We start from the raw sequence: 68,220 nt of genomic DNA, 5'->3' as shown, positions 1-68,220 counted from the left end.
GTGGCTCCCCTGGCCGACTTCTTTTGCCTATATATTTCCATATACCCCGAAAACATCCGGGAGCACAATAGATCGGGAGTTCCATCGTCGCAAGCCTCTATAGCCACCAAAAACCAATCGGGACCCTGTTCTGGCACCCTACCGGAGGGGGGATCCCTCAATGATGGCCATCTTCATCATCCCGGCGCTCTCCATGATGAGGAGGGAGTAATTCACCCTCGGGGCTGAGGGTATGTACCAGTAGCTATGTGTTTGATCTCTCTCTCTCGTATTCTTGATTTGGCACAATCTTTATGTATCACGAGCTTTGCTATTATAGTTGGATCTTATGATCTTTCTCCCCCTCTACTCTCTTGTAATGGATTGAGTTTTCCCTTTGAAGTTATCTTATCGGATTGAGTCTTTAAGGATTTGAGAACACTTGATGTATGTCTTGTCGTTCTTATCTGTGGTGATAATGGGATATTCACGTGATCTACTTGATGTATGTTTTGGTGATCAACTTGCGGGTTCAGTGACCTTGTGAACTTATGCATAGGGGTTGGCACACGTTTTCGTCTTGACTCTCCGGTAGAAACTTTGGGGCACTCTTTGAAGTACTTTGTGTTGGTTGAATAGATGAATCTGAGATTATGTGATGCATATCGTATAATCATGCCCACGGATACTTGAGGTGACAATGGAGTATCTAGGTGACATTAGGGCTTTGCTTGATTTGTGTCTTAAGGTGTTATTCTAGTACGGACTCTATGATAGATCGAACGGAAAGAATAGCTTCATGTTATTTTACTACAGACTCTTGAAGAGATAGTTCAGAAAGGATAACTTTGAGGTGGTTTTGTACCCTACCATAATCTCTTCGTTTGTTCTCCACTGTTAGTGACTTTGGAGTGACTCTTTGTTGCATATTGAGGGATAGTTATATGATCCAGTTATGTTATTATTGTTGAGAGAACTTGCACTAGTGAAAGTATGAACCTTAGGCCTTGTTTCCTACCATTGCAATATCGTTTACGCTCACTTTTATTACTTGTTACCGTGTTGTTTTTATAATTTCAGATTACAAAAACATATATCTACCATCCATATTGCACTTGTATCACCATCTCTTCGCCGAACTAGTGCACCTATACAATTTACCATTGTATTGGGTGTGTTGGGGACACAAGAGACTCTTTGCTATTTGGTTGCAGGGTTGTTTGAGAGAGACCATCTTCATCCTACGCCTCCCACGGATTGATAAAACTTAGGTCATCCACTTGAGGGAAATTTGCTACTGTCCTACAAACCTCTGCACTTGGAGGCCCAACAACATCTACAAGAAGAAGGTTGTGTAGTAGACATCAAGCTCTTTTCTGGCACCGTTGCCGAGGAGGTGAGTGCTTGAAGGTATATCTTTAGATCTTGCAATCGAATCTTTTTGTTTCTTGTTTTATCACTAGCTTAATCTATAAAAGAAAACTAGAAAAAAATGGAATTGAGTTTGTCTCATACGCTTCATCTTTTTAATATCTTTCATGAGAATGATGGTAAGGAAAATTGTGCTCAAGTGCTAGAAGAAGAATTCTATAAAATATTTGGCACTAAATATGTGAATGATGAGCATGATTACAATGTTATTAATATGAATTCTTTGAATACCCATGATGCTAATGATATGCAAAGCTACAAGCTTGGGGATGCTATGTTTGATGAAGATGATATTTTTAGTCCCCCAAGTTTTGATGAGCCAATTTATTTTGATGATAGCATGCCTCCTATTTATGATGATTATATTGATGAAATTGGGTTTGGAAGAGTGTCAACTTTAGGTAGTAGTGATCCCACTATTTTGGAGGGTGTTGAAACTTATAATATTTATGAAAGTGGATTTGGAGAGGTCATGACTTTATTTAGTGATGAATCCACTATTTTGGAAGAGGTTCCTATTGACTATGAGAACAAAGTTGCTATCTATGATGATTATTGTGATGACTTGTATTCTATTAAGAATAATTATAACCATGAAACTTGTTATCATGATTTTAGTTTTCAATTGGATTATGCCTCACATGATAGTTATTTTTGTTGAGTTTGCTCCCACTACTATTGATGAGAATAAATTTGCTCATGTGGAGAGTAGTAAATTTTCTATGCAAGTAGATCATGAAAATAATGCTTTATGTGATGGTTATATTATTGAATTAATTCATGATGCTACTGAAAATTATTATGAGGGAGGAACATATGCTTGTAGGAATTGCAATAATATCAAGTTTCCTCTCTATGTGCTTAAAATTTTAAAGTTATGCTTGTTTTGCCTTCCTATGCTAATTGGTTATTGTTCCCATAAGTTGTTTGCTCATAAAATCCTTATGAATAGGAAGTTGGTTAGGCTTAAATGTGCTATTCATATTCTTCATGATGCTCTCATTATGTTTCAATTCTTATCTTTTATGTGAGCATCATTGAAATCATCATGCCTAGCTAGGGGCGTTAAACGATAGCGCTCGTCGGGAGGCAACCCAACTTTATTTTTGTCCTTTACTTTTTGCTCCTGTTTAGCAATAAATAATTTATCTAGACTCTGGTTAGACGTGGTTTTATGTTTTAACTAGTGTTTATGCCAAGTAGAGCCTTTGGGAAGACTTGGGTGAAGTCTATATGATCTTGCTGTAAAAAACAGAAACTTTAGCGCTCATGAGATTAGCTACCATTTTTTTATGGAGAGTGATTTTAGGTTGATCCTTTTTGCAGATGATTAATAGACAAATTCCTGAGGTCCAAAAATTTATTTCAGAATTTCTGGAGTTACATAAGTATACGTTTGATACAGATTACTACAGACTGTTCTGTTTTTGACAGATTCTGTTTTCTATGTGTTGTTTGCTTATTTTGATGAATCTATGAGTAGTATCGGAGGGTATGAACCATAGATAAGTTGGAATACAGTAGGTTTAACACCAATATAAATAAAGAATGAGTTCAGAACAGTACCTTAAAGTGGTTATTTATTTTCCTATACTAACCGAGCTTACGAGTTTTGTGCTGAGTTTTGTGTTGTGAAGTTTTTAAGTTTTGGATAAAGATTCGATGGACTATGGAATAAGGAGTGGCAAGAGCCTAAGCTTGGGGATTCCCAAGGCACCCCAAGGTAATATTCAAGGATAACCAAGAGCCTAAGCTTGGGGATGCCCCGGATGGCATCCCCTCTTTCGTCTTCGTTCATCGGTAACTTTACTTGGACCTATATTTTTATTCGCCACATGATATGTGTTTTGCTTGGAGCATCATTTTATTTTGTTAGTATTTGCTTTATGTTATTTATAATAATGCTTTGCATATATATTTTCAATAAAAATGTCAAGGATAGCCTTTACCATGCTTATTTTGCAAGTATACATGTTGCGGTTTCAAAACAGAAAGTTTACCGCTGTTGCAAAAATTCCCTAGGAAAGTCAGAGAATGATATAATGTTGAATATTTTTGCATATTGAGCTCTGATAAATCTTATACAACGTAGTATTTTTCTTATAATTTTTGTAGTTAGGGAAGTATGATGAATCTTGCATTCTTTACAGACTATACTGTTTTGGCAGATTGTTGTTAGGTTTGCATTGTTTGCATATGCTTGCTTGTTTAATGATTCTATTTGAGGATAGAAGTATTAAATATGCAGAGACATTTAGTATGAAATGTTTAATAATAATTTTAGTGATTTGTTACAGTAGAAAATGATAAGGTTTTTGCATTGGTTTATACTAACTTATCTCACGAGTTCTTGTTGAGTTTGGTGTGAATGAAGCTTTCGAGATTTAGGAAACCGACATATAAAAGGAATTAAGGAGACACAAAAGCTCAAGCTTGGGGATGACCAAGGCACCCCAAGATAATATTTCAAAAAGACTCAAGCATCCAAGCTTGGGGATGCCCCGGTAGGCATCCCACCTTTCTTCTTCAACAATTATCGGTTAGTATCGGTTGAACCTAAGTTTTTGCTTCTTCACATGAGTTGTGCTATCCTTGCAATGTCATTTTGATTTGTTTTGCTTGCTGTTTGAATAAAATACCAAGATCCGAAATACTTAAATGAGAGAGAGTCTTCACATAGATAAATAATTATTTAACTACTCATTGATCTTCACTTATATCTTTTTGGAAGTAGTTTGTCATTTACTCGTGTGCTTCACTTATATCCTATGAGTAAATGGTTGAATGATTTGAATATCATAAATCTGAAATTATATATGCACTTGAACAATTCATGAAAGAATATTGAAGGAAGAGAGGTTTCACATATAAATATACTATCTTAGACATCTTCTATGATTGTGAGCCCCATTAATTATTTTCAAACCTGAGCAAATTAGTTGAAATTGGACAAGGAAGACAACATAATGAGTTATGCTTGGGTATATTTGTATAGAAGTTATATTGTTATAGATCCTCTAACATGTGGTGCTTGCTATTTAGAATCCTTTACTAGCCTAAATATCTGTACTAAGCGGGAATACTGCTTGTGCATCCAAATTCCTTGAACCAAGCTTCTTCCATGAGTGTCCACCATATCTACCTATTTGCGGTATTTACCTGCCATTCCAAGTAAATTTGCATGTGCCAAACTCTAAACCTTCAAATAATAATATGTTTTGTATGCCCGAATTGCTCATGTAGCGACTAGGGGTTGTCAGTATCTTCCATGCTAGGTGGGTTATTCTCACGATGAGTGGACTCCACTCATCATTCACGAGAAAAATGGCTGGTAACTGGGATGCCCAGTCCCATGATCAAAAGATCAAAATCAAATCCAAATAATTGCAAACAAAAACTCCCCCAGGATTGACGTTAGTTGGAGGCACCCGTTGTTTCGGGCAAGCCATGGATTGATGATTGTTGGTGGAGGGGGAGTAAAAACTTTACCATTCTGTTTGGGAACCGCCTATAATGTATGTAGTATGGAAGATATTGGGAACTCTTCGTTGTTATGTTGACAATGAAAGCATACCTCTCAAAATTATTTATCTCTATTTCAAAATCGAGCTCTGGCACCTCTACAAATCCCTGCTTCCCTCTGTGAAGGGTCTATCTTTTACTTTTATGCAAGAGTCAGTAGTATTCCTTCTCATTCCAACCTACTCTTTAGTTGGCAAGCATCACGTGATGGGGAAAGATCTAAGCATATATGGCCATTCAAATATATTTGATCATAAATTATTATTGTTGACAATTATCTATATGATAAGTAAGTTGGGAGGCGAAACATTAAGCCCCTATCTTTCTCTGTGTTCGATGGATGTTATTTGTTCTAAAAATATGCTTTGAGTGGTAGCAATCATGGAAGGCTATATGATAGTTCAGTAGGTGGGATTTGCTAAATCAAAGCTCTGACATAGACCCTTCCTGAAAATAAGATGAATTGAGATTGTTTGATGACTGAGAATGAAGTTTATGGTCTATGCTTTAACATGTGAATAGCTTGTTACTTGATCATGAAAAGTTTTATGAGATGAACTATTGTTATGACATATACGATGCTAGAAAAGGTGACTAAAATTATCATTGATCAACCTTGTGCACCTACTAGCATTCACACTTCATAAATTCTTTCTTTTATCATTTACCTACTTGAGGACGAGCAGGAATTAAGCTTGGGGATGCTGACACGTCTCCAACTTATCTATAATTTATGAAGCATTCATGCTATTATATTATCTGTTTTAGATGTTTAATGGGCTTTATTATACACTTTTATATTATTTTTGGGACTAACCTATTAACCGGAGGCCCAGCCCATATTGTTGTTTTTTTTTTGCCTATTTCAGTGTTTCGCAGAAAAGGAATATCAAATGGAGTCCAAACGGAATGAAACCTTCGCGAGAGTTATTTTGGAACAGAAGCGATCCAGGAGACTTGGAGTAGACGTCAGGGCAGCTTCGAGGAAGCCACGAGGCAGGAGGGCGCGCCCCCACCCTCGTGGGCCCCTCGTGGCTCCCCTGATCAACTTCTTTTGCCTATATATCTCCATATACCCCGAAAACATCCGGGAGCACAATAGATCGGAAGTTCCACCACCGCAAGCCTCTGTAGCCACCAAAAACCAATCGGGGTCCTGTTTCGGCACCCTGTCGGAGGGGGGATCCCTCACCGGTGGCCATCTTCATCATCCTGGCGCTCTCGAGGACGAGGAGGGAGTAGTTCACCCTTGGGGCTGAGGGTATGTACCAGTAGCTATGTGTTTGATCTCTCTCTCTCGTGTTCTTGATTTGGCACAATCTTGATGTATCGCGAGCTTTGCTATTATAGTTGGATCTTATGATCTTTCTCCCCCTCTACTCTCTTGTAATGGATTGAGTTTTCCCTTTGAAGTTATCTTATCGGATTGAGTCTTTAAGGATTTGAGAACACTTGATGTATGTCTTGCCGTGCTTATCTGTGGTGACAATGGGATATTCACGTGATCTACTTGATGTATGTTTTGGTGATGAACTTGCGGGTTCAGTGACCTTGTGAACTTATGCATAGGGGTTGGCACACGTTTTCGTCTTGACTCTCCGCTAGAAACTTTGGGGCACTCTTTGAAGTACTTTGTGTTGGTTGAATAGATGAATCTGAGATTGTGTGATGAATATCGTATAATCATGCCCACAGATACTTGAGGTGACAATGGAGTATCTATGTGACATTAGGGTTTTGGTTGATTTGTGTCTTAAGGTGTTATTCTAGTACGAACTCTATGATAGATCGAACGGAAAGAATAGCTTCATGTTATTTTACTACGGACTCTTGAAGAGATAGTTCAGAAAGGATAACTTTGAGGTGGTTTCGTACCCTACCATAATCTCTTCGTTTGTTCTCCGCTATTAGTGACTTTGGAGTGACTCTTTGTTGCATGTTGAGGGATAGTTATATGATCCAGTTATGTTATTATTGTTGAGAGAACTTGCACTAGTGCAAGTATGAACCTTAGGCCTTGTTTCCTACCATTGCAATAGCGTTTATGCTCACTTTTATTACTTGTTACCTTGCTGTTTTTATAATTTCACTTGTATCACCATCTCTTTGCCGAACTAGTGCACTTATACAATTTACCATTGTATTGGGTGTGTTGGGGACACAAGAGACTCTTTGCTATTTGGTTGAAGGGTTGTTTGAGAGATACCATCTTCATCCTACGCCTCCCACGGATTGATAAACCTTAGGTCATCCACTTGAGGGAAATTTTCTACTGTCCTACAAACCTCTGCACTTGGAGGCCCAACAACGTCTACAAGAAGAAGGTTGTGTAGTAGACATCACCGCTCCCGAGTTCAAATCTGGGCCCCCGACGAGGCTTACATCCTGACTCAATAAGGGCCTAGATTGGGAGTCGCCTGACGAGGTGACGATGCTGGAGTGTCGCGTCAAGGGCGTGATAAACAAGAACACCAGCCTCGCCAGCGTGATCCAGGTGATGCTTTTTTGCCGGATTCTCCTTGTTAACGCTAGACTCAATATATGTCAGAATTTGACCTGGACGGTCCTCAGACTCTGCAGCAGTTCTTTGACACGAGGCACGAAGACATATGGAAGCTGCTCTTCAAGACTCAAAAGTCGTGGCCAGATAAAACCGAAGACCGCGGCTATGACTACGCACGTCCGGCCACTCCCGTAAGTTTTATGATAACTTTTTATTTGCAAATCCGAGGAGTATATTGACCTTTCTTATTCCCCCCAGGGATGGACCAAGAAGGCAGAGTAGATCAAATGTCTAGCTCCGCTGCCCGAGGACGAGGCCACCCCCTTGCTGATGAATATGCTGGTTCCGGCGCCATATCAGGCGCTGGAGAAGAAGGCCAAGAAGAAGGGCAAGGATACCAGAGGTGGTCTCCGTCATAAGGATACTTCGGATGCCAAGTTCGAACACTCGGAGACCTCCTCCTCCTATGACAAAGATGTGGAGGAGGAACAGAGTAACTCTCCCCCCAAGTGGGGGAAGAAGAAAAGGCCGGCTTCCGCAGATCTGGAGGCGGAGGCGACCAAGAAGGGAAAACCCTCCCTTCCGGATGATTCCAAAGCGGGCGCCGATGCCATCCCAAAGCGGCACCTCAGGCCGAAGCCTTTGGCTGAATCATAAGTATCCGAAGACAACACAAGCATATCCAATTTTATGCCTTATTGTTATACCATTTTGAATTTTACATTATAGCATGGCTCGTGATTTCCCCCAATTGTGCGATGGAGAGCGAGTTGCCTCCGCAGATCTCTCCACCCCCTGTCAGGGATAACACCGAAGTGTTATCCCAGAGAACCTCTCGAGGTCATGGGGAGGTACAAGAGGCCGTGAAGGTGGCGGCGGAGGGTAACACCTCTGTTGCCGAAGAGAGGGGGAAACCAACCCCCCTGGAGACCAGCGATGGGGGACCCGCTCAGTTTGGCCCCCAGCCAAATATTATTCCGGAGACCCCCGCGGCTCCGGAATCGAAACAGCGGCCTTCTTTGAAGGAAGGGGCGCTCCGTCTCCACCGGCATCCTCTATCAATCCGGAGGCGCCGGACATTCTGATGGAAGCGCTTCAAAGTTCTTCCATTGTGGAGGAACACCGTACCCTTATGGGTATGGTGGTTGAAAAGGTTCGGTCCGCTAAAAGCGGATTGAACCAAGCTTACACCAGCCTTCTAACAGGCTTTGAGGTATGTGAAGTAATATATTTTTGGTTATTTACAAAAGGAATACCTGTATATAGATAGTAGCCCCTAAGTCTCTGTTCGGCGTTTCACGAAGAAGGGTTGAACAGAGCATTGAGTAAAACTTCATAGGAGCTAACATATATGTCTACTTGGATGAGCAGGCTGCGAAGCTAGCAGCAGCTTCGCATGCGGCCGAAGTCTCCGAACTAAAGCGGAGACTGGAGGCAAAACAAGGTATGTTATACTGAAGCATGTCTGAACTGATATGAGCTCCAATTTGTTATCTGACTGAGCTTTATGTTTATGCTCATAGTTGATACGTCGGAGGTCGAAGCCCTCAAGAGTGCGCTGGCCGGGGATAAGAAGGAGGCGGACGAGGAATGAACCGCCCGCCAAAAGCATGAGGCGAGGTTGGATGAAGTCCAACAAGAGCTCGCAGATGCTATAAGAAAAATGTGAGTCCTTGGAGCGCCAGGTGTCGGAGCGAGACTCTGAACTTGCTACGGTGCTCCAAAGCACAAAGGAAGCCCGGGTTGAAGCCCAAGGCGCATGTCAGGAGATCTGAGAAGCCAAGCAGATCGCGGTGGGTAAGGTTATTAATATGTAGAGAAAGCTCGTAAGGAGAAAGTGCACCTTTCTGACACGCATTTGGAGTATTCCAGGAATATTTGTGGATCTTCCCCGAAGTATTGCCGATGCGGCAAACTTCTTCCGAGCCGAAGAGGGGAGCTCAACAGAGAAACTATTCTAGTTGTAGTACCTTGCGCCAGAGCAACCTATGCCCCTTAGTGATCAGTTGAAACAGCTGACCGAGCTACACAGGATGGCCAAACTGGCCATGAAGGACATCATAGTCCGTCTATGGCCAGCTGAACCCATACCTAATAGCTATTTATGGCTTGTGAAGCGGCTAATCGATGCCTGCCCACGGCTTGATGCTATAAAGCAGTCCATCTGCATCGAAGGTCCCCAGATGGTCTTCGACCGCGTCAAGGTGCAGTGGGCAAAGATGAATGCCACCCGTCTTGCAACCGAGGGGCCGCCAGCAGGCAAGGAGCATCGTACGCCGGAGCGATACTTCGATGACGTCCTTGAAGGCTCCCATATTATAGAGGGCCTGTGTTCAAAGGACATCATATTTGAATGAATGTAGCCATGCCCAAACTTTGTAATGAAAACATAGCCTTTGTATAATTTTAATCTTGTTTCCTTTGAAATTATTTATCCTTCGTTGCGGCCGTTTATTAAATCTAAGAGTTGGCCAGTCGTTGGCTTCAACCCCTCGCGTAGATACTAAGGGGGTGTTTGGAGCAGCACAAAAGCACACTTAACCCCAATGATGTGGTCCTTGAAGGAGGTGCTAGTGCGGCGAACCAGGCAATCAGACTATGCGGCTTTATCACTCTCACTTAGCCATAGGAGTTTGACAAGAAGATTGTAGGTGCAACCCCTGTTATTATTCGGCTATCCGAACTCGGGTGCTGTAGACACCTGACCAGGGAAAAAACTGGTCCTTTGTGTGACACGGAAAAAATCACAAGAGATTTGTATTGAGTCACCGAATAGCTGACCAGCTCTCGCCGCATCATGACAGTCAGTTTTTGGCTTTCTCTACTGAGGTGTTTATCCGGCCAACCAGAAACACAATCACAGTAGTTCTCCCTTTACTTCCTTAGCCGAACAATCAGAACGTAAGGTAGTAACCACAGGAGCCGGGCAACCCAACTATTGACCGAAGACATGATTCAGAGCTGATGCATATAATGCTAAATTTGGGACGCCTAATTGCACTTGTGAAAGTGTTTGGACTTATGGTAAATGTAATAAATGTACGCGGATGAATGGAGCCCCTGGCGATTTAGGTCAAGCCGGGGTGTACATGACAATCAGATGATAAACAAGAAGAAATACAGAAGAAGGAATAAGCCAATACCAAGTAATTTGGGCAAAAAACTGTTTCAATTATAGTCTGATTGGTACATCAAAACGTATTTGTACAGATAATGCTATAAGCATTGAGGCTATTTTACATGCCGAACGAAAGGGAAAGCTGTGTACAGGTATTTAAGAACAAGGAGGGAGGTGATATTGAAGGATCCTTTAAGTACTCCGCCATATATCTGTGCTGCTTTTCGCCTTCGTGTGCGATCCTTTGAGAGGATTAATGGATAAGTTTTCATAAGGGGCCGAAAAAGGGCCCTTGACACCATGAAAAGGGTGATGTGGGTTGTATAGAACCTGGAAATAAAAAATGAAGTTCGGGAAAAGATAAATGGGGGTCCGAATACGGTTGAGCCGTATTGTGGACCTTATCCTTGATATGCCTCCATCGTGGCCCATGGTATTTTTAGTGTGTAGTTATGAGCGCGCGGCACATACGTCGCTGCTTGGTTAGGGCGAAGACAGAGGCCGGATTGCTAATCAGCTCCTAACGAGCTGGACTGTCGTTCTATGGGGTGGTCCGAACTCGTTTGACAGGGTCCGGTGGCTTGACTGCTGATGTGGAGTTTGGCTTGATAAGGCCGACCTGCACTTCCGATGCGAGCGCTACATTGTGCTCCTCGGTACAGAGGGAGCGATCCATGTTTCCATGAACTGTTATAACACCGCGTGGTCCTGGCATTTTGAGTTTTAGATAAGCGTAATGCGGGGCCGCGTTGAAGCGGGCAAACGTAGTTCGTCCGAGCAGTGCGTGATAGCCACTACGGAAAGGGACGATGTCGAAGATCAAGTCTTCACTTCTAAAGTTGTCCGGCGAACCGAATACGACCTCCAATGTGATTGAGCCCGTGCAGCTGGCCTCTACACCAGGTATTACTCCTCTGAAGGTAGTTTTGGTGGGTTTGATTCTTGACGAGTCAATACCCATTTTCCGGCATGTGTCCTGATAGAGCAGATTAAGACTGTTGCCGTCGTCCATGAGGACTCTCGTGAGGTGGAATCCATCGATAATTGGTCGAGGACCAATGCGGCTAAACCTCCATGACGGATACTGGTCGGATGGTCCCTGCGATCAAAGGTGATCGGGTATGCTGACCATGGGTTGAATTTTGGGGCAACTGGCTCTACCGCATAGACGTCCCTTAACGCGTGCTTGCGCTCCCTTTTGGGGATGTGAGTAGCGTATATCATGTTCACCGTCTTGACCTCGGGGGGAATTTCTTCTGTCCCCCTGTGTTCGGTGGGCGAGGCTCCTCATCATCATCCTCGTTGGGCGACCCTTTCCCTGTGTGCTCGGTGTTTAACTTGCCAGCCTGTTTGAAGACCCAACAGCTTCTGTTAGTATGGCTAGCAGGCTTGTCAGGGGTTCTGTGAATCTGGCAAGGTCGATTGAGTATTTGTTCCAGGCTAGATGAGTCGTCCTTGTTTCTTTTGAATGGCCTCTTCCGTTGAGCGGGCTTGGAGCCACTAAATCTGGTGTTGATCGTCATGTCTTCGGCATTTTTAGTGTTGCTCCAACACTTGCTTTTATCGCGTCGAGGCCTGCCATTTCTGTTCTTTGCTTCGAAAGTGCCAGGATCGTTAGTACTGTTCCTGCTTCGGGCTAGCCAGCTATCTTCGTCTGCGCAAAAGCGGGTCATGAGTGATGTGAAGGCTGCCATGGACTTCGGCTTTTCTTGGCCGAGGTGTCGGGCAAGCCATTCGTCGCGGATGTTGTGTTTGAAGGCTGCTAGAGCCTCGACATCCAGACAGTCGACAATATGGTTCTTTTTGACTAGGAATCGGGTCTAGAATTTTCTAGCTGACTCTCCGTGCTGCTGGACTATGTGACTGAGGTCATCCGCGTCCAGAGGTCGGATATAAGTGCCCTGGAAGTTGTCTCTAAAGGCATCCTCCAGGTCTTCCCAGCTTCCAATAGAGTTTTCTGGGAGGCTGTTTAACCAGTGTCAAGCTGGTCCCTTAAGCTTAAGGGGGATGTATTTGATGGCATGTAGATCGTCACCGTGAGCCATGTGAATGTGGAGAAGGAAATATTCAATCCACACTCCGGGATCTGTCGTGTCATCGTATGACTCGATGTTCACGGGTTTAAACCCTTACGGGAACTGGTGTTCCATCACCTCATTAGTGAAGCATAGGGGGTGCGTGGCGCCTCTATATCGGGCCACATCATGACGCAGTTCGGATGGAGTCCGTATGCGGTTTTGAACCTGGGTGAAGTTATACTTGTCGCGCCAGGCTTGATGGTCGTCTTCTCGCGCTGGGGCTCGCCCCCTTGATCCGTATATTGATCTGGTCTGACCGGCTCTATTATCCAGGTCCTGTCGTAGGTCGTAAGTGTATCCTGCAGCTGTTGTCTCTCTGCCTTTACGGCGGGGTGGTGCAGGCGGGTGTCCGGCTTGATTTGCCGCTCTGTCCCGGCCGCGTGGTGGACGGTCAGGTCCGTCAGCAGCATTACGCATGGGAGGTATAGGCTCTTGGGCCTCGTCATTGAATTGGGGTAGAAGCTAGCGCTTCAGGTAACTCTTGGTTGGGCGTTCGAGGTCGTATTCCTCGGCTACCAAGACATTAGTCCATCTGTTATTGAGCAGGTCCTGATCAGCTTGAAGTTGTTGTTGCTTCTTTTTCAGGCTTCTTGTCGTAGCTATTAGCCGGCGCTTGAAGCGCTCTTGTTCGAAGGGTTCCTCTGGCATGATGAATTCTTCGTTGCTGAGGCTCTCATCTTCTTCGGAGATTGGTACGTAATCACCATCCTCCAAGCCCTCGTTCCCGATGGGATGATCGGGGTTGACTTGCCCCTCCTCCCAATCATCATGTTCGAATGTTGGTTCGAAAGGGGCTTCTTGGTCTTCGGCATTATCCAGAGTATTAGTGTCTTTGGTACCGGTATTATTGTCTTTTTCTCGACGCGATTAGAGCGGCGCGGCTGGCGACGATGTTTTGGTGGTGCCACAGGAGAATTATCCTCGGTTGGGTCCTTCTCACCTTCATCGTCATTTTCTTTGGTTGTGTCCACCATGTACAAGTCATATGTGGAAGTAGCCGTCCAGCGTCCGGTAAGCAGCGGGTTCAGGCTTTGCTCTTCTTCGGCATCGTCGTCCATGCCATCAATGTCTTCGGAAGCGTAATCGAGCATGTCAGTTAAGTCCTCGACAGTGGCTATGAAGTGAGTGGTGGGTGGGACGTAAAATTTCCCGCTCTCAGCCCCTAATGCAGGCTGGGCATAGTTCGGTGGCGATCCTTCTGTAATGGCGAGAGATCGCATTAAGTCCAGAGCCTCGTTTAAGAGTGGGGTCTAGACAGGGAAGCGAGAATCCGTGGAGCGGGGCAGGATAGGAGTTCCCTGGCCGAGCTCGTATAAAACAGACCTCGAGAGTTCAGAGCTGGCGCACGGAGGTGAGTCCGGCTTGATGAGGATAGAGGGAGCCATGAGTGATTCTGGGCCTCCCGGTGAAACGACCCCCTCCATATCTCCGGTGTTGAGCTCTATGGCTGCGAAGAGTTCGGCGGGCTCTAAATTCCCGTTTTCGGACTCGGCTACGAGTTCCGGATCTGAGGCCGGAGCTGTGGTTGAGGCCGCGAACCCTTGGAAGATCAAGTCTCCCTAGATATCAGCAGCGTAGTTTAGGTTTCCGAAACTGATCTGATGACTAGGGGTGTAGCTGTCGATCTGCTCTAGATGGCCAGTTGAATTAGCACGCAGTGCGAAGCCGCCGAATACAAAGATTTGGCTAGAAAGAAAAGTCTCCCTCAGGGCGGAATTGTTGTGGATGGTTGATGGAACCATCGAGCCTTCTGGTGATGACACAGTGGAACTCTCAATGAAAACACCAACGTCGGTGTCAAAACCGGCAGATCTCGGGTAGGGGGTCCCAAACTATGTGTCTAAGGATTGAAGGTATCAAGGAGGCAGGGGACACGATGTTTACCCAGGTTCGGGCCCTCTTAATGGAGGTAATACCCTACTTCCTGCTTGATTGACTTTGATGAATATAGGGGTTACAAGAGTTGATCTACCTCGAGATCGTAATGGTTGAACCCTAGATGTCTAGCATGTATGATTTTGATCCTGCCTATGGACTAAGCCCTCTGGTTTATATAGACATCGGAGGGATCTAGGGTTGTACATAGTCGGTTACAAAGAAATGAAGGAACATGATCCGAACGCCAAGCTTGCCATCCACGCAAGGGAGAGTCCTATCTGGACACGGGGGAGGTCCTTCTACCTTGTATCCTCACGGCTCATCAGTTCGGCCCATGTCACATAGGCCAACTCCTCGAGGACCCCATAGTCCAGGACTCCGTCAGGCCCCTTCATCATAGATGAAGTTCTCACAGGAGGAGCCTATCACCTTCATAATGTATCGGATAATCGTCTTGAGCCGAATCCATGGAATGCTACTCAGCTCTGACGATTCTACGGATATTTCGGTCGCACTCTTTTTATTTTTACTTTGACTAGGTTCCTCTTTCTCCTCCCCTTCTTATTTTTTCCTTTTTTATATCCCAAGGTATGTTCAGATCTACCGAACTGTTAGGGGTACACATCTTTAGATGTATACACCCCACTTTAACTGGGGGCTTCTTTGACGAAGCTTATTATTAAAAGCTCGTTGCTTATATTGTCTAAGTTGTTTGTTCTATACATATTTTGCCATTATATGCATATCTATGACTTAAGTGTTTGCCAAGCTGGGTTGCCTCGCTCCTGTACTTTATACCCTACGTTCCCGACTATTCAGCTAGGGTGTAAAGGGAGTACCTCTGCGATTGTTACAACCGGGTAATCCGGATCTATACCTCAGACGGGTGAAGCCGAAAGCTAGCATTCTTAAGGGCATAATTGGTCGGCAAGCAACGACAGATTGTTTAAGTTCTTCTAAAAAATACGGGATAGGCTGCCCGTAATTTGGATCAAAGCCGAGGGCATGCATAACTAAGCATGCCGACCCAAGGAAAGGAACCCCTAACGAAACTATTTTCCCTGGAAGATGTTTCTTATGTCAAATAGTAATATAACATACCTCCCCGAACAAATTTTGTTTGTTTGAGCAATATGACCGGATTGCCTAGTTTCCGGACATACTGAATGTTTATTACATTCCAACATGGTATCCGGAAACACTCCAACTTCTTGGTTCGAAGGTTGAAGTCGGAGGCCTGCGATGACAAATTTTTACAAGTTCGGTTGGAGATAAGTTCGATGATAAAGTACATTGATACACGGAATCGAACTACTACTCTTTATCTATGTCATCTATAAGACTGGTTAAGCTACCGTCTTCTTGCGGATATTCCGCAACTATCATCACTTGGTCATATACAATTTCACGGGAATATCTTTCCCGTCCGGTCCCTCAGGTCCAACTCGGGCCATATGATTTGGATCGAGCCCGGTGTAGCGCGTTTTCACCATTGCCCATGCCTCTCGGGCACCTTCCCGGCATGTTGACGCCTTCCATAGCTCAAAACAACACCGGGCACCTTTGAACAGGTTCGCCAACCCCTCCATACTTTCTGGAGGGGCACCAGATGGCCATAAGGCTGTGATCATACTCTTCATGGCTTTACGGGCCCGCTCGTGCACATTAGACAACTCTTTTAGAACGTCGCCTTGGAACCCGGACACTTCTTCTTCTTCAGGACGTCCGGTTAACAGACCTGTAAGAACAGCATTATAAGACTCCATATTATGGGATTATATGAGGTCCTTGGATGGTTCAAAGGTCATACCGAATATGCCGCCTTTCAACTTTTTATTCTCTTTTTGTGCGTCCCATAATTGAGCCTTTAAGCTCTTTATCTCCTCGGCTTGCTTATCCCTTTCCTCCTCCAGTTTTTTCTTTTGGTTACTCGTCATCGTGACTTTCTTCATTTCCTCTAACTCTGAGGTGGCGGCATGTAGCTTTGCACGGCTTGTTTCAAGCTCCTAGGACAGCGTGTTGTTCTTCTCTTTGAGAACCTGCGATGATAACGATCCTTAAATCGGTTGATCTAAACCGCTTCAAGTCTTGGGGGCTACTGGCATATATCTATCAATTTTACACAAACCATTACATGTATATCTTTTGAAAACAGGTGATCAACTCCAGTAAGTCCATGCCGTGCGGCTCGGATATATGCATCCACGATGCTGAGGGCGGTGAATTCCTACTCAGTAAAAGCTGGAGCGCAGGGTCTCTTTCAGTCGTCGATGATTCATCACACTCTCCACTTTGGAATTTGTGATGGATACGTCATCTGAATCCTCATGAGGTGGAGGAGTCGGCGCCGCATCCATATTGGCTCTCGTCCTGGTCGATGAGCCACCGGATTGGATGATGCTCGGCTAGTTGGGGTTTTGGACACGATTCACCGTGTGCTCCTCCTGGAGTAAGAGGGGGGAAGAGAAATATGACAATTTAGTCTTATGCCTAGGCACATATTGAAGGTTATACCTCTTTTATGATGGAGGGGGTTCGACGGTGCTCCTGCTTTCCTTTCGTTTTGAAGGCCCACCCTGCGTAGATGCTGCCTTCCTAGGGGCCGCCCTTGATTGGGTACGGCTTACCGAGCGCCGATCCTATAAAGCACGGTCCAGTGTGATGGGTGAGACGCGAGTGGGGGCTCCTCTTTTTTAGGATGGTTTCCGAGCACTTACCTTGTAGAAAGGGAGAAGGTCGGGGTAGTCGGCCATAATAGCCACTTCCGAGCCGTCAAGGCTCACTTGATAAAAAACTCCATCATCAAACTCTATAAATATATCTGGATCCTCGCGGAAGCCGGGGTATTCGTTACAACCATGGTCCTCTGGCTAAGGGGAGGGGCAATGGACATTTTCGACTACCTTCCTTCATGTCTGCTTTAAGACAATCAGAATAACTTGATTAGCACATCTCGATAACGAGGTAGAACAATGCTGATAATCAATGACTTACCCATTCAATGGGGTTGTACATGCAAAACCTTCCCGACAATTTAAGCGGATGAATTCTTCTTTCTCCCCCTTATAAAGATCTGCCAGAATGGCGGCCAGAGCGGCTGGGGTATCCGGACCCTCGCGTTTATAGCGAGATGCGTCTCCTCCCCGTTGTAACACCATAAAGGGGTCACTCTGGACTGAAGGGGCTAGATGCATCGTTTTATCGCGATGGCCATAACTTCGATAATCGAGAGTCCGGAGTGGGCAAGTAATCTGACCTTGCTAACTAACCTCATTACTTTCGCACTGTCTTCTTGCTTGCGACTCCGGGGGAACCAATTGAGTAGTTTCTTCAAATAAGCACTGGAGAATTCGGGAAGTCCGCGCCGAACTGGGTCTGAAAGGGGAGCGTATTCCATATAAAACCATTCCGAAGACCATTCTTCGAACCCCTTCTTGGGAGTTCCGACAGGGTAGCCTGATCTGGCTATGCGCCAAACTTCGGCGCCGCCCCCTTCAAATATGGAACCACCTTGATGGCGGGGGACGAGGCAAAAGAACTTTCTGCAAGTTCAAAATGAGCCCCGCAGCCTAAGAACAGCTCGCAGAGAGCGACAAAACTCAAAATGTGCAGGATAGAACCTAGTGTGAGGTTGTGCAGCTAGATCCCATAGAATTCCAATAGACCCCTGAGGAAGGGATGGATCGGGAATCCTAAGCCCCTCAGAAGAAACGAGACGAAGCACACCCTCTCCTCCCTATTGGGGTTGGGAAAATTCTCTGCTAGCACGTCATTGCCAATCAAAGCCAATCCTGCCCGCATGAAGACTAGATCTACAAGAGGAAGATATCCCTGCGTCTGAAGTCGACTCATCTGGAGTTGGGACACTGAGCAGCTTCGCCAATCACCCTCTTGAGGGCCATGGTGGCGCAAGGAGGAGCTAGGGGCGCTCGCCATGTTTTGAAGTTTTTTGTGGTTTGCTCCGATGCTCTTTGTGCAATGTGAGATGGCATTTGGGGATCTAACCTCTTTATATAGATGCCGCCCATGTGCGGTAAGGGGCTTATTTGTAAAATAGAATGGACTGTTCGCATTCGCCCAATGCATGGAAATCGAGGCGATGATAGGAAGGAATCATAAAGGCAGAACATGGAGGCCAAAATTGGACTATCGTTAATCCAAAGTATGCTGAAGAACCCGCCTTGCAAAGCCGAAGAAATAAGCCGGATACTACATCGTCATTGAAGGCAAGTTCGGGGGATACTGAGGGAGTCCTGGATTCGGGGGTCCTCGGGTGTCCGGTGATACATATCCAACGTATCTATAATTTATGAAGTATCCATGCCATGCTTACAACAATTTTATATGGTTTTGGTATGATTTGCATGGAACTAACCCGGATTGACGATGTCTTCAGCAGAACTACCATGGTGTTGTTTTTTGTGCAGAAATGAAAGTTCTCAAAATGAGCTGAAACTTTTTGACAATTTTTTTTGGAACAAAAGAGACCCCCGAAGCTTCGTGGAAGGACCATAAGGTGAAGGAGTAGGGCACAAGACACCGGAGTGCTCCTGGGCCCTTGCCCGTGCCCCGGTGGGTTGTGCTCACCTCGAGGCCCATCTTCGTGTGAAACCAACGCCAAAAAATCCTATAAATAGAGAAACCATCAGAAGTAACCCTAGATCAGAAGTTCCGCCGCCACAAGCCTCTGTAGCCACGAAAAACCAACCTAGACCCCGTTCTGGCACTCCTCCGGAGGGGGAAACCATCACCAGTGTCCATCTTCATCATCCCGGCGGCCACCATGATGAGGAGTGAGTAGTCCACCCTCGGGGATGAGGGTTTGTACCAGTAACTATGTGTTTAATCTCTCTCTCTCTCTCTCTCTCTCTCTCTCTCGTGTTCTTGAGACGTCATGATCTTGATGTATCGCGGGCTTTGTTAATATAGTCGGATCATATGGTGTTTTCCCCTCTCTATCTTGTGATGAATTGAGTTTTCCCTTTGAGATTTTGTTTTATCGGATTGAATACTTTTATGGATTTGAGAACACTTGATGTATGTATTGCTATGAATAACCGTGGTGATAATGGGGTATCATATTGATTCACTTGATATGTGTTTTGGCACTCAACTCGCGGATTCCCGAGGTGACATTGGGGTAATCTATGTGTAGGGGTTGATGCACATTCTGGTCTTTGTTTCTCCGATAGAAATCTTGGGGCACTCTTTGAGGTTCTTTGTGTTGGATTCAGTATTATGAATCTGAATTCGTTTTGGTGTCATTTTAGTATGAACTCTTGATAGATCGATCGGAAAGAATAACTTGTGTTATTTTAGTACGAACTCGTGATAGATCAATCGGAAAGAATAACTTGGTTTTATTTTAGTACGAACTCTTGGATAGATCGAACGGAAAGAATAGCTTTGTGTTATTTTAGTACGAACTCTTGAATATATCGAATGGAAAGAATAACTTAGAGGTGGTTTCGTGCCCTACAAACAATTTCTTCTTATGTTCTCCGCTAGATAAGAACTTTGGAGTGATTCTTCATCGCATGTTGAGGGATGGTTATATGATCCAATTAGATTAGCATTGTTGAGAGATTGCACTAGTGAAAGTACGGACCCTATGCCTCATTTTTAAGCATTGCAATACCGTTTGTGCTCTGTTTTATCAATTGCTACCTTGCTGTTTTTTATTGTTCTTATTACAAAAATCAATATCTACTATCATTACTACACTTGTATCACCATTTCTTCGCTGAACTAGTGCACCTATACAAATTACCAATATATTTGGTGTGTTGGGGACACAAGAGACTCTTTGTTATTTGGTTGAGAGATACCATCTTCATCCTACACCTTCCACGGATTGATAAACCTTAGGTCATCCACTCGAGGGAAATTTGCTACTGTCCTACAAAACTCTGCACTTGGAGGCCCAACACGAGTCTACAAGAACAAGTTGTGTAGTAGACATCTTCCGGCCTATTCGATATGGGCCGGACTGATGGGCCATGAAGCTAAAGCAGAATACTATCCCCTGTGTCCGGGTAGGACTCCTGTGTGAGTGGACGGCAAGTTTGGTGTCCGAATGTACTGTTTCCATCTTCTGTAAACCGACTGTCTACAATCCTAGGCCCCTCCGGTGTGTATATAAACCAGAGGGTCTAGTCCGTAGAGGGTATCAGAATAATCATAGGCTAGACAGCTAGGGTTTAGCCATTACGATCTCGAGGTAGATCGACTCTTGTAACCCCTATACTCATCGAATACAATCAAGCAGGACGTAAGGTTTTACCTCCTTTAAGAGGGCTCGAACCTGGGTAAACATTGTGTCCCATTGTCCCTTGTTACCATTGATCCTTAGATGCACAACTTGGGCCCCCATACCCGAGATATGCCGGTTTTGACACCGACAACGCCTACCAGGGGGTCATCCCCCCAACAGTAATCAAAGTTATGTTCAATAGCATCATGAGGAGCGAAGCACATAGATAACTCAATGATATCCCATTCGAAGGAAACATCTCCGAGGCAAGAAGGTAGCGAGAAGCTTGAGCACCATCTTCCTATACTCACTCATTAATCATGCCCATATCACAAACATTCTTCAAATAGCTAACAACACTACTTTTTATTTGAGTTAGCGAGAACAACATTATTAATCTCCTAATGTTGGCAGCAATATTATATCATCATGTTGGGCATTGCCTTGGGCATGCACCATATCCACGTTACAAAAGCCCTATCATAGACCATACCCATCTTGGACTCCTCGAGTCGGTGTTCGTTGATGGCAAAATCAAGCCTAACCGTTGGGATAGTGAGGAAGCTACTACCTACGAGCTCACAGGAGTAGGCGATTGATGTGCTTGGGAACCATTCATCTGTGATCACGGTGTAGCCAGCTGGGTTGAGCTGTTGCAATGCCTCGACGATGACACTTGTTTCAGGGTTCTCTTCTTGTGCTCTCGTGACGACATGCACTCCCTTTAGATTTCTCTTCTTGCATTCACTCGATGTCCGCCACGCTTCGGTCATACCTCTCTTCTTAATGTGCAGAGATAGTGCTTCAAACACCTCAGGCTCATCAAGGTTGACAGGTTTTCGAAGCTAAGAGCAACTCCAATGGGGCGACCCATTTTGTCCTCCGCCGTTCGTTTGGGTCGGCGCGGACAGAAAAGTCGGCCCAATGCGCCGACCCAAATGGACGCACGTCCGCTTTTTGTCCGCGGGCGACCCATTCCCGACCCATTTTTGAGCCGGATTTGCATCGGCACGGACACGCGACGGACGCGTGTACGCTTGCCCTCTCCTTCCCCGGGGCACGTTGGTCTGTGTCACATCGCCCTCCACAATCCAATAGCAACCCTCGCCCTCCTCCTCCGTCGTCGACGCCACCGCCCTTTTTTTGCCGGCTAGTCTGCCAGCTGTCGGGGCCTCCACATCTGCCCAGCTAGGCCGCCCACTCCCACGTCGCCCGCCGCCGCCGTCTTGCCACCGGGAGCCGACTGGTTCCCACCCCCATGCGCCCCCACCACACAGCTGCTCCCAACCAAGAAGCTGCCTCGCCGCCCGGCCAGATCCTCACCGGCACGCTCGTCGGAAGCCGGCACGCTCGTCAGACGTCGGCAGGACAGCAGCTAGTCCGTGCGCGCCGCGACTCCCTTTGTTGGCCATCTCCTTCGCCGAAGCCCGCAAGCTGTTCGAGGTTTGCCAAGGTACAAAATGGACTCCGCCGATGAGTTCTTTTTTCACAATTTCCTTTGCGACTCCAACGATTCGTCCTCCGATGACGAGGAGGAGATATTGGCTGCCGTGTTGTTCCATCACCACCTCAATAGCCAGCGGCCACTGTTTCGTGGCTCCATTCCGGGCCACCTTCCGGCGTTGAATCGCAACCGAGAGAGCGGGCATTTCCTCCTTTGGAAGGACTACTTTGATGCAACAAACCCGTTGTTCAAACATCAGAAATTCCGCCGCCGTTTACGTTTGAGTAGGCATGTTTTCAGTCGTATTAGAGAGGGGGTGGTCGGCTATGATGACTATTTCGAGTGCAAAGAGGATGCTGCTGGCAAGATTGGTTTTTCCTCTTATCAGAAATGCACTGCCGCCATCCGAATACTTGCATCGTTCGGTATCCTGCTAATACCTGGAGCACGCAGAAACTGTTGGAGGTGATGACTGCTTGTGTGATCATGTATAATATGATCGTACAAGACGAGCGCCCAGAACGTCTGTATGATCAATGGTTTCAGTTTCAAGGTGAGAATGTTGTGCCTGAGCATGGAGTAGCGGCAACGTTTGAACAGTTCACCCAATTTCATGAAGACATGCGTGATTGGGGAACTCACGTGCAACTGCAAAATGATATGGTTGAGCATATGTGGGCTCATGTTGGCAACCAATAGATGTATCTTTTTTTATTTATTTGCAAAACTATGTGAGAGCTATGTGAGACCTTTTTATTTTCATTTGGCTTGTAATAAACTATGCAATTTTATCCGGTCCAAAACGATTTTATTTTGATTCAGACTATACAATATGCCAAAAATAGAGGGGCAGGCAGCCACGCCGGCACATATGGGTCGGCGTGTTGGGCGCCCTGCCGACCCATATCTAAAACAGGGCGGACGCCGGGCGGGCGGCCGACCAAAACGGATAAAAAGCGGACGAAATCGCCGTCCGTTTGGGTCGACCCGTTGGAGTTGCTCTAAGTGCCCATTCGAAGCAACTTTCTCTACGAGGGGGAGGTGCTTCCCAATTCAGTGGATTCAATTTAGTAAACAATGGATACACACACATAAACACTTAGAGAAAACCTGGTTGGTTCGTTGCCAGTGGCGGAGACAGGGACCAGCAAGGCCCTGGCCCCCTAACACCAGTGATTTAAATCTTAATATGCATGTAAAGAGTGACTAATTGATGTTGAATTGGTGCATCCTCGTAGGTTGGCCCTCCCTAACAAGAACGAACAACACTCGGGCCCCCCTAATTCAATTTTCCTGGCTCCGCCACTGTTTGTTGCAATATGTTGTACGCCGGATAACATCACATGAAAACAACTCGAATAGATGTGGTGCATCGTGGGCCATGACTCATGGACGAGGGAGTTATGTTAGAGGTGTACAAGGAAGTGAGATTGTTGTTTCTGTGCGTGTTGTCTTGCCCGCACGGAAGAGCCAAATTTACTCTCCTCCATGAGCAAGGTTTTGACAGCGTTACATGCTTAATTGCCATCAAAAGCTAGATTTTTCTGTCCATACCAAACGTCTAACCTTGCCTAGCATGGCTAGTTTAGTTCTTGCCTTAGATCCAAACGCAACCTTATGTGCAACGCATTGCCACATCATTAAACAACATTTATCCAGAGTATGAGGACCAAGAATGAATGAAAACGCCTAAAAAGAAAAAGGAAAAGGTAGTGGCAGCATTATACATTAACGCGATTCTTAATTCCTCACCGACACCTTGCATTGCCATGGACCCGTGCATGCATGGTACTCAGTGACTTGACGACAGAGACTCGAGCGAGAGAGGGAAAACTTTATTTTTCTGAATATGTTTGAAGAAGTCGTGGATCGATTAATAGGGGCCCGGTGTGCTGTGCCTTGAAACCCTCAAATAATCCACGAGTACGCGTGGTGCACACTACAAAATCCCATCGATCACTACCGTTCCAAATCTGTATTTTAGTCATCGATTAAAGTGCTTGGGTTGGATTAAATCTGGCCGTAACCATCTCAATCGACCAACAATATGTGAGCTCGTACACACATGATAAGAGGAGGGAAGACCCCCGAGAAGTTCAAACAAATTGCTCAGTTTCTTAAACTCTATGCTTAGTTAGATTATCAACAATTAAGAACATGATCTGCTTGTTACTAGAACTAGACTATTAATCAGGAGAATATCTCATTAATTTGCACCATTTGAGGTGATCATCAAGGTCTAATGGACGGGACTAATCTTTGAGCAGCAGGACTTGCGATTTTTCTCTCCTTGAAAGTCGATTTTCGATGAGCAATTGGAGGCATAGCTCGTACTACTACGTGGCGTCCCCTCCTTAAATCGCTGCCACCTGGGGATGTCAAGTCTTTTGCAGCTACATGGTTCGCACGGACGAAACATTACTGAGTCAGCACCACTCAACTAATGAAGCCACGGTCATCCATTTACCACTGATTCGATTTGCACGGATCAAACATTCAAAAAGATTAGCACGGACCAAACATCACGACGCACACGCGATCGTTTTGACTCTGCGGCCACACAGGGCCCACCTCCGGCCCGGCCCAGCTCAGCCCGGCCCGGCCCGGCCGACACGCTCTCTTCTCTCTCTGCCTCGAGCTTCTCGTTCCGCGTTAACCCTCCATGTGACCCCTCTGCCACCTTTGCCCCTTCCATCACTCCACCCTCACTCCCTCCACCACCCCACTCCCCCCCAGCTAAACCTCCTCCCCCCTCCACCCAACCCCGCGCGCGCCGCCGCCGCCGCCCCACCGCGCGCGGCCATGACGGGCCGCCGCCGCGTCCTCCTCGCGCTGGCGCTGCTCCTCGCCGTCGCGCTCGCGCCCGCCCCGGCCGCGTCCCAGCCGCCGCCGCTCGACCCGCCGCCGTCCTGGGTGTTCCCCAACCCGCGCCTCCGGGCGGCCTACGTCGCGCTGCAGACCTGGCGCCGCACCGCCATCTTCTCCGACCCGGCCAACTTCACCGCCAACTGGTCGGGCCCCAACGTCTGCGCCTACAACGGCGTCTTCTGCGCGCCGCACCCGGCGGACGGCGGCGTGGTCGTCGTGGCCGGGATCGACCTCAACCACGCCGACATCGCCGGGTACATCCCCGACTCGCTCCCCGCGGGCCTCCCCGACCTCGCGCTGCTCCACCTCAACTCCAACCGCTTCTGCGGCGTGCTCCCCGACACCTTCCTCCACCTCCGCCTCCTCCACGAGCTCGACATCAGCAACAACCGCTTCGTCGGCGGCTTCCCGGAGGTCGTGCTCCAGCTGCCCTCGCTCCGCTACCTCGACCTCAGGTTCAACGAGTTCGAGGGCCGCATCCCGCCCGCGCTCTTCGACCGCCCGCTCGACGCCATCTTCCTCAACTCCAACCGCCTCACGCGCCCCATCCCGCCCAACCTCGGCAACTCGCCCGCCTCCGTGCTCGTGCTCGCGCACAACAGGCTCGGGGGATGCATCCCGCCGTCGATTGGGAAGATGGCCGAGACGCTCAACGAGATCGTGCTCATCGACGACGACCTCACCGGCTGCATCCCGCCGCAGGTGGGGATGCTCAGGAAGGTGGCCGTGTTCGATGTCAGCGGCAACGACCTGCAGGGCCCGCTCCCGGCCACCGTCGCTGGACTGGTGGCCGTCCAGGAGCTCAACGTCGCCGGGAATCTCTTGGAGGGCGCGGTGCCGGCGAGCGTCTGCGGACTGCCGAGTCTGAGGAACTTCACCTACGAGGACAACTTCTTCACCGGCCGGCCGGGATGCGCCGTGGCGACGGCGGACGGCAGGTGGAACTGCATCCCCGGCGCTCCCGCGCAGCGCCCGCCGGCACAGTGCGCCGCGGCGGCAGCCAGCCCGTTCGACTGCAGCAGGTCGCAGTGTCAGGAATCAGCAGGGCCAGGCCCAGGCAAGGGATCGCACGGAGGCCGCAGGCCGCCCACTCCGAGGGGTGGGCCGCCGAGGGGCCATCGTCGAAGGTCGCCGCCACCGCCAGGCTGGTTTACGCCGCCGGGCCCATTGTTCCCGCCGGGCTCGTCCACACCATCGTCCCCGTCCCCGCCCGGTGGCTCCACAACGCCAGGAACGGCGGTGCCGCCACCTCCGACCCACAGCGAGAGCCCCGGGCACGCACTGCCGCCCTCCTCCGCACCACCACCCCAGGGCACCCCGTCTCCGTCCTCCGGCAACCAGCCGCCGTCCGCGTCCTCGCCGTCCAGTCACCAACCCACAACACCTCCCCCCGGGTACGCCCCTCCGGCCCTCACGCCGCCGACCGCGCCCACGCCATCCTCGCCGCTGCCGCTGCCGGCCCCTGGTCCCTGGGCACCACCCCCTCCACCAGGCGGCGAAGGCGGAGCGCCATCCTCTCCACCAAGCGGCGGAGGCGGGACGCCACCGGTTCACGGCATGCCATACTCGTCCCCGCCACCACCACCAACGACAGTGCCGTTGCCCCCGGTCCACGGCGTGTCATACTCGTCGCCGCCGCCGCCGCTCCTCCCGCCGGTCTACGGGGTGTCCTACTCGTCGCCGCCGCCTCCAATGCCGCTGGTCTACGGGGTGTCGTACGGGTCGCCGCCGCCACCGACGGGGCCGTAGAAATAGCTGCTAGCTAGGTAGCACCACTAGCTAGCCGCGCCGCAGGCTGATCTATCGGCCCGGCCGCCACCTCCACGGCCGGATCGCTCGTCGTCAGCCAGCCAGCCAGTCCGTCCGTCCGTTCGTCCGTCCGTCCGTGGCTCGTCCGTCACCAGTACATCTCTGCCTGTAGTTTCTTGCTCTCCTCCTCTCCTTGAACGTTATTTTTTGTTCTCTGTTGTCCATTTGTTATGTCGTTATTTGATCCGAATTAAATTCCAAACAAGTCTCCACGGTGGATTCTTTCATCATTTCTGTTTTTTTGCTCGATTGCTGTTTGCCACTGGGCACTGGGGTACTAGTTTCCATGCTTGATGGATGAATAACGACGCAACGCAATGCGACCTTGGACCGGTGGTTGTGGCATGCACGAGCGAGGGATCACATGCATGCATGCGAGAACACGTCGCAGCGGCACACGAGTTATGCTGGCGGTACGATACGATACTATACATAGTGTGATGATAAGCAGTGATGGGGCATTCACGCCATGCCTAATGAATGGAACGGATTAATGTTGAATGACTAGTCAATTAGGGCCGGTGGTAGCTGTGGCGCCATTTATTTACTCCATGCAATGGACTTCGAGCCTCTCCGGTGGGTCTCCACAGGTGCAGACGTGCAGTACAGTGAATCTTGCAATGGATGGTACCAGAACGTTATGACTTGGAAGAGGTTCTTACATTGAAATTATTATCTTTCGAGGTCCGTGATTTCTTTCACGTGGGAGCGGATGAGAGGCCCTAGTAATTGCTGCCTGCCAGCCCCAGCGCCCCCGGCCGTCGCCTCTGCAACCACAACTGCGATTGCAATTGCGTCGGCCTGAGCAAAACCTGCAAGCTACTACTGGAGCCAGCTATGGCCGTTTGCCACCCAAGCACTTGATCGGAGTTAATTACTCCTCCCTACCGCCCGAGATCCTATGAGCGTGCCCGCCTGCCTGCTGCTTGCTTACCAGAAGCACACGCATTACTGCCTGCGATCCACTGTTGGGTCCCGTGCTTCGCGTGCACCATTGTTCAAACTTTCTTTAAATCACCTGCCCCCAAATGAACCCAGCTGACGGGATCATGCGGCTGCTTAACACACACTCATCGTCGCTGCTGGGATCATACGATCCGATCGGGTCGGCGACTCTGCCACGTTCCATTCAACAGATTTGTCAACCAAATGTAATCCCAGTCAGTACTACTCAAGCGTTTTATTTACGAACAAATTCAAACGTACTCCGAAGAAAATCACGCCAACTGCACTTGTACTCACTCCGGTGAAAATGAATGATACAGCAAAATGTACTCCAGTGAAAATTCAAATGTAACTCATTCGGTTTGGAGGAAATCAAAACGTAGGAATTATGAGTAGTATAGGAATTTGATAGGATGACACTTGCCATCCTAAGGAATTGACTTGCCTCGTTCCTACGCGCAAAATGAGCTTTGAGTGGAAGTGTAGTTTTCTCCAAAAACACAGAAAATGTGTAGTATTCCTACGAATTTCCTACAAATCGAATGCATATATAGGAAATTTTCCTCCGAAATCCTCGTTCCTATGTTTTTTCTATGAAAATCCTCCAAACCGAATGAGGCCTAATCGTAAAATCATATACCGGGGCACAGGCATCTCCCTCGCAATCGAAAGGGAGAAAAAATTTTTATGATATAGTACTCGGTAAAAAGAAAGAACTAGTAACAAACTAACAGGCATGTACTAGTACGAGACTTGCCGATTATTCAAGTGCTTAGGGTCAAACGTCAAGGCCAACTACTCGAGCACATTGGCTCCTCAGCTTTACACATTAATCAATAATCACAGGGGGTGACCAGTTGACCTGACCTAGCGCTTCTACTTGGCGGCGGATCCCATGCCGCAGAGGACGGCGGCGGCCTGGCGGGCGAAGTAGGTGAGGATGACGTCGGCGCCGGCTCGCCGCAGGCACATGAGCGACTCCATCATCACCTTCTCCTCGTCGATCATGTTCAGCGCCCCGCCGGCCTTGATCATCGAGTACTCCCCAGACACCTGAAACGCAAAAAGGAAACAACGTATGATGATTGGTTGCTTCATAATTTCACTCTCCTTTTCACAAGACGAGCCAAAATGATAGTATTACATCATTCGATCCTCTCTTTCAGCTACAATCATAACCCCAAAAGGAAAAAGAAAAACATAATGCATACGAGATCATCTTCTGATCCAGGCTCGTAACCTCAAGGATGAGTTGGTTAAGTTTACTCGTATTCGTTCATGAGGATAGATCAAGGTTCAGGCTTTTTATTGGTTCAGAATTTCACACGCTTTGAGCTCAGAGTATAACTACAGAAACACCATGCAAATAACATCATCTTCTGATTCAGACTCAGAACCTCCAAGGATTACTTAGTTCGGTTTAATCGTGTTCACTCAGAAGGATGATGATATCGCCACCTCTATTTTTTTTTCTTTCCTAACACAACGACAGAATCATCCTCCACTTTTAGCTTCAAAAACACGCAGGAATACAAAAAACCAAAAAAATTAAGAAACACCTGGTCAACTTCTTAAGATGAACTCCTGTTGGTGCTTTAGTTTTTGAGAACCCTCAAGGAGAGAACTTGAGATCAAAACACATGAGATAAACGCATCAAGGTTCAGGCTTTTACTGAAATCTTACGTGTGCGTGTGCTGCCCAAGAGAACATCTACTCTACAGTTTAGAAATAGGCAGATGCAGTCTGAGTGCTCAAATGCGTAGTGAGCTAGTACTACTTTACCGGCCTAATGCTTGAAATGGCTACCAACTGATGGTGTTTGTGTAAAGAAGATAAGCACAGTGAAATATATGACTCGGGTATTGATAAGACAAACGAAAAATGTTCTTGTGCGGCAAAACTAGTGAGGCCCGTGGCAATTGAGTAGCTGAATTATGATATGCACTTACGGTGCTGCTGCGAAAATGATTTTCTGATTGCATCAGATGTATACAGTAAACAACGAGGTCCGGGTTTCTTGTGGAATCCCAGATAGAAATGACAAAAGCATCACATCAACATGGATTATGAACCAGCTAATGAACTAACCTGGTATGCAGCAATTGGCAGTGCGGAGTTATCCCGGAGAAGTCGGATGATATCCAAGTATGGCAATCCAGGTTTCACCTGTCACAAGGGAACCATGAATATGGTGCGACATACACAGGAGTTATCTTGGTAATATGGCACTGAATATTAAGCAAGAGAATTACTAGAAGAATATCAGCTCCTTCTGCCTCATCTGCTGCAGTTTCTAGAAGGGCTTCCCTGTAGTTAGCTGGGTTCATCTGATAGCTTCATAACCAAAAGGGGCAAGACATTTAGACAATAACCAACTAAACTGTACACTGGATGTAAATACACAGAGTAGCTTTGTTTTCAGCTCCATACGTCTTCTTATCCCCAAACCGTGGATTTGAATCTAAAGCTTCTCGGAATGGCCCATAAAATGAACTGGCGTACCTGCAAAAACATATATCATGGATGCATCAGTCAGATAACAAAGACATAAAGTAGAAATGGGATAACAAAAATACTATGATGCCATGAATGATATAGGTACGTACTTTGCAGTATAGGACATAATGGAGACATCATTGAAGCCCTCAGCATCCAAAGCAGAACGGATTGCTCCAACACGACCATCCATCATGTCGCTAGGACTAACTACATCGGCACCAGCACGTGCCTATTTAGTTCATGGAGCAAGTTTATGTTAGTGAACAGTTGCATACTCATCAACCAAATCCAAAACCTAATACCAAGAGAAGAGATGGACCTGTGAAACTGCCTGTTTGCACAACTGATATACAGTTTCATCGTTCAAAATTACTCCTGATGGGATTGAAACAAATTCACAATTAGCTGGACGGAAGTTTGTACGGAATTTGTGCCTTCTGAAAAACATCTAAGTCCATCAGTTGTTTGGACAAAAAAATAGTAATGTAAACTGCTTGTACTGTAATTCCAAATTAAACTTGGGCATGACCACCGAACAGCTAAGCTCATAACTTAAGTACACCTTTTTGCACTAGTGATCAGTTTATCGCCATTCGCTAGGGCTACAAAGAGCTACAGGAGCCAACCAATTCCTGGTTTAAACACTACGGAATGCACCTTCTCATTTTTTGCTAATTTCGATGATCTGGGAAGTACCCGACGAGATTCTTGTGAGAAAATACATTTGTGCAGCATATTTTGAATTTATTTTTAGGAAGTTTCAGTGCCAGGTGGCAAAAAGAATGACTTAACTAAGCTGTTGACTGTTCAGGCACACAGTATCTCAGGCTCTCCTAGCAGGAATCAAGTGGTCCAGTAATACTTTTAGAAAATCAAATCTGGACATCCACAGTGATGTCTTAGAAACCAGGAGCCAGAGGTTCTATATAATACAATCTCAGGCTCATACAAACCAAACTGGCCAACAATAATATCGAGAACTAGGATGATAGTTTCTTGGCCATATGCCCGTAACCAGTGTGGTGTGGCCTTCATACCAGGAGACTGGCAACAATATTTTTGAACTAGCTAGCACATTTCTAATGCTATCGGCAATTCAGGATGCAAGCAGATCAACATATCATGCACATCTGACCCTCTGAAAAGTGTAAGATAATAATGCGTCATTTTCATTACCATCTTCCCTCACGATGCCATCATGTCCATCAGATGAATAAGGGTCCAAAGCAACATCCGTGTAGACAATCTAAATTCGACATATGATTAGAGGCAGCATTGGTGCGAGTGACAATAGACAATGAATGAGGGAAACAAACTTACGATATCAGGGAACTTATCCTTGAGCAGGCGAATTGTACGTGGAACCAAACCATTGTCATTGTATGCTTCAATTCCTGTCGGAGACTGAAGGAATAAAGAGCATAAGTCATTCAGAGGCACAAATAAAAGTACATGGCAATAATTAGTTATATTTGTCAAATACCTTCAATGCATCTGGAACCTTTGGAAAGAGCACAAAGCTGTTAACACCAACATCACGTGCCTTATACACCTGCATATATGAGTGGTTGTCTGGATTATTACATGAGGTCTGAATACTGATTGCTACCTAAGACTATTGGTCCAAGTGACATGGAAATAAACACACATTTAGAGCTCCAACATATTCATCAAACATAGATGATAAATCCGATCCCAGTCTCAGAAAAAAAAAAGAGGTAAATTTCCAGTACTTCCAGTACCTCATCAAGAAGCCCATGTTGCCATCCAAGCCTAAAGCACCCGGGCATAGCGCCAATTGGAGCATCCTCTTCCCCTGCAAATCATTAAAAAAAACTTTATATAACAAATCTCAAATGGTCCAGCATTCAAGCAAGTACTAGATTTCAAGGCAACCTTCGTGGATGAACAATGGGAGCACCAAATTTGCAGGCGAGATGGTTGTCTCCTGGAATGCAGCCCTAAGAGCTGGCGACCTGCGGTTGCGACGAGGGCGCTTTGGCATGTCCTGAACACACACCAAACATGGAGCCTCTAAATTCAGTTTCTTGCAACTGCAGCAACATTGCAAAATTCAGATTGGAGCTCACAAGAGGCCTGATCTCAGGCGTGCCGTCTGGGGCCTTTGGTCTGACAAACGCAGCGGGGGCGGGGAATTTTCCGGCGACGGCGTCGGCCTCGCACTCCTCGATGCTCCTCCCCGACGGCGCCCTGACGGCGGCGGCCGCCTCCTGCTCGCTGCTGACCCTGACGGCCAGGGAACGCTGCTTTGGCCCGGTTCTTGGGACGGCGAAAGAGCTGCCGAACGGCGCGTGCCCGTGGCAGTTGGTCGCCTGGAGCATCTGGACCTTGGCCGGGGAGAAGGGGACGGTGGAAGCCATGGCCTATCTGCAACACCGAGACCAAGGAAAGTGAATTTCGCAGACATGGTTGACAATCGCGTCGCTATATCAGATTCAGTGCTGCGTAGCTCGATCAAAATTGAGGTGTGGACTCTAAGAAACGGTAAAAGATGGATCTTGATTCTTTCTTGGCTAGTGCCACCAGAGGCGGCGAGTGGATAATCTTGATTGCGTTGAGCTCTGGATGGGGTTGGTCATCAGGAAGAGATTGGGGGCTGAATTTAGCTTGACGAGTTGAAGGGACGTGCAAATCTTGGGGAGGAGGAAGAAGAGGGAGGAGGCGGCGGCGGCGTACCTGATGGATGGAAGATGGAGAAGAAGATGAGGAGAAGACGATGTGGCCTCAATCCTCTCCGACGACGCCCCCCACCTACTGCAAAGAGATCTCCTGTACTAACAGACGATGTCTTGCGTTTCGCTGTCTCCATGTCGTGACCGCCGTGTACATGAACCTGAACCTTTTTTTACTTTCAACTAACCTGAACCTGAACCTGAACCAACGTGTCGAGCCTCCTCCCTCCGTTTCAAGGACGAAATCACTGTTTTGACCTTGTTCACGTTTATCGTCACAAACTAAACCCGACGTGAAAGTATTTCATGATTTGACCCTTTTAGAAACGTCAGGGCCCGCGGCGTTTCCAGCCAACATTGAAACGCCGACCAAGCTAGCGTTTCTGGCCAACACAGAAACGCCGTGGTAGCTAGCGTTTCTTCCGTGGCCCACAGTCAGTCCGAACCCGCTGTTTTTCGCTGACGTGGCACATCAGAAACGCCAATGGCCCTGGCGTTTCTGCCCTGTATTTAGTAATGCGCGCGGGGCCGCGGGGGCCTGACCCAGCCCATATCTCGGACCGCTCGGGCAGTTCGTCCTCCGACGAACTGGCGGCCGCCCCCTCCCTCTTCTTCACCAAATCTCCCCCAGATCTGCTATTTTGATCATCAAAACGAGTAGATCGAAGCACTCCCGAGTTACTTGAGGTATTCTCTTCCCAATCCTCCATTTATTTTCAGTCAAGATTAGCTATTGTAGATGCATTTTTTGAAACATGGTGGAACCCTAAGATGAGTTATTAGTGATTTGTTTGATGAATATTTTGGGGATATACTCATTGTGTTGAAGTATTTTTAGTTAATTTGTTTAGTATTGGATTTAGAGAGAGACCATTTTTTGGATTAGGTTGAACCTATTATTTGTTAATAATTAGTTGTGATAGATTGTTTAGGATAAAATAGGTTGAAAAGAATTGGTGTTGGTAATGTGGTTCGTGATTTATATCTTTGGGATAATTTGTAGTAGTTTCACACAATTTTGTATATGATGTGGTCATAATTTTAAGCATATATCATAACAAATCCATTTACCTTATTTTGTAGGATGTTTGAGCCGGATAAATATCCCGGCCTTGATGATTATTACGAGGAGAAGCATCGTGCTGTGCTTGTGGAAAGAGGGGAGGTAATTATGTATCTATATTGTCGATTCTCATATTGTGATTATATTGTGAGTAGTTTAGAGAAGTATATAAATTGTGCGTGTGATTTTTGTAGGTTCCTCCAGTACTTCGGTTGAGAGGCCACAACCCACGTGAGTCACTGAGGTATGACCGTCGCTACGAGCCTTATTTTAGAAGAATGGATCTTCTCCAGTTTGTGCTCAACTTTAAAGGCACACCACCATGGCTGAACTCGACGGCCATTACCGCCCTTACGGACCGTTGGAGGCCGGAGACGCACTCTTTTCACCTTGCTCTTGGTGAGATGACCGTCACTTTGGAGGATATTGCGATGATCTTCGGTCTTCCGATCGAGGGCAGGGCTCTTACCGGGAAGGTGAAGTCCGAGGGGTGGCGACAAAGGGTTGCAGGTTTGGTTGGTGTTGAACCTCCCCAGTGGATTCATGAAACAAAGAACGATCCTAGGCCATCTGGTGTTTTGTTCTCGTGGCTACAAGAATTTTTACGAGTGCCCAGAGAATGCCAGTCCGGCTGTTGTGGAGAGGTATGCAAGGGCTTACTTATGGAATCTCATGACCCAAGTGGTGTTTCCTGACGGCACGGGAGACACAGCCTCCTGGATGTTCTTGGACCCTCTTCGTAACTGGGATGTTAAGTGGAGTTGGGGGTCGGCGGCACTAGCCTTCTTACACCGTCAGGTAATGCTAATTTGATGAATTTTCATTATATGAAAGATTTTTTTGCATGTGATTTTTTAATGTGTATACAAATGTGCAGTTGGACGGAGCATGTATGAGGAGTAAGCCGAAATCTTGTCTTGGTGGTTTTGTTTGGGCCCTACAGATTTGGATGTGGGAGCGTATCCCTGTGGGCTGTAACTTGACCATTGCTCCGGAAGAACCTTGGGAGTGGCCTTTTGACGGGGATGAGGAGCGGTATCCCACTATCGCATACACGTGGGCTAATGTCCAAGTGTCTAGTATCGCAGCCATGGGGCGGTACAAGGCATACATAAGCGAGCTTGACATGCTTACTTACAACCAGGTAATTATCAAATGCCTTGCTATCAATTCAGTTTTTTTGTTGTTGTGCATGGGCTAGTGACATGTTGTGATGTAGGTTAATTGGAGGCTGTACATGGTACTTAGGCAGTTCCCTTTAAGCAATATGTGCTTTCGTGACCAACATCTTTGGCGTGTGCGTTTCCCCATGATATGCTTTTATGCGGTGGAGTGGCATCTTCCATATCGTGTTTCGAAGCAATTTGGAGTACAACAACGTACCCCGCCGGAGTATGTTGAGACAAGTGTGGTGCTACATAGGTCTGCAACGCCGTGGCCGTTGGCGTTGCCAAAGTGCAGTAAAACGCCAACTGGTTTGGCGTTTCTGTCAGAACAGGAAGTCAAAAACAAACTCCAAAGCAATTTGGTGGTACACATAGTTCATCACATAAAGTAATACACATAGAGGAGTCTAGAGCAATTGTGACATCACATAGTTCACCACATAAAAGAGTACGCATAGAGGAGTCTAGAGCAATTGTGACATCACATAGTTCACCACATAAAGGAGTACACATAGAGGAGTCCGAAGCAATTTAGAGTACACATAGCTCACCACATAAAGGAGTCTAGGCAACAACAAGGTTCAAGATGAAATGCACACGAAGGTCCAAAGCATGGCACAATTCACATCATAGCTCTATTGTGTAGAGCAAGGCCCCTTTCCCTTCTTCTTCTTCCTCTCTTCTTCTTCCTCCTCCTCCCTTTTCCTTATGAGATGAGCCTCCTTAACCACCCTCTCCATGAATATCTTGTTCTTCCTCTCCTCTTTTTCAGCTGCGAATGCCCAAAGCTTCATGGTTCTTTCTTCAAAATCCCTTTGACGCTTCTTTTGTGCCTCCTCACATTTCCTCACCAACGCTTTCTACCTAGCGCGACACTCATATGACGCTCTCAACAATTCCTGATTCTCAGCTTCAAGCTCCTCTTCCTTCTTCTTCTTTAGTGCGGCTTCATCCTCCTCTCTCAGCTTCTTCGCAGCCTTCTCCCACCACCCCGCCATCTCACCTTCGCCATCCTCAAGCCCCTTCATTGTTGCTTTGTTGGGTTGAGAAGCCGCCATATCTATAAAAAATTACAAGACATCAGTTAGTAAGGACAAAAACAACATGAAAATAATATTGGGAAACATGAAAATAATTATGAAGTGTAGCCACGTACGGAAATGGTCCAGCTAGGTATCCAAACATTCCTCTAGCATTACCACGGCCTCTACCCATGAAACCTCCTCTACCACCACCAGAACCTCTACCCCTACCACGAGCACCATCACCGGTAACTCGTCCTCGACCACGACCACCCCTGGAACCTCGGCCACCACCAGAACCTCTACCCATACCACGAGCACCATCATCGGTAACTCGTCCTCGACCACCACCAAGGCCACCACCGGAACCTCGGCCACCGCCAAGGCCATCACCGAAACCTCGACCACCACCAAGGCCACCACCGGAACCTCGGCCACCGCCAAGGCCATCACCGGAACCTCGCCAGGCCACCGACCGCCCGCCAGGCCATCACCGGAACCTCGGCCACCACTTGAAGAAGCATTGTGCCCTTTTGAAGTTTTGTTTGTTTTGCAAGTCCTTTTGTTGTGTGTCGTTTCATTGCACCCACCGCATTGGTTCCTATCACGTGGCTCCATGAAATGTCCACTACCAAACTCTCTGGTGCTCATGAGGTCATCCATATCATTCCTGTATCGCTTTGTTCTCCTTCTACCCTTGGGTTGTACCATCATCTCCGGATCGGGCCTAATGTTAGGACCGTGATACTCTGGCCACTGCGATGCATCCAGAAAAGGGTGAAATCTAGACGCCCATGTTAACTTATGAGTTTGCAAGTTGAATTCATGCAACCTTACAACTACTCCATCGGAGATATCCACATTCCTGATGCGGGCCGCCGACATCATGTGTGAGCATGGCCAGTGGTACTTACTAGGCCGCTCACAAGTGCAATGTCTTGTCCTAAGAGCCACCTTAAATGAGCGACCACCATATGATTGTCCATCTCTAGTTGTCCCACCTGGCTCATCCACTTGGTATTTCATTTCTACATTATCGAAACAAGTGACTCGCTGGATGGCTGACTTGTCTCTCTGAAACTCCAGCCACTCGGCAACCTTCTTCGGATAAATTTCATTGGGAGGCTTCTCACTATCAGCAATCAACTTGTCGATTTCATCGGAGTGCTTCAAAAAATACTCATTTAGCTTGTAAAAGGTATATTCCGCTATTGCCGTCACCGGCAACTGACGGGCACCCTTCAAGACAAAGTTGAAGCACTCAACAAGATTGCTTGTCATGTCACCATATCTCATGCCTCCTTCGTCACATGCCCGTGACCACTTGTGTCTCTCATCAATATTCCTTTCTAAGAAATCTTTCCCACCTTTGTTTGCCTTCTCATAGATTTTGTTCAAGCGTGTCGTGAATGACTTAACGGAGAAGGCTACACATGCGGAGTTAAGATCCTTGCAAAGATCCTTGTTTTTGCAAGCTCTGTAAAAGTTTGCAACGAAGTGCCTCATACACCATCGGTGGTGAAGCCTCGCATGCCCTGGAATATGAATATCCACGGCCTTCAATATGCCTTGGTGCCGATCGGATATGATGCATACCTCCCTATTCGGAGGAATGACCGTGCTCCTAACAAGTCTCATGAACCATTCCCAGTTGTCTTGGTTCTCCACGGAGACCAAAGCAAATGCCACAGGCAACACCTGATCGTTAGCGTCATGTGCCATTGCTATCATGAGTGTGCCCTTGTATTTCCCTGTCAAGAATGTCCCATCTATAGACAGAACCGGTCGACAATGCTCAAAAGCTGCAATGCATGGGCCAAACGTCCAAAAGGCACGACGGAACACTCCTTCAATATCTTGGACATAGTGGTACATTCCTGGGTTTTTATAAGACATCGCTCCCAGCAACCTGGGTAACATGTTGTAAGCCTCTTCCCATCCACCGTACAACATTCTGAGAGCGACTTGCTTGGCCTTCCATGTCTTCCCATACTTGACCTTATATCCGAACTTATCTTCAATCCAACTCATCAACAACTTCACTTTAATGGTTGGATCCTCGGCTATATGTTTCTGGTATTTATAACCAATGAATTCCGAGGTTAGTTGACGGTGTGTCACCCGTGCTTCTACGGCCGGCGGTGTGCATTGGTGAGTGGCTTTGCAACTAGTTATCTTCCACCAACCATCTTTCGTGAGTCTTCCATTGACTTTCCATTTGCATCTTTCTACCTCACATTTCACGGTGTATCGCTTGTTGCAGTCCGAGTGAACAACTATGAAAGGCCTGTGGTGTTTGACAGCATACTCACACAACCACATCCTGAATTCTAGCATGTGCTCGAACATCAAACCTTTCCTCAAGTACGACATCGAAATCGCGTCGGGTGTACTACTTGGGAACTGTCTAGCCTCAATTGTCTTGCTCATGCCACCGTCAACTATAGCCTTATCTGCAAGGCTAACATCACAAAACAAGGGAACTTTGTGATCCCTACCGGTGAATTTTGTGTACCACTCTGCTTCTTTCTCAGTCAAGCCATCTTCGTCCAACTCATTCACCGGGCCTTCATCATCCGAGTCATCCACACAAGCACGCTGATAGATAATGTCAGGATCCATGTCCTGATGCCTTACTTCGGCCTCTACGTCACCAACAATGTTGTGATGCCTCTCATACTCTTCGTCGGAGTCATCACCATCATCTTTCATCGGTGCACTACCTCCGAACTCATATAGGGGATACTCATTGGCTTCAGCTTCAACTTTATGCTCAACAATAGGCGGCACACTACTAACCGGGCTCACATCATCTACTAAGGTTTGGTTCAAGTCAACATGAAAGAGAGGAGCCTTCACCACCTTACTTGCAAATACTTCTAGTGACTTGACTGCCGAGGATGCAACAACCTCCTTATATGCAACCCAATGCAAATTGGACTTGATAGGCATTGTCTTCATTCGACACTTGTGTGCCGACCCAACATCATATCTTCCTACTAATTCAACTTGGTCACTTGCATCCACCCACTTTAATCTTATCCGTGTTTCTTCCACAACCTCTTCATAACTAGGTGTCTCAAGAAATATCAATACTTCCTCATACTTGTCAACAATATCCACATTCATGAATGCCTCTTTGTCAACATAATGAATATTCACAATCTTGTCCATCTAAAAAAGGGGAACATAAGTATAAAAATGTACAATGCTAAATATACCACATTGCTAACAAAACCACTAACCCTAACCCTAAATCTTAACATTAGGCATAACCCTAACCCTAAATCTTAACATTAGTCATAAACCAAACAATAAGGCATGCTCAACAACATCACAATGCAACACCATTGGAACAACAATACTACAAACATCACATTATACATCCATGTTCATAACTAGGGTTAGGACCAACAAGAACAAATCAATTCAAATGGGCAAATCCAACCAATAAAAATTTGTGAGATGAAGGAGGTTACCTCAACGAACGAAAATGACACCGGATCCACGGACCAACCCAATCGATTTGCAAGGATTTGAGAGGGGCTAAGTGAGGGAAACAAAGGGGGAAAAGGGCAAGAGCTCGGGATAGGCCAATGGGGGAGAAGAGAATGAGTGGTGAGTGGTGGGTGCAAGCCCCACGACCACCTAAAATATCTGCACCAGAAATGCCATTGGTGCTGGCGTTTCTAGAAACGCTAGCTAGCTCGGCGTTTCAAACCCGCCACGTCAGCTTGCAACGCCAACTCGGCCTGGCAGTGGGCCAGGTAAAAAACGCTAGCTTGGTCGGCGTTTCAATGTTGGCTGGAAACGCCGCGGGCCCTAGCGTTTCTAAAAGGGTCAAATCATGAAATACTTTCACGTCGGGTTCAGTTTGTGACAATAAACGTGGACAAGGTCAGAACAGTGATTTCGTCTCCGTTCCAAGAACCGGGCCACGGCTGCGTTCCGTACAATGTTTGGTTCCTTACTTTTTTTTCGTGACTGCAATCATGCTAACTTTAGTATAAACATTTATACTAAAGTTATTTTCGTGACTGCAATCATTAAGTACTACTAAAGTTAGTATGATTGCAGTCATGAAAATACATTTATACTAAAGTTATTTTCTTTTCAAACAAACGGTAGAGTGGACAAGCCTACATCAGTTATCTCACCTCTTAGGTGCTTTGGACCTAGCCGCCGTCTCCCAAAAACCCTAGCTTTCTGCCTCTCACCGGCGTCGGCGCCGGTCCATCCCGTCTCCGGTGGCCCTATGGCCATGGAGGCGGGGTGGATCTCGGCCCTTGCCGGCGGGAGGGCTTCATTTTTAGATCTTTTTTCGAGCTTTGCTAGGGTTTGTGTCCTGTTCAGGAAGGCGAGACGGTGGCGGCTCCCTGAAGATGGAACAAATGTCTCCCCGCCTAGCCCCCGTTCCGGTGATGCATCTTGCATCATCGGTGGGCGTGTGGAGTTGCGTCTCCGGCGGATCTGTCTTTGGTGGATTTGCTCGGATCTGTTCGTCGTTCGTCTTCGTCCGTGTGTTTTCAGGTTGGATTCTTTTGATCTACACTCTTCATCCGTGACGGTTGCTGTTCTGGTGTGTTGGTTCTACGGGGTCTTAGCACGACGACTTCCCGACTGTCTACTACAACAAGGTTTGCCCGGCTCCGGCGATGGAGGGGCGATGACAGCGGCGCGCCTTCGGCTCGCCTCAGTGCTTGTAGTCGTCGCTAGGTGGTCTACGGATCTAGATGTAATTTTTATTATTTCTAGTGCTCGTTGTACTATCATGATTGAAGATGAATAGATTGAAAGTTTTCCCCGTAAAAAAACGGTAGAGTGGACAAAAGACGATAAAATAAATCAGGTTCCTTCCTTTTTTTTTATATAAATCAGGTTCCTTTGCTGGCATAAACATTTTCGAGAATGTGGTCACGCCCGGAACTGCCCCGCCGTGGTTCTCAAGCTTGATTTTCAAAAGGTTTTCGACTCTCTTAATTTGAAATAGTATCATTTGTATCCTTCACACCCATGGCTTCCCCCCATCCTTTTTTAGCATAATCAGACTTTATTTCTCAAATAACTGTCAGATCATTTACAAGATGGTGAGAAATAAAGTCAGGGATGATAGCATCCCAGGAACTAGAAGAATTCGATCTAAAAGACTGTTTTGCTAACTCACCAGTCACTTGGTTTGCTTCTAACAATACTTGGAGGTAATCTTTGCAAAGTCGATGGAGAGTTGCTTACATTCAGCAACAACTGTAACATCTGGTCTTTGATAATTATCCATTAACTGAACTGATTCCACCGCAAAGGTGCAATCTGATTCAACCTCCGCTCTCATACATCCCATATTGGCAAGAAGATACATTTCGTTTCATATGGCCAGACGTTCAACAACATCCACATCTTCACAACCGGGCTTTCCCCATCTAGTGTGATTGGATTTATTCAATTCTCTGGACTGATCACACAAGAGTTCTGGTTAATGCGTTTTCCGGTAACTGGATTAGGTGTTGTCACAACTTGCCGCAAGGCGACCCCTTCTCTCGCTACTTGCTCATTATTGTTGCAGATTGTGCTGCAATAATCGCACGAGCTTGATCTTCTGCTCCATGCCTCACCTCCATGTCGGCGGTGATGCGTGCCCTGTGTTCCAATATGCCGATGGTAAGCTTACTATCTGTAAGCTGACGTGGATGCCGACCCCCCCCCCCCCACACACACACACCCCCAAGGCGGCCGTTGTTCTTGTGTTCGTTCATAGTCAAGAAAGATAAAGCAATGTGAAGGCGGAAGGGCACAAAATTTGAAGAGAGATTAGTAAGACAAATAAAGTGAGGTATAATTAGGGAGGCTCAAATAAAATAGTACTACCTCTCTTTCAGTTTACAGGACGTGCGCGTATCCCATAGGTCGTGAATTTGACCAACCTAATACAAGTCATATATTACAAAAAATATACCAACATAAACTTTGGAGTTTCTACTTTTAAAAGGTATAATTTTTGTGTTATATAGTTTATATTAGGTTGATAAAATTGGCAATCTAGATATACGCATAGGACTTGTAAACTGAAACGGAGGTAGTACGTCACGAAGGAGCTTCTCGCCACCGACCGCCGCAGCCCTGTGCCGTTATTCGCCTTCCCTTCAGCTACACACACGTACAACACGCGAATCAGCCTCAAAGGTATGTATAAAGCACAGGAAATAGATTACACATGCACCACCTGGAGATCGGAGCCAGCGGAGACCACCGGACGAACTCGAGCTGCATATGCGTCGGGGCGTGGGATGACACACTGGAGCATCTGATGAAGGATACGACCACGAAAGAGCGGGTGGGTCTGTGGCGGCTGCTAGTGCATCCAGAGTCTGTGGTCGTGGTGGGCAGGGGGGTTGCACGGAGAAGAACGCCATGGAGCTCATGGCCGCCATGGTCTTGACTCTTGCGTGGCGGAGGAAGTGAGGGGACGTAGGGGATTGATTTGTCCGGGCGGAATCCAGCTTGGTCCGTGGTACCACGTCTCAGGCGAGGAAGCCGAGCAAGGTGGAGGTAGTGAAGGCGAGCAAGGTCGTCTCCACAGTGAGCCGTCCATTATTCCTAGCTAGCCGAGTGTTTCTTTTGCTCACTGTCTAAGAGAAGCAAACAAGGTGGCACACAAGCTAGCTAGGAATTCATAGGATTCAAATTCAGTAATTTCTTCTTTTTTGAAAAAGTTAGGTCTATTATATAGATTCACCGAAAGTACAATGCACCTCAAACATAATAAAAACTACATCGAGGTCCATGCACCACCTAGCGACCATTGCCGCCGTCAAAACAAGCCATCGACGCCCCGCTGTCGCCACTCCCATACCGGAGTTGGCCTGACCTTGTCGATGACAGCCGGGATGTCTTCGTGCACGTGCCTCTGAAGACCAACGCCCTGGAGCCACAATCCTCGTCGTTAAATCCTTGAAGAGATCTGAAGAACCTGCCATCAAATATCACCATTGTGTACTCAAGGCAAGAAATCCTACCCTCGCCGTCCCGAAGAGCTGACAGGAATCTTTGCCGGAGCTTCGTCTAATTCATCCCAATAGACGAACTTGAGAAGGATCGAAACCCGAAAGACTGATCCGAAGAAGAAGCGTCGTCATCCATCCATACACCGTCCTTGCAAGGACTAAAACCCTACCTATCTACTAGCCGTAGCGGAAACACCAAGAATCCCCTCTCGCCACCGGTCGCCGGAGCGGAAGGTGGAGGGGAGGCGAATCTACGGGCTCGCCGATGAAGATCGAAGGGAGGAAGGCTTTCCCTAATCGCCTTGTGAAAGTGGAAAGAAAAGGTTTGGGAGAAATTCATTAATTTCTTGGGATGATGATCCTCCTGATTTTCTCCTAGCTGAACTTATTATGAAAACAGCCAAAGCGTCTTGCAATTTGAGTTATTATCCCTAGAAAACTATTATTTGAGTCCGAATAAAGTGTCATACAAGTTAAAAAAATATACATGTCAAGACAATTTTTTTAGTACAGACGCAAGCACTCATATACACGCGCATACTCACCGGCATATCATCTTGAATAAATGCGAGCACCGGGACTTGAACCCTGGTGGGTTGGGGATAGCACAGTCTCTCTAACCATCTAACTACAGGTTGGTTCGCATGCCAAGACATCTATCTTTGAACTCAGTGTGATATATCGCATTATTCGAGCTGGATGCGGTCGCAGTAAAGAATCATCAACCAGGGTGTCGAAGCCGTTTTACAGAATATTGCCCAGCTCGTCACGCCTGAGATGAATGGGTCACTGTTGGCACCTATCTCAGATGAGGAGATTGAGAAAGCTTTATTTCAGATGGGCCCAACGAAGGCGCCGGGGGCGGATGAGCTTCCAGCCCTTTTCTATCAGCAACACTGGTCGTTAGTCCGAGATGATGTTTGTCGGGCGGTTAAGGATTTTCTGTATGGGGTGGGGGCAGCCCGATGCTTTTAATGCAACAGTTATTATGATGATACCAAAATGCAACTCGCCAGATCTCCTCTCACAGTTCAGGCCTATTAGCCTTTGTAATGTTCTTTACAAGATTGCAACAAAAGTTCTTGCTAATAAACTGAAAGTGATCCTGCCTATTCTTATTTCTGAGGAGCAGAGTGCATTTGTTCCGGGACGTCTGATCACGGACAATGTCCTGGTGGCTTATGAGTGTGTCCATGCTATTAGGAAGAGGAAGAGGAAGAAGGCGCTCTGTGCTGTGAAGTTAGACATGATGAAAGCGTATGATAGAGTTGAATGGGCCTTCCTGCAACGGATGTTGGAACAATTTGGGTTTGCACGGGACTGGATTAATATGATCATGCGATGTGTGCGGTCGACCACTTTTTGTGTGAAGCTCAATGGTGGTTTATCCAGGGGTTTTTCACCTTCTCGTGGGCTCAGACAGGGTGACCCCTTATCGCCATACCTGTTCCCCTTCCGTGTTGAAGGTTTCTCCACGCTGCTCAAAAAAGCACAAGAAGACGGTAACATCAAAGGAGTGTCGTTTGGGAGCACTGGCCCCCAAGTTACACATCTTTTGTTTGCAGATGACAGTGTGGTTTTCCTTGAAGGATCGCATGATAATATGGTTATGTTTAAAGATATTCTGGTGAGATATGAGGAGGCATCGGGTCAAAGAGTTAATTTACATAAGTCTTCTATTTTCTTTGGGAGAGGCTTTCAGAAAGGGGATAAGAATGCGCTCAAAGATGCACTGGGTGTCCAGTATGAAGCTTTGAGCGAACGGTATTTAGGATTGCCAACACTGGTTGGACAGTCCAAGGAGGGTACTTTCAAATATGTGACAGAGAGCTCGAGAGGTAAAGTCGGTGGATGGAAGGGCCAAGGGTTGTCAAAAGCAGCAAGGGAAGTATTGATCAAGTCTGGATTACAAGCAGTACCTAACCACACCATGAGTTGTTTTCAGCTTACGAAGAAGATGTGCCGGAACTTGACCTCGATCTCTTCAAAATTCTGGTGGGCGGCAACACATGGTGAGCGTAAGGTACACTGGATTTCTTGGCGGAAAATGTGTACATCGAAGCGGGATGGTGGAATGGGTTTTAGAGACCCCGAGGCCTTCAATCAAGCGCTGCTGGCGAAGCAAGCGTGGAGGATTCTGCAGGTGCCATCTTCTCTGTGCGCCAGAGTGCTAAAGGCATGATACTTCAACAACGACTCAATCCTGACGGCAACCGCAACCTCGTCTGCTTCGTATACCTTTCGAAGTATTTTACATGGAAGGGATCTACTGCGGGAGGGACTTATATGGTGTATTGGGGATGGTACTTTAGTGAACATACACCATGCGAATTGGATCCCTAGAGCAGGAAGTATGCGCCCGTTGGGGCAGGTTTTCATTCCAGGTGTGACCAAGGTTGCTCACCTCCTAACGGCAGATGGCAGAAGATGGGACATAAACAAATTGCAAGACATGTTCGCTGACGATGACGTGAACGATATCAAGCAAATCGCCATTGGGGGCCCTGGTACTGAAGACTACCCGGCGTGTAATTTCACAAAAAATGGCGACTTTGCTGTCCGCTCTACATATCACCTGCGTATGACCCTGAACAATGCGAAATCCGGACAGACGGAAGGTTCAAGTTCTGTGATGAAACATAGAGGATATTTGGCACTTTGGGCAACTTCTGCTCCGACCAAGGCTAAGATACACATGTGGAGACTGATTCGGAATGGCCTCGCTGTGGGGGCTGAGCTTCACCGTCGAAGGATTAAACCCGGTGTTTTTTGTGTAGCGTGTGGACGGGAGGAGACGGTACTGGATCGTTTTTGGTCGTGTCAACACTCTGCACGGTTCTGGCAGCTTCTGCATTCGGAAAAGGGAGTTTCGGTGGCGACCCCACCGAGTCCGATCGACTCTCAGAGTGCGTTAGCGAGCTGGCTGCTCGGGTGGCTTGCTGAAGCTTCGGATGAGGAAAAGGCGGCCATGAGCCAAGCGACGTATGGGCTATGGTTGGCACGTAATGAGGCGAGGGATGGAAGAAGGATATCACCACCACATGAAATCATGGAGACGGTAGCCACTCACATGAGGGATTGGCAGGATGCTCACGTGCGTGACCCGCGTCCGGCAATGGTGCAGCCCAAGCAAAAATGGCGACCGCCGGATGGTGGATGGCTAAAGGTAAACTCTGATGGTGCAGTCTCTAAGGTGAGTAAGAGCGGAGGAGGAGGAGCGGTGATCCGGGACCAAGACGGGGCATTCCTGGCGGGGCTCTGTCATTGTTTCAGGGGCGTGGACGACCCGGAATCGGTGGAAATTCTGCCCTGCAAGAGAGCTCTTGAGGTGGCGAAGGAGATTAATGTCGAGAAGCTACACGTCGAGCTTGATTCCCAGCGAGTGGTACGGATGCTAACAAGTCATCATAAGGAGCTGTCGAGTGCTGGGCCGTGGATACAAGAGATCAAGTCTCTGCTCACTTCGTTTTCCGATTTTAAGGTTACATGGGTTCGTAGGTCTGCTAATGTTGCCGCGCATAAGTTAGAGAGTCGGTGTCGGTGATGAACTTTGTAAGGTTTGGTTGGGGCTTCCCCCGGACTGTGTGCTTGATGTAATCTCGGATGAGATTCCGAACACATATGATTAAATAAAGCGGCAATAGTTTTCCTCAGAAAAAAACAAGGGCGTTCTAGTGCGTTGTAGATTCTTATCCAAGACTTGTATCATTTGATGATGCCATGTGAACCAAGCAACGGGAGAAGGACCCAATAACGAAAGTTTCGTAAAGGGACTAGAGCAGACTACCATGAGACAGAAGATCTTCTTTCTAAAGAGATTCGATTCGGAACTTTTATATGTCCAAGGTCAATATGGAAATTCTTTCAGATATTTTCCCTTACTTTGTTGAGTCGTTGAGAAGGGACATAATTGTCCTCAATAAAATACAGTAGTAAATAGAAAAACAAGTCGGTGGCATTAGGACGAGTGGACTCAAATTAATGGTCATGTGATGGCCAACGTGGCGGTTGGACACACGTCGATTTTTATTTTTTATTTTTACTTTTGAGAATGGTCTTTTTTTAACACAGTACAGACACAAACGCCCATACATACGCGCATACACTCACATCTATGAACGTACACATGCACTACCTACCCTTATGAGCACCTTCGAAAGACTGAGCCGGCATATCATCTTGAGATTTACAAAGTCGCCTCGTCGTCGACGGAAACGTCTCCTCCAATAAAAGCGCATCACCAAAAGTCCTGAAATAAATTCAGAAATAATACGAGCACCAGGACTTAAACTCTGGTGGGCTAGAAATACCATTGTCCCTCTAATACAAGTAGAGGATGGTCACGATGAGCCCAATATCGTGTATGTATATCAATGGAATGTTCACAAGGACGGTGAGATCGGCATCTTCAATATATTTTTCTCAAAAATGCCATATATTCGCCCTAAACTAGACAACTTTTACTTCCAAAGTGGAACCGATCTTACGCTAAAAATGGAAACAAGAAGCTAAGGGGGAGATTTTCCAAAAGTCGAGCATATATAAGCGGGCATCGGTCTTCCAAATTTATTACGAGGAAACCCGGCGTCCATATAAGCTAGCGTGGCGTCGGTCTTCCCGATCGACTAAGTTGGCTTGCGTTCTTTTGTCTCGAGATTAAGGGCGTGCAATTAGAGCGGCCAAAGCGATGGTTGATCTTCTTCGTCTCACCGTGGATGGTGCTTTTGGCCGGCAGTGGAACCCATGCTGCCACGCTCTACCCAACCAATCAACAGGTATATGTACTCATAGTCTATCGATCTTAAGTATACAACACTCGCAGTACGTCTGGTCTAGCTTAGTTTTAAAAATAGTTTGCTAATTAATTTGCACGTTCATTGTTGATCAGGTAAAATCCGAAAAGTCGAGCAATGAAACGAGTTTGTTGCGCCAAAGATTGCTTAGTCAAGTTTCACCGCTCGACGCTGAATCCGGCGGCTCTCAGACATACTACGTACGTGTGTTGATTTGAGTTCTATTCAAAAGCCAATCCTCTTGATGAATCTGGTCATGTCACAAAGATACTGACTCTGTGCTCTGTGGTCACTTAGTTTGCTGCGCATCAGACAGCAGCATCAGATGAGGGCTACTATGGATTCATTGTGACGATGGACGTGTACAACTTCAACCTCGGCACCGAGCAGTACACCGTGGGCTCGATGGACCTCTTCGATGTAGGGGACGGCGAGCCGACCAGCTACAATGCAATCCAGATCGGCTGGGAGGTAAGTGTGTGTGTGTGTGTGTGTGTGTGTGTGTGTGTGTGTGTGTGTGTGTGTGCATGTGATATCAACATGCCAGCTTGATCACATGCATGCATAGATGTGATGCACAGATGGCTTACATTGCTTCTTGTAGGTTTCGCCCAAGATGTACGGCGATTCGCGCACCCGTTTAGCTGCTCTGTGGACGGTGGGTGATTGAGCGACAGACTCATGAATCAATACTACTATCGGCTTTCTCATGTCCATCATATAGCATCGCCTTGTAGGCCGCTTTCTGACCCACTATAGATGTGTGGCTTAATTAACTATCCTTTTACGTACTAACACGTGTTGCTGTTCTGCCCCATTACCGTTGATGTAGACTGATGGGTTCCAAGAAACTGGTTGCCCCAATGCCCAGTGCGGTTTTCAGCCGGAAGAGGGTGCACCCAGGACTCTCGGAGGTGTAATTGAGACAGTTTCCCAGCCCAACGGATTCAAACAAACCATCACTATTAAAGTTTTCAAGGTACCCCCTCCTCCAATATTGGTCATCTGATTTCAATCTAACCCCCCCCCCCCCCCCCCCCCCCCCGAGTAACATAATGTGAAATTCATCATGGATTCCGATAATATAACATGCGTAAACCTGCATGTCTATATTTGTTTATATCTATACTGCCAATATAAAAGGTACTATATTGGGGCAGTGTCGCTTTAATGCGTTTGAGATCTTTAATCTAATCTTATAATTTTTTGACCAATGCGGAAAACAAATTCTTCACATTAGGCTTAATTATTGGCTCTTAGCTGTACTTTTTGTTGTGTATAAATATAATGTTTTCTGGAGATTGCCATTTGTATAGGTTAATTAGTATGCTTTTTATGTGACATTTCCTTACTAAAAGTAGTACATATCTTTGCTCTATGAAATTCTAGGATGATTGATGTGAACTGGTTTAAATTTTCTTTTTGATTGTATTTGATAGATATAACATTTAATAAGAACATGCATGTTATGTTTAGCCTTTCCAGACATGGGCGATATTTATGAAAACATGTCATGCAAATTGTATTTTGCATGTTAAGTTGTGTCAATTAGCTGGATGTGCTTTGCAAGTGTGTCTTACTAGTTTTGTTAAATGTTCACAAACATATTTGACAGAACTCCATGTATCATTGGAACCTAACTATGTCCCAAATTACAGGACGGCGAAATGGGAGACTGGCTGGTCTATTACGGGCTCAATCAGGATGACCCTGCATTGATTGGGCGTTTCCCCAAGTCGCTGTTTACTGGAGGGATGTCGAATAGAGCAGCGGGTGTCTGTTTTGGTGGATACGTGCAGACCCAAACGACAAATTTAGCTCCAATGGGCAGCGGCTACCGTCCCACGGGTGATGTGTCAGCGTCCGCGTCCATGAGCAATATCCAAATCATCAATCGGAATGGCCAGGCATCGCTCTTGATGCAAGACTCACCCACGGTCATTACTGAACCGAATATCTATGGGGCTACTCCCATTGTCAATGGGCGATTCTTCTACGGAGGGCCCTTTTAGGCTGGTTGTAATGGGAAGTATCATATACTAGTATCATGCATATGATACTAGTGTATGATACTACCTCCCTAGGCTAGCCATAGTGGGAGTAACTTAGGTAGTAACATAACACATCCCAAGACATATATGCTTATGTGGCATGGAGTTAATGAGGAGAGAGGTACTTGTGGTAACATGATATATTACCATAACATAACGCGCCCCAATGCAAAATGAGTCTACAACATAATAAATGAAGGCTTGCATACATCACATGCATGCATGTACAGTGGAGCATTCATGCAACAAGGTCAAATCTTTAGATGTAGCAAAAATGTCCATGTGTTGTAATGAGAGAAAAATATTACACACTCACTGACCAAACACCATGAAACTATGTGATTAACAAAGCGAGAAACTGGTTCCTGACTGCTGAGAGGCCGGACATGGTCATGTCTCACAGCTATGCTAACTTTCTTGATAGTGCCTGTAAGGATGAGCATGAGGGTCGTAGACGCAAAGATTCCGAGGTCCCATGGAAGAGGAAGGGGATGGAAATATAATTCGGTGGAGATCAGTGGCGGAGCTTCTGGGAGACAAACCTGGGCCATCGCCCCCCCCCCCCCCCCCCCCCCCCCCCAAATGAAAATGATACAACTCGAGTACCATGTAATAGCACTGGAACACATAACCATTTGGCCCATTTAATTAAGCGTCTGGGGAGACGAGGAGCGACCAACCACGCGACCAGCTTTGCTTTTCGTCCTCGTCGACTCTCTTGTGTACTTGGTGACCGGTGACCTGGTGGCTGGACAATAGCGTGCCGACCAGAGTCTCACACCACCACAACCCACAAATCTCGTCGCAGCCGCGCGGGGGAATCAGCTTACGCTGGCGCCGCACGTGGTTAGCCGGTGATTCCTCTCACCCTCCCATGGATCAAAGCAGAGCCCAAATTTGAACATCAAATTCATGAACAACCAATAACGGCAAACTCTAACAAATTAAGTACTAATCCGAAGGACTGCAGACTATTAAGACAAAGTGATTAAAAGTGATTTCTAGCCAATAGCTTGATTGTAAATATATACCACGGAGAAGAACAACTATATATGAATATGTTACTATGTAATTTGGGAGAGCAAAGAAACTAAGAGCTGGTCTGTAGTGATTAACACAATAATTTATGGTTAAGTAGTATTTTGGTACTTCTCGAAAAAAGTAGTATTTTCGTATTTCTTTTTATTATGAATAGCTTCTATATGTACTTAACATCAAAAAAGTACTTCCTCCGTTCCTAAATATAAGTCTTTGTAGAGATTCCACTAGAAACCACATACGGATGTATATAGGCATTTTAGGTGTAGATTTATTCATTTTGCTCCGTATATAGTCCATCTAATGGAATGTCTACAAAGACTTATACTCCCTCCGTTCCTAAATATTTGTCTTTTTAGAGATTTCAAATAACTACCACATACGGATGTATATAGACATATTTTAGCGTGTAGATCCATTCATTTTGCTCCGTATGTAGTCACTTGTTGAAATCTCTAGAAAGACAAATATTTAGGAACGGAGGGAGTATTTCATAAACTAACATGTACAAGATCACTATAATCATTCTAAGTTTCTCAATATTCTACGGAATCTAACTATATAGTCACACGATTCGTATTCAAAGTTTTTCCTTTGGCAGCTTCGCCCCCCTGAGATTTCGTTCAAGCTCCGCCACTGGTGGAGATCATACGTAAGCCTGCTCCCGTGCGTACCGCATGTGGTCTTTGTCATATTGTTCAACCAACCCAGGCATCCTCCGCTCTCACGCGTGGGCATGATCCCGACTCCTCCTGCTTTTGGACAACCCGGATGTCCAAGGTCTCGTCTTGCTGTGCATCATAGTCAGACTGGTTTAGAAATCAGAAACAACTTTTTAAAATGATGTTTGCGGGTCAACTGGAATTCCCAACGTAGAATTAAATACCTTGTAACTCGATCCATGGACGTGTATGGTGTGATCAAGGAGAAAAGAAATCATGAATTTAAGTATGAAAAGACAAAACTGACTAACATGTTACTGGCATCATAAGTTTGAGAAAGCAAAACTTAGATGTGTGCATAGACATGTGTAAGCAACTTTCCCTTTTCAGGAAATTGACAGTAAAAGAGTATGTTAGAAAATATATGAACGCAAGTTTCGTACAATGTATGTTGAGAAAATAATATCAAGTAGGATTAAGAATGAAATCGGCTAGAACAATCATTGCGTAAACAATGTATGGTTGACGAAGGGAAGCATCATGCCATGAATTTGGAGTCGACAAGATAATTTGTCAGACGTAAAGGGAATTAAGAGAGAAACATAAATGACCCGAAAAGGAACACCAAGAAAGAAGGAGATCAGAAGTAAGAATGGATGAAACTTAATGGAAACGAATAACCGATCGATGAAGGAAACGAATAGGTCGGAACGTAGAGAAACAAGACAACTACAATGGTTGGAGGAAGTATTTTATTATGTATATTGTGTGGTATTGACTGATAGAGTTTACCTTGTTGTCTAGGTATCCATCATGTTTATTTCGTTGCATTAGTTCGTTCATGCATGTAGTTAAGTTGAAGGCTTGAGGCTGCGGCAGTGAGCGTGCTCGTAGAACTGTGGAGACGAGTATGCATGCAAGCTGATATTGCCTAGATAGTTAGTTGAGTTAGCATCAGCTGATCAGTAGCATGCACGTCGTGTAGTTTGCATGGATATGGTTGTTAGCAACATGCGCGTACAGCTCCGTGGAGTCAGAGCGGCCGAGTCCGGCGGCAGATCAGCATGGAGCTAGAAGCGGACGCATTCAGTTGAGACGTGCGTCAAGTGTGCCGTTGTGGGCAAGCTCAAGTCTGTTGAAAACTTGGATCTGACTCAAGCCTGTACATGCAAGAATAATCGGATCAAGCAATTGGCTTGGCCGTCGCGTTTGCATGCAACGTAGTGGGTTAGTGGGTGCGTGTGTGTTGTGTAGGTCTGGTACTTAAATCCATGTACTCAGTTCATTTCCGTTGAGAAGAAACAGAGAAAAGGCACAAGTGTGTGCGGTGCCGCAAACCTCCCTGTGTGCTCTTTTTCTACCTTCAGACCTGTGTGTGTGCTTCTTCCTCCTCGGGCTGCGCCAACATTGACAAACTTTCAAGTTCTTATCTCCTTTTTCACGCAGTTTCAGCCAAAACAACTTTCCAGATCACGCACAAATCAACGATTGTAGACGTTGTGTAGGTGTGTGCCCCTATTAATTTTCGGTGCCGCCATGGGCATGAGCGCTTGAACGAGATCCATAGGTGGTTAGCTCGTGTCTTTGCAGCCGGGCGCTGCAGATGTGACGAAGGCCGCATTCGCCGAACGCGAGCAGATGCCGATCTCCGTGGGTGATTTGGCAATTGGGTGGTGCAAGTTTTTCCTGGCAATTCCTATTTGGCGCCGCAGGCGCCAAATCGAAGTAGCGACTACGACACCACCATGGGTCATGCATTCTTTCTTCTTTTCACCTTTTTATTCCTTTCTGCTCGCGAAGCTTTCTCTTTTTCTTTTCTTTGTTTCTTTTTCTTAAATGCACGAGTATTTTTATTAAAAAAAATTCAAATTCGCCGGAGCTTTTTTTCTAATTCTATTTTTTTTTGCATTTGGTGAACTCTTTTTCGAATTTGGTGATTTTTTTTTGAATTCAATGAAGTTTTGTTCAAAATCAATGAACTTTTTCCAAACCCGGTGAACTTTTTCCAAATCTGGTGAACTTTTTTCCAAATCCGGTGAAAAAAATTCAAATTCGGTGATTTTTTTTCCAAATCCGATGAGCTTTTTTCAAATACGATGAACTTTTTTTGAAATCCGATGAACTTTTTCAAAATCGATGTACTTTTTTGCAAAATCAATGAATTTTTTTCAAAATCATGATATTTTTTCTAATTAATTCAAAAAAATTAAATGGTATAGTAGATGAATAAAATAGTGCTGCAGCCCTGTTATTATGTTGTCGCCTCTGGTGCTAATCAACAATGGCAAGTAGGTCGTCTGGCTAGTAGCACCTTTATGTTAACACGACGTGTCATCACGGTTCGTGGGCCGGCCCAGCGTGGGGTGCTGCAGGCGCAAGGAGCGCGAACGGGCGTTTGCAGCGTCATATAGGAGCTCCCTTTTTCCTTCCCTTTATGAACCTCACAACCATTTCCTCTTCTAGTCTGCCGCCTAGGCCTTCTATGCGCGGGCCCTTCTGTATTTTTTAGAGGACTATGCACATGCTATCAAATTCTTTTAAGCAAAATATGCAGATACGTATACACCCCTGGCCCCCAGAGGCCTGGGCCTATGAAGTCGCCCTCCCGCGTAGGCTCAGTGCCGATCCTGCGTCTATATTGTGTTTTTCTAGAAAACCCAGAGAGCTTCTCAACAATTTGTATGGTAAGGAGATAAACATAAACTAGCTAGTTTGTACTAGGGAAAATGCTTCATGGAGAGAGGACAAGGGTGACTGAAACCCTATTCACCGCCCCATATACTCCCTAACTCGCCGTGGGGCAAAGCTCGTGCATGAGTTGTGCTTGCTTGTGACGTCCTGATCGACAAGGGGTGGGAGAGGGCTGGGAGGAGGAGGAGGCCTGCTTGTGGAGGCATTGGAGGGCGGGAAGACAAAGGAGATGTGTGCTTGAGTGGTTGTGCTTGTGTTGACTTTAGTGGTCCAAGGCGGCGGTCTTCAACGGCGGCCTGACCTGGTTAGGTCATCGGAGGAGAGGGTGTTGATGCATGGTCCCTGACGGAGGTGAGCTTGACATTAAACCCGGACCTATCATGCAGTGTCCTGTGTGATTTTTTTAGGTTTATTTAGGGAGTCTTGGAGTTTTGTTTGAAGCGGTGAGGCGGCGGCCTTGTCCCGTGTAGGAATAATGTTCTTTTTGCTTTTTCCGCGTTCTATTGGTATGCCTATCACTGGCAGAAGGCATGTGGAGATGTGTCTCCGACTTTCAGGGATCTAGTCGGTTTAAGTTTTTAGTCGAATCCGTCAGAATACAACCAGCGTTCATGGTCTTTGCAGACCACGGCTGTCGGCGTCTCCTGGTCTGCATCGACGACTTTTCGGCCGTTACTTTTACGAGCTCCTGGGTTTAAAAAAGTTTGCTCCACCTAGGCGGAGGCCTAGAGGTGGCATCGAACTATGCTCATGACATGCAGACGGTGGATGCAGAAGAAAGAAGACTTCGACATCGTCAATTATTTGAATGTAATTTTATTTTTGTGTATGAGTATGTTTCTAAGGACATGTGAAATTTAATATACTCCTATAACCTTAGGCCTTTTTTTGCAAAAAAAGTAATATATCTGGTTTGTACCCGGAGCTGCAAGGAAGCTAAAATGGCTTGTTGATCAACAAGAGGCTCCTCTTGTTGAGCTGAGCGTAGCTCATATGGTTAGATTGCTTGTGGTGGAACTAACCCACAAGGTTCAAGTCCCTAATTTGGCATTGATGGCCGTATTTTTCTGAATTTATTTCAGGCCTTCCAGAGATGTCCATTCAGTGGGAGGAGACGTTTTCACTGACCACGAAGGCACGTGGCAACTTCATCAATCTTAAAATGATGTGTTGGCTCAATCACTCGGAGTTGCTTATAGGGATAGGATGTACATGCGTTCATAGGGATGAGTTATGTATGAGCGTATGTGTCGTTATTGTGTTAAAAAAAGACTCAACAAGAGGCACACAAATGTACTCATGTACTAAAAAACAAGAGGCACACAAATGGGAGTGCGACAGGTCAGGAAAAACACACAAGGCAAGTAAAGATGAATCAATGTTACGCGAAAAATGGAAACCTCAAAGGAGATGTGGAAACCTCAGTGCCCGCCGCAAGTATAGAGGAATCAATCTGACACGAAATATGGAAACAACAAACTTGAGGGGAAGATTTTTCCAAAAGAATAAATCGTGGAAAAGAGCTTCCAGATTCATCACGAGGAAACCGGCGTCTATATAGGCTCGCGTGGCGTCTGTCTTGCCGATCAACTAAGTTGGCTTACGTTATTTTGTCTCGAGATTAATAGCGTTCAATCAGACCGGCCGAGGCGATGGTTGATCTTCTTCGTCTCACCGTGTGGATGGTGCTTTTGGCCGGCACTGGAACCAATGCTGCCCGTCTCTACCCAACTAATCAACAGGTTTATATACTCATAATCGATCGTGTTAATAAAAATTCTAAAGTACAAATAGTTTGACAATTTGCACGTTCACTGTTGATCAGGTAAACCTCCAAAAGTGGAGGAACGAGACGAGGATGTTCCCCCAAAGATGGTCGCTCGGTCAAGTTTCACCACTCGATACTGAATCTGGCTTTCAAACAGAATACGTAAGTATGTTTTTTTTTTACTTTTTGCTGGGAGACTAACATACGTATTGATTTGAGATATGTTCAAAAACCATCGCTAATCCTCTTGATGAACACAAAAAAATTGACTTTGTGCTGTGTCGTCACTTGGGTTGCTGCGCACCAGACAGCAGCATCGGATCAGGGTTACTACGGGATCATGGCGACGATGGACGTGTACAACTTCAACCTCGGCATCGAGCAGTACACTGTGGGCTCGATCATCCTCTTCGATGTAGGAGACGGCGAGCCGAGCAGCTACAGTACAATCCAGATCGGCTGGGAGGTAAGTGTGTGTGATATCAACATGCATGCCAGCGCCAAATGCATGGAGAGATGTGATATACAGATGGCTTACATTGCTTCCTCGATCATTGTTGTTCTTCTAGGTTTCACCCAAGATGTATGGTGATTCGCGCACCCGTTTAGCTGCTCTATGGACGGTGGGTCTATAATATAGCATCGCTTTGTAGGCCGCTTTGGGATCCATTAGATGCATGGCTTAATTAACTATCCTTCTACTACCTCCATCCTGGTTTATTAGAGGGTGTTTGGATACTCTCTAGTCATGTGACTAGTAGTAGTCAGACTAGAAGTTTTTAGTCAGGCCCTGTTTGGAAGGTGACTACTCCCTCCGTCCGGGTGTATAAGTCATTCGCGTAGTTCTAGGTCATCAATTTAAGGAATTAAATATGTGTTATATGTCATGGAAAGTATACCACTAGATTTTCACATGGATGTAGTTTTTAAATATATATTTTTTGTCACATATAATACATATTTAGATAGTTAAATTATCGACCTAGAACTACGCGAATGACTTATACACCGGGACGGAGGTAGTACTACTCCCTCCGTCCGGGTTTATTAGGCCCAAAGACCACTTTGATAGGACCAAGGCAATGCTAGAAAGAAGCGCTTGAAAATTAGAGCTGAAATTGGCCAATTAGCAGGCTCACTTCTAGCTTAAAGTAGATGCTAAATTAATGAGCCGCAGCAGCCTACACGCGCATAAACAACCGATGCGAGAAACAAGGCACTGCATGGGGCGGCTTGCAGGCAAAGGATCGCATGCACTGGCTTGCATGCATGGGCATAACTGCACACTCGGTTAACAAGGCAGCGCATGGGAATAGGAAATGAAAAACTGACACGATTGTAGCAGATTTAGAGTGCGGGGCCTTACAATTCCGGACGGGGCTTGGTGGCCAAGAGGCCCTTTAAACCCGGACGGAGGGAGTACTAGTCAGCATTAAATGTCTCAGTATTAAATGTCCTTTGTGCAACACCAATTAGAGAAAAGAGAGGGGGACTTTAGTCAGTAAAAGTCAGGGGTGTTTGGAGGTTTACTGACTAAAGGTGACTACTACTAGTCTTTAGTCAGTAAAAGTTGGGGGTGGGGTGACTAGGGACTAAACTAGTTTTAGTCACCCACTAGTCAGGGGTGTTTGGAGGTTTACTGACTAAAGGTGAGTACTACTAGTCTCTAGTCTCTAGTCTCTAGTGATCCAAACACCCTCTTAGTCTCTTTAGTATTTTGTGCTTGACCTTAGATTTAACTAACAAAATGTTAATGCATGTAACCAAAAATAATATCTCAAAACTATGTTCAAATACGAATCCAGGGATATAACTTTTGCTAACATGCATTATTATTATATGGGGACCAATAAACCAGGACGGAGGTAGTACGAACTAACATGTGTTGATGGTCTTCTCCTTTACTGTTGATGTAGAATGATGGGTTACAACAAACTGGTTGCCCCAATGCCCAGTGCGGTTTCCAGCCGGCAGACTCTCGGAGGTGTAATTGAGACAGTTTCCCAGCCCAAGGGACTCAAACAGACCATCACTATTATAATTTTTAAGGTACACACCTCCCTCCAATATTGTCATGTGGTTTCATCGTTACAATCCAGATATGTTAACTATTTTATGTAAAATTATACAAATACATAAAAAATAATCCTAAGTAACATATTGTGAAATTCATCTTGGATTACAATCATATAATAACATGCATCCGTCCACACCCAAAATCTCACTTTCTTGGGTAGACATGTATCCCTGTATCTATGAAGCTAATATAAAAGCACTAGTCTATGTGGACAGCGTTGATATAATCCATCTCAGGCCTTTAATTTAGTTTCATAATTTCTCATCAATGGTGGGAAATTAATATTTCATACTATGCTTAATTTGTATACGTATAATTACTAGATTTTTTACGTGTAATTTTGTTACTAAAAGTACACATCTTTACTCTACCTGCATGTTATTTGGTTCTTTTTACCAAATTTGAAATTAACATGGAATTATATGATGATTGATCCGCACTGGTTTAAAATTTCTGTGTGATTGTAATGTAATATTTGATAAAACATGTATGTTATGTAGTTTTTGCCAGCATCTGGGATATGTACGAAAACATATCCATGAAAGTTGTACTTTTGCATATTTAGTTGTGTCAATTAGCTTTTCCAACATGTGTGATATGAATGAAAACATGTCATGCAAACTGTATTTCTGCATGTTACGTTGCGCCGATTAGCTGGGCGCGCTTTGCAAGTTTGTATTACTAGTTTTATTAAATGTTAACAACCGTATTTCATTGAACTCTATGTATCGTTGGAACCTAACTATGTCATAAATTACAGGACGGTGTAATGGGAGATTGGCTGGTGTATTATGGGCTCAATCAGGATGACCCTGCATTGATTGGGTGTTTCCCTAAGTCGTTATTTACCGGAGGGATGGCGAACAGAGCGCCGTCTATCCGTTTTGGTGGATATGTGCAGACCCACACGGCGAATTTAGTTCCGATGGGCAGTGGGTACCTTCCCACGGGTGATGCGATGGCGTCCGCGTTCATAAGCAATATCCAAATCTTTGATCAGAATGGCCAGGCCACGCCGTTGATGCAAGACTCACCTGCCGTCGTTACTGACTCGAATATCTACCGAGTCACTCCAATTGTCAATGGGCGATTTTCGTACGGGGGGCCGTTTCAGTCCACGTGATGTGAGATGATATAGTTTTTCCTTTAGTGTGAATTATTTATGAAATGACAATTCTATATATTACTTTGTGGTTGAGTGACATATTTTGTATTCGTTACATTTATGTTCCTTCTAGTCCACATATCACCACATGCATCTGAGTGGAGCGTTCATGCAGCAAAGTTGATTTCTAGATAATTCCTAGACCAAAGTTTTTTCCAAACAATTTGCTCCCGCCAAGTACATGTTTTTGCGAATTGTTTTCTCTGGAACACACGGCAAATCACCTATTTCCCAAGTTACACTCGTCAAAGGGCTTGTTTGCTGAGTGCCCCATAAAAACACTCGACAAATCTACTACTCCTGTCTCATAATTTAAGACTTTTTTAATATTGATGTAGTGAGGGAATACTATTCGTGAATTTAGTTCAAAAGAATGTACACAGTAAAACTAGAGGAAGTTTTCCTTTGATGTCAGTTTTCCGTGAAGAATGCAGTAATCTATTAGTATATCTAAGTAGGAGCTCCCACTACGGATGAGACTTACATGCGCCCCGCGCGTGCGCCCATCGAGCAGAGCATGGAGGGCTGAGTGGACGAAGCCAACGAATCTCGTGCCCCTTACTTGTGCCCCCATTACTACTTCACCGGATTACAACTCCCCCCCGCCGATGGCACTTTCTTCTGTCGCCGGACGTGCACCCCGTCACCAGCTGTGCTCAGCCGGACATGGAGGAGGTGGATCCTGGGTGGGAGAAGCTACGCGCAGCGGAGGAGGTCGATCCGGGCTGGGAGAAGGTACGCGCAGTGGATGACTAGCTCGAGAGCATCAGATGGACCGCGAGGAAGTATATCTTGGGTGGGCGCAGCTGCTTGAATCGCCTTGAGCGCAGCGGCGAATCCTGGATTCCTGGGTGGCGGAAGACCTGGACGCTACAGCCTGGGAATGGATTGTTTGCGCCGTGACACAGCCACACACTGGTAAATTTCCTACCTTTCTTTGTTGCTCACGTGAGCTTCAGTTTATTGCTTGTTTGCATAGGGTCAGGAACTCTGCTTATGGGCACATGGATAATTTGGTTGATTTCTGCTCCATTGTCACTAGCAAGTTCTAATAAAATATGCAACTATGAAACTGACTTAGGTACATGAGAAAAAACTCTAAATATAAGTATATAACAATTTGAGTATCTCAATGATAAATCTTGTTGTTCGGCTGTCGGTCACGCAATAGCATAGCCCATAAGATGATTAAGTTAGCTTCGGGTCATGGAAGAATACTTGATTTTGTCATGTCCATAGTAGAGGTGGAGGTGGTGGTCTGTTGCTGCGAGGAATTCACAGCTGAGTTTTGCTGTTGCAAATTGGTGTACATGTGATTTGTACGATAATCAAAGTACCTTTAAAGATTAAAAAAGTTATGAGGTTTGTTCAGAGGGAGGTGATCCTCACCAAAGATAGTTTGGCTAAACGAAATTGGAATGGATGTAAGAAGTGTTGTTTTTGTGATAAAGATGAAACAATTCAACATTTTTTTATTTCTTGCCCATTCGCGGCTTTGATTTGACGCACGGTTCATGTTGCATATAATTTGCCACCCCAACAAGTATCCCAAATTTGTTTGGAAACTGGTTGGTTGGTATCAACAAAATACTTAAGGGTCATATGCGTGTAGGGATTTGTGCCTCACTTTGGGCAATTTGGAATTGCCGGAATGATTGTGTTTTTAACAGGTCTCGCTCTATTGACTTTTTGCAGGTTATCTTCAGAGCCACCGCATTGATTCGTATGTGGTCATCACTTCAGCGTGAGGACGCTGGGGGGGGGGGGGCATGTCCTTTAGGTGGAACCGTTCTGAAGATGGTTTCATAGACGTTATTCAACTGGTTTGGCTGTCATGTGACTAATAGATTATGTAGTTAAGTTATGTAATCTTTCGTTCGTACCCACCATTTGTTGTGTTTTCAAAAAATGTCATTTTAGTTGATCCGATGTACGTTTCAGACCTATTTGTTTTCGTTTAATAAAGATGGTTGTGTGCATCATGATGATGCAGAGGCCGGGGTCATTCCCCTTTTTGAAAAAATGTGATTTGTCGGATGACCCTGTGCAAAAAAGTAGCAACGTTTAATGTTGCCGATGTTTCGAAATGATCAAACTTGACAATGTAGAATGCTTATACCATTATTGTAGTGTATGGAAGTAATCCTGGCCTCATTCTTTGGATTTGTGCTGGCATCGAGATCGCATTACCAAGTGATGGCTCCATTGAAGCATTTATGAGTGAGTTGTGCTGCAATTGCACTGCATCCATTTGTTTTGTCATAAAATCCAAATGATCCAATAAAAAGTGATAAATAAATGGCAGTAAAATTAAATGTATTCTGTTAAAAAAGTGGAAACATTTTATACCATTGGTGTGCTTGGAGGTTGTTGCTAAAAAGAATCATCGGTCTTCTTTTCCTGGTTTGTTTTTGCTTTATCCAAGTCACCAGTAGTTGGTGACATAAAGATTGTATTACGAAGTGATGGCTGCATTGGAGCATTTAGGAATGGGTTGTGCCGTAATTCTGGTGCACTCATTTGATTTTTCATAAACTCGAAATGACCCTATAAGAAGTGATAGTTAAATGTCAGTAAAATTAAAATTTTGTATGTCAAACAAGCAGGACAGTTTTACACCATTGATATGCTTTGTGGTTGTGTTTCCAAAGAATAATTTTTCTTCTTTATCTTCCCTGTTTTTTGTTTTCTCCAAGTCACCAGCGGGCTGTGGTAACATTGATATTGTATTACCAAGTGGTTGTTGCATTGAAGCATTTAGTAATGGGTTGTACTACAATTGTGGTGCACCCATTTGATTTGTCCTAAGATCCACATGACTCTATAAAAAGTGATACATAGGTATCAACAAAGTTATTTTTTAAGTGAAGCAAGTAGGATTGATTAATACCGTTGATGTGGTTTGACTTTGTAGTTGTAAAGAATTACCGCCGGTCTTCCCCTACCTTCTTCTCCATGTATTCTAACACCCCCTGTATCATCTTTCTTTGCTTGCAGTGTTCTTTTTTAGTACAAACGATTGTTCATGTCTTTAGGGATAAAGCCAAGGTTTTCCTGTCCACGTGTTTCTTTGGCCATAAGATCAATAGTTTCTTTATTTGAAATGCCTACAGACTTCATGACCTATGCACTTGCTATTTGTCCTTCGGTCACTTTTCTATGAGATCTCAAGTATTGGGCCCTGGTTCCAATAGCAAGAATGTGTTTATGTTTCCCCTCAAATTCATAAACCTGGTAAAATCCATTCCTAAGACTTATTTTCATATGTGCACTACATCCACAACGTGATTCAAGCCTGCTATAACTGAATGTATCTTCTCTCTTATCTTTAGCACGAGCTCCTAGTAGTTAAATTACCGTCTTAGTGCATCTGGAAATTATTAGACTCCAAACAAATTACAAATGGTTCATACCTTGATGAGAACAGAAAAATGTCCTCTGCTATATTGTGTCGGAACTCTTTACTTTATGCTTACTGCCTCTTCGGACGCCAAAAACCATAACTTCAACATATTTGTTATAAAACGAATAAGCCTCCTCATCAGATAAAAAATTCATTCTAATCTTTGGTACTATTTCATTAATACAATCTGTTGCATTGCTAGCTGTAGTTTCTTGCACATCCTATATCAGTTAATATTCATTTTAGTTAATACCCACATGTTTAACAACCATTTCTATTTTCGTTGTAGGATGGAGACTCGACAATTGGTTCAGAAAGAAGCAAGTGCAACAATGGAAAGGGAAATATAAAGAATACGATTGAGAATCTCACTTTTGGTGCTTCTGATCCATCGGCATCATGGTTCCCATGACCATCCTGTGTAGATGCCATCTGGGAAGGACAACAAGATCCTTCGCTTCAATCTCTAGGCCACTATAGACTTGAGAATTTACATGTGCTTGACATTGTTGATTGATGATCGCTCTGCAGGCTCTGTTGGATCTTTCTATTTTGTGGTAGTTTCCAATGTATTAGAGACATGGCATGCAGTCTGGTGTGTTGCATGGATTATGAGTTTTGGCGCCTGATAAGAGTTTCAGTGAGATTAAGAGATTTGGCGGGATTATTTCCCTCCATTTGCTTTGTTTTGTTTTATGATATACAAGTATTTCGGAACAGATCTGTATTAGGATGGGGTACTTTTGTTTTTCCTTTTGCGGCCAAAACAGCCACGCGTGGGGAAGTCAGGATGTGCGACACATATGGGCGCACACGTGGGGCGTGGGTAAGTCTCGCCTCCCTCACTACCTCATTTCTCTTAACATACAACCCATCCACATCAACAATCTACCACGTCAGCACTTCGTCACCCACCCGATAGCCATGCAGCCATCCACCACAAAAGCAATCGCTAATCTTGCAGATGCCTCATGAGTTTTCCTCGGTAAATCATTAACAACTCGCGCCTGGACTGCGAGGCTACAAATTTGCACTAGGTTGGCCGAGCCCAAAGTAGATGACGCACTAGGCTTGATCATTGATGGTCCACCACCATGCAACTAATTGCAGTCATGTACCTGCCTTTTTTGTTTGTGTTGTTAGCCCATTGAGATTTGCTACACCCACGTAATGTTACGTGGTGAGGCGCTTACATAGAAGGCGTGACTGATTTTAACTGGGAATAGTGGGACGCGGGCCCACCTGAGTCAGGGGGCTGATTAATTAGTTAGAAATATGTCTGGCCATGGGCCGGGTCAGGCCGGGCTTGGGTCAGGCCTGAAAAAGCCCATGGCAGAAAACTGAGGCCCAGGCCCTCCCAAGCCCTATCACTGGGCCTACTTTTCAAGCCCAAGCCCAGCCCATCTGGTAAAAAGCCCTAAAAAGCCCTTAGGGCTTAGGGCCGTGGGCCGGGCCTCTTCCTTAAAATGCCAATATGCCAAGCCCAAGCCCGTCTAGGCCCTACTATTGGGCTCAAAACTCAGGCCCAAGCCCGACCCATGGGCAAGCCCATCGGGCCTAGGCCATGGATTTTAGGGCCGGGCATGGGTGGCCCGACAGGGCCGGGCCTGAGATGGCCAGGACTAGTTAGAAAGGAAGTTTACGTACAAAACATAAAAACATTATGTAGGTGTAGCATTTTTCTAGCCCATTACGTAAGTGCCTCACCACGTAACATTACGTGGGTGTAGCAAAGCTCCAGTCAGAGTTATCTTTCCCATCACGAGAGATTGGGAGTCTCAAATCCTTCCCCCGCTCCCTCCCGCTCCCTCCCACCCCCGCTCCCTCCCGCTAGGGTTCCGCCGCCGCCGTCGGTGGCGCCCTAGCCCCCTCCTGCCGCCGCCGGCCGCCGGCTCGCGCGCCCCGACTCTCCCCATCCTGTTCCCGCCCCTGCGCCGCCTCCCCGGGAGGTGGCCGGGGCGGTGCGCCCCTCTTCTTCCCTTGGCCGCCACCCCCGTGAGCTCTCCCCCGCCGCCGCCGGCGGGTGCCCCGGCGCTGGCCCGGGTGCTACCGGCGACGGCGGGCCCGTCTGTACCCGCGCGTTCGTCTCCCTCCCGGGGCTGGTGGCGGCGGCGGTGATGCTCGGCTAGGCGGCGGCCCGGTGACCCGGCAGCGGTCGCCGGCGGTAGGCGCGGTGGCGGTGCTGCCCTTGGCAGCAGGACGGCGTGGTGGCGTGCGGTGGCCGGCGGCGCATCCCCGGCCCAGATCTGGGCCCTCCCGGCCCCATCTGGGTCCTAGCGGGCCGGTCCCTGGCGTGGCTTCATCGTCGTCTGTGTGGTGAGGAGGAGGAGCGGCTCGGATGGGGGGCGGCGATGCCGATGGCGTGCCTACTACAGCGCGATGGCGGGAGCTGTCCGGGAATGGAGTTCCCGGCCGGGCCTGTGGGCACACGGGCCTGGTAGGCTCCTGCTAGTGTGTCCGGTCGGCTACCGTCGTTGACAGTGGAGGTTGTGCCCTCCCGCGTACCGACGGTGCTGCGGCCCCTAGTCCCGGCTCCTATCCCTTGTTGTGCAGACCTCACCTCGTGGTGCCATGGTGAGATGGCGTGGAGGCTTCTTGACCATGGTGGCGCAAGATGGTGGTCAGTTTGGTGGCAGGCTCTGGAGCACCTGGGGTGAAGGTTGGGATCGGGGGAAACCCCTGTCGGCCTGTCCGACCCCGACGCGGCGACGCCGGTGGGTGCCGCCGGACCTTCCTGGAGGGCGTCGGGGGTGACCTTTCCTCTCGCCTCATCGTGTACCGAGGGAAACCCTTGGCAGCAGATTGGTACCGGTGCTTCGGAGCCTTGGAGCTTGGTGGGAGATCTTCGGTGGGCGCAGTGGTCGTGAAGCTTCTTCGTTTCCGTCGATCCGCCGTTGTCGGCATTCTTTTCTCTTGTTGTTTCTCTTTCGTTTCTTTTGGGTGTGACTATGCTGCTTCCGCCCCAGCACCTATCCTTGGATGTATCGGTTGGTTGCTTTGGAATACAAAGCGGGGGGAAACCCTTTTTCGTTGAGATTGGGAGTCTCCTGCTCGCGGTCGCCACGATCGACGCACACATTTATCTCTATGAAACGGCGTCCACAAATACACATAAAACAACAACATTAATTGTTCCTAATTCTTGGCCTTCCGTTACCCTAAAAATGCAGAAGAAGGCTTAATATTCCCATCACATATCACATCATAGATCAATGCTACATGTGCCAGGTGGACAGGCCGGTGCTCCATCATCTAGTTGTAACACCTCAACAGTGGCTTCATGACGCAGCACCCTCCATCGAGCGCATCACGAACGACCGGGCGGTCTATCGGCACCCGCCCTTGTAGCACGGACACGACCAGACGGACCCTGTTTGTTAGAAGGGAGAGAGAGGATTGATGGAATAGTTGATTTATTACTTGAGCCTCGTGGGCATATATATAGGAGTACATGCACTAGTAGAAAACAGGGCTTTGGTCCAGGCTAGGCCAGCCCATTAATCCCGGTTCAGTCATGAACCGGGACCCATGGGGGCATAGGTCCCGGTTCGTGAGTCCAGGGGGCCGGCCGGGCCTCGTGGGGCATTGGTCCCGGTTCGTCTGGTCCCTTTGGTCCCGGTTCTAGACACAAACCTGGACCAATGGGCCTCGCTCCTGGCCCACAACCATTGGTCCCGGTTTGTTGCTGGAACATGGACCAAAGGGTGTCCTTTAGTCCCGGTTCTAGCCACGAACCAGGACCAATGAGATGCCTATATATAACCCCTCGCCCGCGAGCAGAGCACTCCACGGCTCTGTTTTTCTGGCCGGCCATTGGAGAGCTTTGTGGTGCTCTAGCTCACCTCCTATGCACATGAGGTGTTCGATGAAATGCCCGAGCCACACTTAAGCTTTCTCCTCTCGAAGCTCCTTGTCCAAGCTCCATTTTCCTCGAGATTTGTCTAGGTTTGGTGGCCCGTCCTGTACCGTTCCCGTCCTCCCCGCCGTTGATCGCCCGCGCCGATCTCGTCGCCGGCACCACCGTGGTGAGCCTCATGATCTTATCTTCTTTCTAAAATAAAAAGTTCTTACTTGTATGATTTGGATAGATACTTGTGTAATTTTCTTACTTTTATTATTGTTTGTTATTATATAGTGTGATGGTTTTGGTATCCGCCTCCGTCGGCCCTCGTCCTGTCTATGATTCGGATGTGGTATATATTATCTTTTATAACTATTTGGTTTATTTATTGTTTATGATAATGATGTCGACCAATGTGACATAATTTTTTTATCTAGGAGGTATGTAAACCGGAAATTCCAACCAACCCTATTGTCGAGAGGATAAATTTAGTTGAAGAAGAAAACAATTAGTTGAAGGAAAAATTAAAAAAAAAATCGAGGAGGAGAAGATGATATTGGAGTTGCATGTTGCGGATGTCATCGATGATCACAAGATCAAGATGGATGCAATGCGCTTGAAGATTAGAAAGATTAGAAAATATGCCATTCATACCGAGGCTTGGTATCATTATGCCGTTGGATCAATTGTTACCTTGGCTGCGGTTATGATCACATTTGTTGTTGCATTGAAATGTTTTAGATAGTTTCAATGTATGGTTTAACTAGATGCTCTGGAGAGCTATATGTTGTTATGAGAACTATGTATGTACTTTGGTTTTAATGTGATGATGAACTTCTATTAATTTGGTCACATATCTATTCATGATGTTTTGTAATGGTTTTTTAATACTTAATTATATATAATGAGCGCAGATGAACCATCAATGGATGTACGGTAATAGATGCACCTCCAAAACATTCAATAGAGCACCAACCAAAACATCGGTGTACGCTTTGATGCAACAACCAAAAGGGGAAATGACACATATTATGGTTACATAGTGGACATATGGAAACTTGACTACGAACATGATTTTAAGGTCCCTTTGTTTCAGTGCAAATGTGTCAATCTGTCAGGAGGCAGGGTACAGGTAGACCCACAGTACGGAATGACAACAGATGAGTTTCCTTATGAAACCCTGATACTTCGAAAGAGATTGTCCATTTTATACACGAAGTGCATCCAGTTTTTGCCGTAACCCTCTCAACTTTTTAGCACATGCTATGTGGGTGAAATGATGATACCATGCCAACTTTCAACCTTTTCAGAGTTCATTCGTAGTGCTTTTCAATTTCAGGGTCATATAGCTCAAAAAATCAGTAAATGCATGAAAAATAACAAATGAAGTCAGAAAGGGTTGAAAAATGCTGATGTGGCTTTGAATGGTGCATTTTGAACACACAAAAAGTCTGGTGTTCA

General features: G+C 46.2%; 2 protein-coding genes across 2 annotated transcripts; one reads left to right on the top strand and one right to left on the bottom strand.

Moving 5' to 3' along the window:
• The first annotated feature begins 24,928 nt into the window (after positions 1-24,928).
• Positions 24,929-27,113, top strand: LOC123156997 (leucine-rich repeat extensin-like protein 4). Its single transcript, XM_044575213.1, has one exon. The coding sequence runs from the start codon at positions 25,009-25,011 to the stop codon at positions 26,821-26,823; it is 1,815 nt and encodes a 604-aa protein (XP_044431148.1). The 5' UTR covers positions 24,929-25,008; the 3' UTR covers positions 26,824-27,113.
• Positions 27,114-28,477: 1,364 nt separating this feature from the next.
• On the bottom strand, positions 28,478-33,176 carry LOC123156996 (delta-aminolevulinic acid dehydratase, chloroplastic). Its single transcript, XM_044575212.1, has 13 exons — positions 33,026-33,176; positions 32,419-32,716; positions 32,225-32,336; positions 32,071-32,144; positions 31,812-31,880; positions 31,649-31,732; positions 31,505-31,574; positions 30,648-30,703; positions 30,436-30,557; positions 30,260-30,331; positions 30,082-30,163; positions 29,918-29,995; positions 28,478-28,881 (listed from the first exon to the last, which is right to left on the bottom strand). Exons 2-13 carry the CDS (start codon positions 32,707-32,709, stop codon positions 28,705-28,707), a joined length of 1,287 nt encoding a protein of 428 aa, XP_044431147.1. The 5' UTR covers positions 32,710-32,716; positions 33,026-33,176; the 3' UTR covers positions 28,478-28,704.
• Positions 33,177-68,220: the final 35,044 nt, after the last annotated feature.

Source organism: Triticum aestivum, chromosome 7B, assembly GCF_018294505.1.
Source record: "Triticum aestivum cultivar Chinese Spring chromosome 7B, IWGSC CS RefSeq v2.1, whole genome shotgun sequence".
NCBI lineage: Eukaryota > Viridiplantae > Streptophyta > Magnoliopsida > Poales > Poaceae > Triticum > Triticum aestivum.
This window is presented reverse-complemented; position numbering and strand designations above follow the sequence as displayed.

What these genes read in the sequence shown, in the direction of transcription:
- LOC123156997 (XM_044575213.1), top strand. Translation starts at nt 25,009, where the DNA reads ATGACGGGCCGCCGCCGCGTCCTCCTCGCGCTGGCGCTGCTCCTCGCC.
- LOC123156996 (XM_044575212.1), bottom strand. Translation starts at nt 32,709, where the DNA reads ATGGCTTCCACCGTCCCCTTCTCCCCGGCCAAGGTCCAGATGCTCCAG. An exon ending in CCCATTGTTCATCCACGAAG is followed by an intron (nt 32,145 to 32,224) that starts GTTGCCTTGAAA and finishes AATGATTTGCAG; the next exon opens with GGGAAGAGGATGCTCCAATT. An exon ending in AGGTTCCAGATGCATTGAAG is followed by an intron (nt 31,733 to 31,811) that starts GTATTTGACAAA and finishes TTATTCCTTCAG; the next exon opens with TCTCCGACAGGAATTGAAGC.